Source organism: Neolamprologus brichardi, chromosome 18 (assembly GCF_056152115.1).
Source record: "Neolamprologus brichardi isolate AB-2024 chromosome 18, ASM5615211v1, whole genome shotgun sequence".
NCBI classification, from domain to species: Eukaryota; Metazoa; Chordata; class Actinopteri; order Cichliformes; family Cichlidae; genus Neolamprologus; species Neolamprologus brichardi.
In genome coordinates, this window is record NC_142121.1 from 6,763,423 (window position 1) to 6,835,511 (window position 72,089).

Below are 72,089 nucleotides of genomic sequence, written 5' to 3' on the forward strand. Positions count from 1 at the left end.
CACACACACACACACACACACACACACACACACACACACACACACTTTAACCTGTCCACACTAGGCCGGTAGCACAGTGCTTGTTGCAGGCCTGATTCGAAGTTCGGGTGCGGTGAGGCCTAAAACTGATGGCCGCTTCACTCAAACTGAGCCATAAACAAAATACGTGCACTTTAGTTCCAGTTAGTACTCACGAGTCCAATGAGTTTATTCGTGGGGCAATCAGAAACGGGCAGTTAGCAGTTAGTTCACCAGTAGTGAAGACAGTCAGGGGTGAGAAAACAGCAGGGTCCATCCGGGCAGAAACCTCTCTCTCCCTCTCCTTTCAGAGCGTCCCTCGGTTTCTAAACATATTAAAACACTTGAGCTACAATACCAAATGCTATCACATAACGATTTAGCATTAGCATGCTTAGACTAAAAATCAGAGCTAAACATACAGCATGGCATCACAGCACATAACGCGGTAAGCTGCGCTAATTAGCAAGCCGCTAGTTAGCATCACACATCGCGCCATTTTACCACTATAACGAATAGTTACAGTACAAATGTCAAGGCACACAGACTCATTTACCTCTTGCAGATCACAAATAAGAAATATCAGGACCACGGGTAGTCGACCTCAATGATACCCTTAGATGTAAAATCCACACCACGTTTGCCTTACGACATCTCTCTCTTCGGACTTAGCTTCTGTGTCCGCTCCCACAGATTCACACAAACCTTACAACTCGTCCCGCCCCCATAACAAAGAAGAATGACATTGACTGGCTCGTCAGCACAAACAACCAATGACAAAACAACATTGAGGTAACTGACATTAAATGGGTAAATAGACTAGGTTACACCCCAACATATTTATTCTGCAGAGAAAATGAACTCTACATCATGAAACCCTTTTTTATTGGACTCTTAACTGTAAGTGAAATACATTTGTACCAAAGCATATGATTTTTAAACCTTTTATCAACTATTTATATTTTAACCATTTTTATAACAGTAGACTTTTTTTCTTTAAACTGCAAGCCTGAATAATTTCAGACAGGGCTACATTTCCATCTGTGTTTATTTCCATCTTTACAGTCAGGCATAAACATCTCACAGCAGCTGGAAAAACCAGTGAGCACACTTTAGAGGAAAAAAGTGAAAGTTTATGTTCAACTGTAAAATATTCTCTGTAATGTAAATTGTTCTGCTCTCTGACAAACCATCAGAGGTGCAGCACGTGTATCATTTGGTGTTTGAAGCAGAAACAAAAGCAAAGAGTTAAAGGAAGACACATTTGAAGAAGAAGGAAAATGAAAACAAGACGTCACTGAGCAACAACCTGACAGAACGAGAGCCAACAGTTTACTATCAGAACTGAGGCTGATCATTAACAGGGAGCAGCAGGTAACAAGGTCATCAGCAGTGGAGGAAAGTATGGAAGTAATACTCAGCTTCATATTTGAAGATACTCGAGTATCTTAGCTGCAGGTCTGGAACAATGGTTTTATTTCCTTTCCCATTAAACATCTCACACAGCCCCTCATCTGTGACCCTTAGCAAACCCACTGGATATCTACCTGTACATAAAGGAGATCAGATCAGTTCCATCTAGACCAGCTGTAACAGGAAAATGCTGCTTACACTTTGATGCATCACTTTCAGTTTGTCATATAAGACAATATATCAGATTGAGGCATTATTTTCCTGCAGTGAGTAAATCTACTTTGTACTTTACTCTTTTCTTTTAGGTAAAGGGTCTAAACAGTACTTGTACACTGTGGAAATCCCATAAGAACGTCTCCTGAACTCTGAAAAATAACAAAACAAAGACTAAAAGGAGGTCATAGGTGCTGATGATGATGAGGAAGAGGAGGAGGAGTAGCATGCATTTAAAAAGTGACTGATGTCCTAGAATACAACAGAACAGTGTCTCTACAAACTTATGAAAACATGACAGTCTTGCATTAGTTTGTATTCTTATGATTTCAAAAAACGAGGGAAAAATCTCCTTGAAATCCACAATTCCTTTTTGTTATTTCTTACTGTGTGATGTATTTTATTGCCTTTATGATTGGTGCAAACAGTTTCCTGATTCATAATGGAAATAGATTTTAGACACAGGAGGAACACGCAGTGATCAGCAGGAGCAGCTTGGAGTCCAGTCTTCTTCACACTGAGGAGGGACATATATGCAGGAACAGTTGTCATAACTGTTACAACCACCAGATGGCGAAAGAGTCCCACTGCAACTTGAAGCCATGAAGGATGTGTCTTGATGTTTGCTTGTAATAAATCTGCTTTATGTGAGTCTTTTTCAGAAAGTAACAGTAATATGTCTGATTATATGTCTTTAATCAGTAAAGTCTCGCTTTGCTAGAAATAAATCAATAATAAAATTGTAAACATGCAGCTGTATGTTAGAAGTCAAAGGGTCCTTAAGTCTTCTGTAAATTGACGGGGATCAAATGAAGGACACAAGTATCTGTTCTTACTCTAATAAATGCTGCTTTAATATCCAACAGACTATTTTCCTTCCTCATCAGCAGTAAACAGCTCGACTGCGTCTGTGCATTTGTGTCCTCCATACTTGTTTACACAGACATCTCAGGCTTGATGCCACGATGCAGTGTAGAACCCTGACAACCCTCTGACTCATGTTCAAATGTTCAAGGACATTTCTCAGGATCATGTATGACCCCTTTTTGACATTTGGACTTTCATTAATAATATTTGTGTTTCTGAGTCATTTTTGACTCAGAAACACAAATATTATATATTTTTTGATGCTGCATTCAAGGACCATTAAAAACATTTTAAAGGACTTAAGAACATTAAGAAAATGTGACTTGTTTCTCTGTAATGAAGCTGTTTTAGTGAAGAAAGTTGAAAGGTCACAGAGCGACTGCTGAATCTTCTGCTCTAAACATGAACTCTGAACTTTGTGATGCTTCAGGAGGAAAACTGCTTCAGTTATTCTCTCAGATTAGTTTCATATTTTCTGCATCAGATTTGAGTGAGATCCTGGAATGAAGACAGAAGAAAAGACTTTGTTCAAAGTTTGATTTATAGTCAAACCTTCCAGTTTATTCACACAATAAAACATCAACACAATATATGAATTCATTCATTAAAATCAGCTTTCCCTCATTTGTTTGATGATTTTGACAAAAACAAACACAAACACACACACATGGTCTGCCATACCCAGAAAGAGAAATGTCGACATTTTTCAATACAAATATTCCAGAAACATTTAGAGGATAGAGAAGTTTACATTTTCATGTGGAGAAATATTTTAGTAAATCAAAATGATGATGAGCAGTGATAGCCTCCATAAACAGGCACAGGAAAGATCTCCTTTAAAAACTCAGAAACATCAAGAGAACAACTAGAAGATGTGGAGGTACCACCCATAATGTTTGACTGACAGCTGATCTCTGTGCAGAAATGATGGAGAGAAAATAAAATGAAACTAAAATACAGATTTAAACCCACAATATGAAAGACTTCAGTCTATTTCACTTTAATCAACTCAGCAGAGTCTCCATAATTATAGTAAATCCTCAGTCCAGCATAGAGCGGCTGACTGAATGTGGTCTGGACTCTGTGGAGGAGAGTCATGGTTTCAGAGACGCTGTAGAAGGACAAAATACCTGCTCTGTGATCCAGGTACACTCCTACTCTGGAGGAACGAGGACCTGAGACACGAGTTTGGATGTTGTTGTACCAAAATGTATAACTGTTGTTGTTACAATCTAATGACCAAGATTTGTCATTATATCCAAATACACATTCACTCCCTGCTCTGCTGATATTCTTGTATGCGACTGCTACATAACCTCCTCTCCCTCTCCACTCCACCTCCCAGTAACAACGTCCAGTCAGACTCTCTCTACTCAGGACCTGAAACCAGTCAGTGAATTAGTTTGAATTAGAATTAGAATTGAATTAATTCATTTTATGGCTGGGCTGTATGTGGGGTTATATCATGTTATTTGGGCAGGAGTACCTGTCCCCTGTTAGACTTAGAAAGTTTCTCCATAAGTAGAGTTTCTAACTCTTCTAGCACATCTGTGGCTGACAGCTTTTTGGTGGCTCTTTTTACCCCACACTGGTTGTGAGTGTGTAAATAGCCCCACTAGTTCTTTTGGGTTGCAGTTAACTTGGGAGGAAGGGGTGGGTCTGCCATGACTAGATGAATAACAATTATCTGGGATACATAAATTTCATAATGCATGCATATATCTCTATAAACCTGGCCTGAGTGCTGCCATTTTTTTACATTTAGTTATTTCTCTTAGAAATGTTGGAACTAAATAATGAATGTGTTCCAGTTAAATGCAAACACTGGTCAGTGTAAATGGCTCATTGGGACACAGAAACCTTTAAATTAAACCTGATATCTAGTGTCAAACAATATCAAAGCTGTAGAAGATGTTTACAGTCAGGATTTATAAAACTATGATTGTAAATAAATTCAAACAAGTGAGCTTTTCTCTTTGTGCTGAATATCAACACTGTGATTTCTTAGACTGTAAGCTTTACTTTAGCACAACCAGTTGTAGAAGCCGTCACTCCAAATGTCTTTTGATAACAAGAAAAAAATACCTATAGAGTACACGGCCTGAAGTTCTTCTCCGACATCTTCTGCCATCAGCTTTGTCTGCTGGTTTGAAGACAATAAACCACAAAAAAGATGATTTAGTCACTTTGTCTGTGTCATGCCGCTCGAATGTGTCGTGTAACGATGTTGAATAGCCGTCGTTATCCCTCTGCTGTGTCAGTAGGATTGTACTGTACAGCATCTCATTGATATGTGAGGAATGCTAATGTAACACGATAACAGACTTACATCATTAAAATATAAAGGGCAGGAGATATTTAGATATTTTTTATATTTATATTACATTTTATAGCTGACGGATATTACTAAATAGATAGAATTTACTATATAGCTGGATGAACATGAAAAATATGTCTATAATAACTAATGACCATGAGAGCCAGTAGAATTAATTCAACTGGACACTCAAAAGACGTTTGTTGTTCAGCAGAACAGTGTCCAGGATGTTGGCTGTTATACTTTGTTGTGTTTGAAAATAAAAGTTGGGCTGATTTTAACATCATTACAAAAAGTGTTGTTAATTATTTTTAATCATATTCAGGTTACCACAAATAGTTTTTTCATTTAGTTGAACTTGAAATGTTTGTCAGTAGGTAAACAATTAAAATTGTACAGTCAGAAATATCAAGTTATTCTTAATACTGCAGACTTGCAATGTGTAAGTTGTCCTAACAGTCATCTTAAGTAAGCTTTACTTAGTTTTCTTGAGGCAACGAGTTTCCTCAATTTTTTTCGAGTTCTGGGAACTAACAAGGCTGTACAGTGTACTCAAAATGAGCCAGGTACAGCGTGTGGTGGTGGTGCACATGCATAGACCATGGTGTGGTGGCAGGTTGAAAGGTTGTGGTGGTGGATGCATGACTTGTCTTAGCAGTAAAAATCCATCTGCAACTGAACTTGTCTCTCAAGAGTGACTTATAATTTACTGTGATGTTCAGAAGCTCGCCTCTCAGATGACTCCATCATATCCAGAATTCTTTTCTTCATCTGTATGTCCACCTCTGCAACATTACGCAAATGTGTTTCAGTTGAAAGTCTTCTTTTAAGTCTGTCCTGTCTGTAGCCCTTGAGTTTTGCCTTGACAAAAGGTAGAATAATGAAAAACAAATTAACCACAATAAATGTTCAAAATAAATCAGTGGTGGAATGCCAAGATGAATATTTCCTTATGTGCTACACTTAAATATTTTAGGTTAAGTGTTCTCTTTTCCTATACTTTTAAGTCTACAACATTCTTGAGGTAGGGATTCAACACCAACACAGTTACACTGCAGATTCAGATGAATATAAATCTGTCATTATGATGACTTGGTATAGGTTAAGCTACACAGTAGTTAAAGAAATGAAGCCGAGCTGTATCATTACTAGGTCAAAGCTAAAGGTGCTAAAGGCATCTATAATTGGGCTACTGAAATACAGTAGGGCATTGGTTTATACATGTATGGTAGGCTAACCTTATTTCCCCTGACAAGTCTCCCAGTCCACGTTTTCTTGTTTTTTTTTGCTGTTTCATATTCCAGTGTGATATTGAGGAATAATTCCACCTCACTGTCTGTCACATGTACGACTCAGTTCTGCTTCTATACGATGTCTTATCAGATTTTGTGCTTTTTTCCCAAAATGTGCTATTTGGCTATACTGATAGCAAATTTTTATATTTGTTGTTATTGTTGTTCTTGTTGTTCTTGAAATAAAGTTGTAAGTAAAAAAAAAGTTGCGCTGTCTAACTAAGGCATGAGTGTAAGCGTGATTGTGATTTTGTTCGGGTAATAAGAGAGATGTAGAGCGGGCGGAGGACTTGGCGAGAGCAGGAAAAAAAGCAAAAAGGAAACGCGTGTATGTGTCTCCTCGCCCCCCCAAGCGAGGGCCGTGGCAACGAGTTCGTGAGGGGTTCGAACTGGCGGCGCTCTGCACCAGAGCCTTCCGCCACATGTCATACGCCAAACGGCCGGCCGAGAGATCAATTGAAAAAAAGGACATTTATCTTTTCTTCTTCAGACAGCTTTTTTTCTCATCGTTTTTACAAAGTACACATTAAGCTTCTTCTGCAATATTCTTACACACTAATTACACATGGAAACCTACACTGTACAATGGAATATTGTGTTTCATTTAAAATATTAAATAGGCTCAACTCAATTTTTAACTATTTCTTATTAGAACTCCATTTAAATAACTTACCAGTACTTTTTATGCAAAAATGCTGACAAACTCAATTTATTTCACTTGTCTTAACTTAGAAAAACTAACTAAGCTGGAAGTTTTGCTTCAGAGGGCGGAAGGATGAAAGATGTGTTTTGAAAATGCCACGTCACTACCGTCCTTCTCCCTCTCGGATCAGTCCGCATGTTCACGGTGCCAGCATTTGTTATGGAATATGTTGAGCAAACCTGGAGAATCCTCAGCTCAACATATTATTGTCATTGCTGTGGATCTTTAGCTGATACACTGACTTGGTGAGTAAATGTTTACTCTTATTCAAACTGATTTTGTGGCTTCTCTTAGTTTAGCACCAGGATTATAATCTTGCTAGCTAGTTAGTGTTAGCCTAGCGTTGCTGCTGCCGCTGGGCTCATGTTACTTAAAAATTAACACCACAGCCTTAAAAACCTAACATAAAACTATGTCTGTGAAATTTTCTGTTGATTGTTTGAAATAAAAAAGTGAGATAAGAGCCCAGACAAAATTCTTCGGGAGGTGTAAACGGACAGCATTTATAGAATGACTATTAAAAGTCAGCGAGTGTCAATAATGTTAATGTGGTTATGTTAGTAATACACCGAGTGCTAATATAACAGCTTTAAGATGCATTTGTAGATATTTTTACGTGTTTTACCGTCTTTATGGTGCTAGCTTAAAGTTACGGTGTAAACGTTAGCTTATATTGGAGTAAAGCTGTTACTGTTTAAACGATGTTAGCACAGAAATATTAGCTTCTGTCATAACGGATTAAGTTACTAGTTAGTAAAGTTTCCAGTAAAGCGTTTAATCGCAGCCACAGATTGACAGCAAATATCTCGATTAGCTTCAGTGCATCTGTAATAAATATGTGCAAGTTTCAGTGCTTCGTTTAAACTGTATGATACTTATACTGACCCAGGGTCAGTGTAAAATACAATCCTAGCTGGGTGAACAAAGCCTGGCTCCTTTAATCCTGCATGACAAACCTCAGGATGCAGGTTATTATTACTCTTTCCTGCTGGCACACCTGTCACACCTGAGAGTCAGCTAGAAACGTACAGTGACGTGGACATCATGCAAAGACTGCCAGACTCTGTAATACTGTAAATGATCAGTGACTCAGGTTAACACTAAACTTTAAACAGTCCCTCTGTGTCTCTGTGTGCTGAACATTTAGGATTGAGTCAGGCTGCATTGACTTTATTTATTGGGACTTTAATGTGTTAAAAGCAGGTTGAAGACGGCTCAGAAACATTTGAAGATTAAAATTTAGCATTATGGCTGCTGGTGGTTTGTAAAGCCTCTACTCAGCTGTATTTTTGTTACTAATTTATGTTTGTTGTTGTTTAACACAGATTTCAGAAGAGCAAATATGCTTAATAGTTTAACTAGATTTCATTTGTCAGTGTGGGACTGCTGAGTCACCTGAAGAACTCATGTCCTTCATTCTCCACATGATGTTCATTTACAGAAATGTTTCACAGGAACTGATTCCTCCCAAAAGGGTGAACTAGTGTGTTTCCATAGATTATCTCTGTATGAATGTACTTCTTAAATGAAGGCAAGTGTTTGTCCTTTTTTGTTCTTCAGTTACAGTACGTGATATCAAGGGCAGGCGGTCAACACTGGGGGAAGACAAGAAGCAGACGTACTTCCAAGAGGGAGCTGCAGTGAGGACACAGCCAGGTCACTGAGGTCAGAGGTCAGAATCTGAAACAGCTCGTGTTTATATTTTAGTTTGATTTATAAAAAATCAAAATGTATTTATGAAGAAACCTTTAAATAATAGTCATAATTATGATTATTATAAGAAATATCCAACATTTAAGTGGATTTTCTGTTACACATATTGTGTTAGCCCTGCAATAAACTGGCAGCCTGTCCTGTCTTTGTCCTGTATCAGCTGGGATAGGCTTCATCCTCCCGCAACCCTGAATTGGATACATTGTATTCCAATTATGTAATCTGATCATTTACAAACTCAAGGTATCTAATCAAAATGTAAGTAATAATTATAAAATGGGAAAGCAGAAATAAGTGTGACATAAATGTAAATGTGTTAGCTGACATAGAGGACAGCTACATGCAGTCTGAAAAACCTTTGTTGTCAAGTTTGCAGGTCTATCAGCACGAGACATTCTTACATAGAAGAGACTGTTAAAGTCTCTAACTCAGTGAAGCATTATTGGTCCAGTCTGTTTGGATAAATATAGTAAGTTGATGTTTGTCCATTTATTGACACATTTTCTTAAGTGCTTATCCAGTTCAGGATCACAGTGGAGCTGCAGCTGGATATGTTCACTAAATAAACCTTACAAACGTTAACAATAAACCTGCGTCCCTGTATGTTGTTGTCCACAGGATGAGAAAATCAAACTGGAACACTGTGGAACATGTTAATAAATGTTTGTGTTTATCCCTGTGTCTTTCACAGGAGGCGCTGGACGGTCTCCCTAATAGTTCCTGGTGAATCAAAGCAGAACCATAAAGGTTGCTGGATTGCATGATGGCCTTACCCCTGAGCAGTCATCCTGTTAAAGGAGGAACCAGTTAGAAGCTGTTTTCCAAGTAGCTGAGCAGATTTCATCTCAAGTAAGCGATTAACTGTTTGTTCATCTGTTCTGCCACTTAAAGAGCATTTAAGGACGTCTTTTGAGTGTCCAGTTGAATTAATTCTACTGGCTCTCATGGTCATTTGTTATTATAGACATATTTTTCATGTTCATCCAGCTATATAGTAAATTCTATCTATTTAGTAATATCCGTCAGCTATAAAATGTAATATAAATATAAAAAATATCTAAATATCTCCTGCCCTTTATATTTTAATGATGTAAGTCTGTTATCGTGTTACATTAGCATTCCTCACATATCAATGAGATGCTGTACAGTACAATCCTACTGACACAGCAGAGGGATAACGACGGCTATTCAACATCGTTACACGACACATTCGAGCGGCATGACACAGACAAAGTGACTAAATCATCTTTTTTGTAGTTTATTGTCTTCAAACCAGCAGACAAAGCTGATGGCAGAAGATGTCGGAGAAGAACTTCAGGCCGTGTACTCTATAGGTATTTTTTTCTTGTTATCAAAAGACATTTGGAGTGACGGCTTCTACAACTGGTTGTGCTAAAGTAAAGCTTACAGTCTAAGAAATCACAGTGTTGATATTCAGCACAAAGAGAAAAGCTCACTTGTTTGAATTTATTTACAATCATAGTTTTATAAATCCTGACTGTAAACATCTTCTACAGCTTTGATATTGTTTGACACTAGATATCAGGTTTAATTTAAAGGTTTCTGTGTCCCAATGAGCCATTTACACTGACCAGTGTTTGCATTTAACTGGAACACATTCATTATTTAGTTCCAACATTTCTAAGAGAAATAACTAAATGTAAAAAAATGGCAGCACTCAGGCCAGGTTTATAGAGATATATGCATGCATTATGAAATTTATGTATCCCAGATAATTGTTATTCATCTAGTCATGGCAGACCCACCCCTTCCTCCCAAGTTAACTGCAACCCAAAAGAACTAGTGGGGCTATTTACACACTCACAACCAGTGTGGGGTAAAAAGAGCCACCAAAAAGCTGTCAGCCACAGATGTGCTAGAAGAGTTAGAAACTCTACTTATGGAGAAACTTTCTAAGTCTAACAGGGGACAGGTACTCCTGCCCAAATAACATGATATAACCCCACATACAGCCCAGCCATAAAATGAACCAAGTCATTTAGTTAAAGACAGCATGGGACCAAATGCATGTAACCAGCCTGCACCAACCTGGCATTTCTTCCTCCTGAATTAAAGGAATGAATGGATGAAAGTTAAATGACTACAAACCTAAAGCCACTAGTTCCCACACTGGAGTTCCCTGACACTGTGTGTTAACTGTATTTAGCTTGTATCAACAGTTGTAACAGGCTAAGCCACCTGAGACACTGCATTGAATGATTGTTCCTGTCTTAAAGATTTCAGCTGACTGGTTTCAGCTCAGATGTTCTGCTTTTTCCTTTCAGTAGATCAAAGCAGCTCGAGCTCCTTCTGCTTCTATTTTAATGAGAAGAAGAAGAAGAAGAAGAAGAAGAAGACTGCTTCAGCGAGGTGGCGTTCATGGTCTCAATGAACAGTCATGGTCACACACTGCATGTGGTTTTAAAAGCAACATGTCTGTTCACCACAACAATGGAGATGTGTAATATTAGTGCAGCTACGGTTTGTTCTTGAACATCAGTTCTGTTTTCTACTTTGATCACTTCGACCAAAAAAGTGTTGTTTTCAGATTCTTTCTTTTAAATCTATAAAGCACCTGTTCATTTTTATTACAATTAGTTTCACATAAATGTTAGTTTTTCCTTTATGATCTTTTAATGCTTACACTACACTGTACATGTCTACATTAGAGACATTTCTGTTACCTGTTTCTGTTGACTCAGAGTTGTGAAATGTTCTTTTATTTGATGCACAATATGAAGTTCATAATTTTCTTACAAATAAAACTATAATGACAAACATGAACAGCTGTGCTTATTTCTGAGACATGATTTTGTTTTTTGAATGTGTTCATATTTAGACAGTGTGCATTTGTATGCTGAAACTGTAATGGTGAACCTGAGGTGATGGTCAACAGAAGGCAAATATATATCAATATAAAACAATATTGAAGTAATGTCTTTACCCTGTGCAGCGTGTGGACGCGCTGTGCACACAATCACCTTATTTACTGTAGTAAACGTGCGCCGCTAGCTCACGTGACTGACTGTCTCCATGGTTACATCGTACATTATTAGCTATGTAAACAGCTTCCAAAGATACCGCCATAGCTCTCTACAGCTGTAACACTTTCACACTTTGCAAATCATTTCACGTTTTTGATAGTTATGAAGACAGAATATGTTTTTAAGGTCATGCTAGGCGGTTGCTATGGTGGTTGCTGTGGACTTGGGTGGACCGCGTCCGATTCCTGTTATTAGCTGTCTGCCGTAGGAAGGCTGCGTTCCATTTACAAGTAGTGACAGTCTGCCGCAACTCGAACTCAAACCCCGCTTTGTTCTGTAATTATAGGCCTTTTATAGCCGTTCATGACACGCACACACACACACATAAAGCACTTTGCCTCACAATGACAGTGCAACTTTACCTAACCTAACCTTTAAAGTATCTGATATAGGATAGAAAAATGAAGCAACCAGAGATTTAATGATGAAGACTCTGGGTTCTGTAGTTCATGTTTTACAGTCCTGAATGACTCTTTGCATATAATTTATTGAAGAGGACTTTAGAATGCACTTTACATTTAGACTGTTGCTGTTTAATTTTTTACATTGTTGCCGTGTTATGTCATGCATAAGGTTCACCTGCTGGGGGTTTGATGGATCAGCTGTACAATACAGTCAAAGACAGACTTCATTCATCATATGCAAGAATCCTAGTTGGATTTTTGTTTTCACTCATACTTTTGAGCCAAATATTGAAAACAATTCTGACAGACTGGATACCTGGTCATGTGTACATTACCTTGTACTCAAGCATCCCAGGACAGAGCCCTGCCCCACCATGAGCCTGGGTGGATACGTGGTTATAATTTAAAAGGACCGATACTGAATATGAATATTTCATGAAAATTGAATTATAATACAAATTAGTAATAAGGGTTTCTCTGCGCCCTTATCTACCCCATACTCAAAGAGCTGCGGGCAGAGAGGGTGACAGGAGAGGATGGCACTGAAGAGAAGATGCTCGGTTTCTGGAGTCTCCTGGTCCTGTCAGTATTAGTAGGATGCATCTGCTGTGTCTTCTCGTGGATGCTCACCTACCTTGACTCGTTCCAGCCTGGTATGGATTTCCCAACACTGCGGACAGTGGCCCACGTCAGAGACGTTTAATATTGATTACATATGTCTGAGTTGCTAACCCTAACCCTAGCTCAACAGACCACAATGCCCTGTCAGTATTATTACATGCTGTGAACATAAGTAGCTTTGATCACAGTTTATGTTGTAAAAGAGAAGGAATGTTGAAAAAAGATCAACATTGTGATATTATTTCTTCCAAACTGACCAGAAACATGCTTGTCAGACTCTCACAGCAAAGGATCAGACTCACTGTGCATGACGGCTCGGGCCAATGATGTCTGTTAGATTGTCAGTTGTTTAGTGTGCTTCTGTACAGTTAGGGTCACCGTCTCTATTTCAGAATAATTAATATGCGGAAAACACTAAAAGTTGATTGCCTTCCAATATTCTAGCATAATTAAAAAAATTAGACTTTGTAAGTACATATTGTTACAGTCCTAATTCCAATATGATTCCTCATAACTCCTGCTTTGAAATACTGAACTTTAAAATTTACCTGATGAAAGATAATTTACAATGGCACTCTGTCAGGATAATTCTGACTATAAGATCACTGTATTAATCTGAATCCTTCTGAAATGTGCTGTGAATGAATGCTGATGCAACTCACTGTGGGAAAGCTGTTAATAAAATGAATCTGTGACACATGCAACACATTCACAGAGGAAGAGGACACAAAGGGAGGACACGCAGAGGCTGTGTTAAAGTCAGAAATCCAAATCTTTAGTCAAAAACAGGCGGCGGTTACAAACAGGAAGACAAGCAGTCCATCAAACAGTCTACAGGGTCAAACATACAGAGAATTCAAACAGCAGTAAAAAATAACTGGACTCTGAAAAACTTAAAGCAATGTGTGACGCAATAAAAGTATATTCACTGTATTATCATCAATTACAAAAGAGAAAAAGAGAAAAGGAGAAAAACGATGATTTCTAAGAAAATAAACCTTGATGGAAACATACAGAATGTAAACTGTGTGAGTTTGGTGAACTTTGTTAGTAACAAATGAGGAAGAAAAAGAGAGAGACAAAAACTCAGTATTCATTAATAATTAGAAAACATCTAAACATTCTGGTCGTGGATTTTTACAGTCTTAGTTCCGCTCGCTGTCATCATTGTAATCATCATGATCAATGGCGAGGTCCTGAGGTGGGCGGGGCTGTCTCTGATGATGTCACCATGAAGGAACAGCATCTGGCACGTGTTGCTGAAACATCCCAGTACACTGGTGTAGTTTCCTCTCCAGCTGTTTGACACTTCAACATTAAGGGGAAGAAGAAGAAACAGTGTTAGGTCAGGTGACCACATGGTTTCTAAAATAACTGACAGGAAGTAACCAGGCCATTGGAAATGGATGGCATGTGTTTAGAGTTACTGTAGTTGGGTAACTCTACTTACCAAAAGCAGAAGCACACAGATGACAGATCAGATGCTGAATGTTGCAGGAACATGCTCACGTGTGGTGATCATCCAGTGCTGCTCCGGCAGGTTACACAGTCCAAGACTGATATGCTGCCCATCTGAGAGTTTGAAAACACACATGCAAAGATTTATTTTGTATTACAGTCAAAGTTGGATGTTCATTTTTGTCCTTTAAAAATGTTTGTGTATTTGAAAGCACTAACATTTAAGGATGACTTGGATCGTCTCCTTTAAAGGGGAGACAAGTGTATCCACTGATCTACGTCACTTTACCTGGATGATGACTCCTCTCTCCCTCACTCAGAAACACTCCTAATATAACCAAGCAAATATATAATATTCAAGATTTACTTCCATCATTACAAAAACAGCAAAAACATCTCCCTTTGATTCTATTTCTCCATTCCTGCTGAACATCAGGCAAGAAATATCTCAGTAAATCACAGTAAAATGTAAAGCACATATTTTCTCTGCTTTGTCTAAACTCTGCAGAGCCTCTGTCAAGAAAAACATATCTGTAAGCATAAAACAAATATACATTTCATAACACTGCACCGGACAAACCTCGGTCAGTTGATTTCCTCTGTGTAGTGCAGACGAGCATCAGTCAGCAAGTCGAGATGGTGAGATGGACTGGTGTCCTTTGTGACTCTGCTGGTTTTTCTGAGGAAACACCACCGTCTCTCCACACCGTCACCATCTGTGAGCACAAACTGCCGCTCTGCCAGCATGTAGGAAATCACATATCACACACACAGGGGTGAAGAACCATTAGAGCTCAACTTTGAATACTTTAGATCCAAACAGATCAAACTAGCTCTTAGTTTCAACAATCAGTGAACAGACAAACAATGATACTGATTCTGTATGAATACAATACGGTATTTTCAATTCAGGTGTCAAATTAATTTATTAAAACTAATACAGATATATGTATATATATATTTTTTGATAAATTAGTTTGCTAAATTATAAGAATACATTTTTTTTTCATTTAACAATTGCAACTGAAAGAAATTAAATATTGAACAAAAATATATTGTCACATTCTGAGCATGCTCAGCACGCTGACAGACTTGAAGTTGCTACAGATTTTAAGAAGTGATAATTTTATTTTTCATCTGTTTAATCAAACATTTGATGCCTCAGCTGTCTCAGTCCTATAGCGTTCTGCAACTACAACTAACCTGAGGCTTGGATTTGGCTGCAGGTGCCCCTGTACATCCTTCTCAGCAGCACACATGTGGGTACCATTTAATCACACTTCTTCCTGAGCTTTGCTTCATCACAAGACCAAAGGTGGCATCCCGTGTCACGGTCTTATCATCATCCAGAAGAAACATTTGAAGAAACATCATGGAGAAGAAACATTTACACGCCTCCTGGTTTTGTTTTCTGATCCTGCAAAAAGACTGAGGACAACAAAGCCCAGAGAACACGAGATACACAACATCCAACATTCAGACTCAACAGCCTCCATAAATGAAGAGCACCAGGTTGGTTCAGTTATAGTAGATATAAGCATACTTCACATTACTGGGTATGAATAATAATGAGGAGGTAAACTTTGAAGATGCAGAGCATGATGTCCCATCATCAGACTGTAAACAAACATCCACCAGGCTTCTTTGCTGTCAGAGGTGATGATTCTCCCATCAGGGATCAGTAGAGTGTATTAACCTGTGGTATAAGCAGCAGTCACTGAAATATTACTGTTTCAGATAAGAAATCTAGCACATAAAAGCCAGGGTGGGAGGGATCTCTGCAAACTGACTTACCTCTGCAAGTGTGAAGCTCAACAAAAATCTGACTCTCCAGTCACAGACAAACAAAAAACTCCAGCTGGGAGATAGAAAACGCTGTCTGGGTCTTGCTGGATGTTGCTGGTCAGAGTCCACACATTAGCAGAGTGCTTCTTGGTCCCACTGACCCATGTGGACAGCGACTGTGGAGAACTGTTCTGGAAAATGGAAAAGAGAATTAAAATAACAAAAAGCCAAACAGGATTTCCACAAAGACTCTCTTGGAATCAGCAATAAAAAACACTGGTTCATATTTCAATTAAATATGAACAGGTTCCTTAAATGCACGCAGTTCAGATCTGATTGAATTGAATTTCCTTCACACAGCACATTTGTCCAGGCTGACAGGTAAACATAGAATTAATCTCAGGTAACATGACTCATAGTAGAGATTCAGTAAGAAAGATTGTCAGCTCTAATATTATTACCACACAATCCAAGGACACACCAACAGCTCAGATTTCTAGAACTATTTAAACAAATGTCTTCTGAATATTCAATTCAGCTTCACAGTGGGAGGGTGGGGGGTGTCGTGGAATTTTTTAAATAAAGTCTGCAACACAGAAAGAGCTGTGATCAAGCTATTTATTACTGCGCGCAGGAGAGCCAACACACATCAAACATCACAGTTCAGTCATGTCAGCGCTGCCACAGAAGTGGTGCTCCTGCTCCTTTATGCATTCCAAGGAAGTTACAAACTGATCCTACCACACTTCACGTGTCTCGTTATGAAACCTAACGGATCAATGGTTACGCTGTTTTGTGCCCTTGGCCTTATCAGCACCTGTAAAGGGATTTGTTTTCTCAAACTGCTGAAGTAAGTTCATCTAGTTTTAGAAACTTTCACTGAACAGTCTATAACAGTGTCACTAAGCATATGCATAAGCACTTAAAAACTTTAAATGAGAATAACAGAAAATTTCTATTCCAGAGGCTAGAGCCTGTCCCAGTAGTCATAGGTAGAGCACACCTGGACAGGTCACCAGTCTGTCAGAGGACTAACACAGAGACAGACGTCAGAGTAACAAATCTATTTAAAATGAATGTAAGTTTGCTGCAGCTGTATGTATGAACATGTGTTTCTGTGCTCACAGTCCACCTCTGAGGAACCTGCAGTTCATTTTAAGTCTACTTTAAACAGACCTCACAAAAGGCTGATGTGTCTGGATCAGTACTCTGATTTAAGTACGATACCTTTGGCCAGGGATTAATCTGGTGCATCGCTTCACTGCAGTCTTATGTATTTTCCCCACACCTGAATTTAAAAAAATACCGATATATACAAATAACAGCTTCAGCTGATGCAGCCTGACTCAATCCTAAATGTTCAGCACACAGAGACACAGAGGGACTGTTTAAAGTTTAGTGTTAACCTGAGTCACTGATCATTTACAGTATTACAGAGTCTGGCAGTCTTTGCATGATGTCCACGTCACTGTACGTTTCTAGCTGACTCTCAGGTGTGACAGGTGTGCCAGCAGGAAAGAGTAATAATAACCTGCATCCTGAGGTTTGTCATGCAGGATTAAAGGAGCCAGGCTTTGTTCACCCAGCTAGGATTGTATTTCACACTGACCCTGGGTCAGTATAAGCAGTGTTGCCAACTTAGCGACTTTGTCGCTATATTTAGCGAGTTTTCAGACCCCCTTAGCGACTCTTTTTCTAAAAAGCGACTAGCGACAAATCTGGCGACTTTTTCTGGTATTATTGGAGACTTATTTATGACGACTTTTTGACTGAAAACGCGTATCGCTCTCACTCTCAACAAGCAGAGGTGCTGCCGTGGGCGCCTCACCCGTGCCAAAGCGCTCACGGGTGGAGGATAGTCCTCCCCCAGCTGCTATCAGGGCAGGAGACGTTCACACCTGTGCGTCCAAACTGCAAATGAATCGCGCATGAGTTCTTCTTTTACTGTTAGGCTGTTTTGTGGATCACAAGGTTTAAAACTACTTATAAACACACACTCTCACACACAAAGTAACTCCACCAGAGTGCCAATTTCGGGTCACTTTTGCCAGTCCAGGCCTGGATAAAGGAGCAGGGTTGGAATTGTGACATTAAAAAACAATAATTGCTAAAATAAATTTAATTTGTAGTTCTAAATAAATTCTAAATGCATTTAGGACGTTTTTTACTCACTTTATGTCTCTTCCACAACGTTATTTCTCTCTCCAACAACGTAGGTTACAATTACATTAGCATGACCAATTATGCAAATTAGGTGATGACGTCATTTAGCGACTTCTAGCGACTTTTAGGACAGCCAATAGCGATTTTCCTTACTGAGGAGTTGGCAACACTGAGTATAAGTATCATACAGTTTAAACGAAGCACTGAAACTTGCACATATTTATTACAGATGCACTGAAGCTAATCGAGATATTTGCTGTCAATCTGTGGCTGCGATTAAACACTTTACTGGAAACTTTACTAACTAGTAACTTCATCAGTCATGACAGAAGCTAATATTTCTGTGCTAACATCGTTTAAACAGTAACAGCTTTACTCCAATATAAGCTAACGTTTACACCGTAACTTTAAGCTAGCACCATAAAGACGGTAAAACACGTAATAATATCTACAAATGCATCTTAAAGCTGTTATATTAGCACTCGGTGTATTACTAACATAACCACATTAACATTATTGACACTCGCTGACTTTTAATAGTCATTCTATAAATGTGTCCGTTTAAATGGTCTTACCTGTAAACACTGCTGCATCCACCGGATTCCAGCCAGAGTGGATTCTGGAGTCTTCCCACGCTCCTGTTAGTGATCCTCCATCTGGATGGATGATAACAACCTTCTGAACAATCTAGCAGGAGATGGCCCATATCTATGGGACTGATTTGTGCTAATAACGCCCATTGTATGGACTGATAACAGCCGAAGCGGGTGAATAAAGTCACCCAGTCGCTAGCTGTGCCATTACCCAGCATACATCACTCCCTCCATAAATGCAATAAACGATACAAAAGTATCGTTCTACATGTTTTTCAGGTAGTTGTTTACATTATATAATTTATTGTGTTCAGTATACGTCACTACAATGTGATTTCGGAAATATATAAATATACAGACAACAGGCTCTTCCGCGCAATCTCGTCGTCAATAAGCAACGTTAAGGGAGCAGCATAGTATTCAATGAGAGGACCCTGCACGTCGATAAGTGAAGCAGAGGGAGCCTGACCATGCGTCACACATTTGACGAGTTGGGAGTGAGAACGTGTTGATTAAACATCTCACACAGCCCCTCATCTGTGACCCTTAGCAAACCCACTGGATATCTACCTGTACATAAAGGAGATCAGATCAGTTCCATCTAGACCAGCTGTAACAGGAAAATGCTGCTTACACTTTGATGCATCACTTTCAGTTTGTCATATAAGACAATATATCAGATTGAGGCATTATTTTCCTGCAGTGAGTAAATCTAATTTGTACTTTACTCTTTTCTTTAAGGTAAAGGGTCTAAACAGTACTTGTACACTGTGGAAATCCCATAAGAACGTCTCCTGATCTCTGAAAAATAACAAAACAAAGACTAAAAGGAGGTCATGGGTGCTGCTGATGATGATGATGATGAGGAGGAGTAGCATGCGTTTAAAAAGTGACTGATGTCCTAGAATACAACAGAACAGTGTCTCTACAAACTTATGAAAACATGACAGTCTTGCATTAGTTTGTATTCTTATGATTTCAAAAAACGAGGGAAAAATCTCCTTGAAATCCACAATTCCTTTTTGTTATTTCTTAGTGTGTGACGTATTTTATTGCCTTTATGATTGGTGCAAACAGTTTCCTGATTCATAATGGAAATAGATTTTAGACACAGGAGGAACACGCAGTGATCAGCAGAAGCAGCTTGGAGTCCAGTCTTCTTCACACTGAGGAGGGACATATATGCAGGAACAGCTGTCATAACTGTTACAACCACCAGATGGCGAAAGAGTCCCACTGCAACTTTAAGCCATGAAGGATGTGTCTTGATGTTTGCTTGTGATAAATCTGCTTTATGTGAGTCTTTTTCAGAAAGTAACAGTAATATGTCTGATTATATGTCTTTAATCAGTAAAATATGGCTTTGCTAGAAATCAATAAATAATAAAATTGTAAACATGCAGCTGTATGTTAGAAGTCAAAGGGTCCTTAAGTCTTCTGTAAATTGGTCACAAAAAGGTCACAGAGCGACTGCTGAATCTTCTGCTCTAAACATGAACTCTGAACTTTGTGATGCTTCAGGAGGAAAACTGCTTCAGTTATTCTCTCAGATTAGTTTCATATTTTCTGCATCAGATTTGAGTGAGATCCTGGAATGAAGACAGAAGAAAAGACTTTGTTCAAAGTTTGATTTATAGTCAAACCTTCCAGTTTATTCATACAATAAAACATCAACACAATATATGAATTCATTCATTAAAATCACAGTTTTTCCTCATTTGTTTGATGATTTTGACAAAAACAAACACAAACACACACACATGGTCTGCCATACTCATGAAGAGAAATGTCGACATTTTTCAATACAAATCTTCCAGAAACATTTAGAGGATAGAGAAGTTTACATTTTCATGTGGAGAAATATTTTAGTAAATCAAAATGATGATGAGCAGTGATAGCCTCCATAAACAGTCACAGGAAAGATCTCCTTTAAAAACTCAGAAACATCAAGAGAACAACTAGAAGATGTGGAGGTACCACCCATAATGTTTGACTGACAGCTGATCTCTGTGCAGAAATGATGGAGAGAAAATAAAATGAAACTAAAATACAGATTTAAACCCACAATATGAAAGACTTCAGTCTATTTCACTTTAATCAACTCAGCAGTATCTTCATGTCCACTACAGTAAACTAACAGTCCAACATAGAGCGGCTGAGTGAATGTGGTCTGGACTCTGTGGAGGAGAGTCATGGTTTCAGAGACGCTGTAGAAGGACAAAATACCTGCTCTGTGATCCAGGTACACTCCTACTCTGGAGGAACGAGGACCTGAGACACGAGTTTGGATGTTGTTGTACCGAAATTTATAATTGTAGTTGTCACAATTTAATGCCCAAGATTTGTCATTATATCCAAATCCACATCCATATCCTTTTCTGCTGATATTCTTGTATGTGACTGCTACATCAACTTCTTCCCCTCTCCACTCCACCTCCCAGTAACAACGTCCAGTCAGACTCTCTCTACTCAGGACCTGAAACCTGTCAGCGATTCTGTGTGGATGATCAGAATAAGACTGTTGATACATCATTGTTGCTTTTCTGTTCCCCTCTGATAATAACAGCTGTTTGTGTGCTGTGTTTGGATCCAGTGTGATTTCACATGAATATTTTAAGAATCCAGCTCTGGTCTTTGGCTCTGGTGGATCTGAGAGTAAAACATCCACTTCAGTGACTGTCAGTGAGATGTTTTTCCATCCCTCTCTCAGAATGTCCTGTAGTTTATCTCTGACCTCTGACACAGCTGCTGTCACATCCTCAAAGTAGCTCAGAGGACGGATATTGATGCTGGATGAGTCTGTAGACTCACTGAGTGCTGACAGTGAGGGGTAGTTGTGTAGAAACTGGATGTGATCCTCTGTGTGTGAGAGCTGCTTCAGCTCAGCATCTTTCCTCTTCAGCTCAGTGATCTCCTGCTCCAGCTTCTCCTGAAGCTCTTTGACTCGACTCACTTCAGTTTCCTGCTGGGATCTGATCTGCTGCTTCACATCAGAGCTTCTTTTCTGGATGAGATGGATCAGCTCAGTGAAGATCTTCTCACTGTGCTCCACTGTTTGATCAGCAGACTGATTGATGGCCTCCACCTCCTGTTGAAGCAGCTTCACATCTTTCTCTCTGTCCTGGATTCTCTGCTGGATGTTTTGTCGACTCACCTCCAGCTCTCTCTGCCTCTCAGTCCTTTCTGCTGCAGCTGAGACTGTGTCGTGGCCTTTATGTTCATCCACAGAGCAGAGATAACAGATACTCTGCTGATCAGTACGACAGAACATCTTCATCACCTCATCATGACGAGAGCAGATCTTCTCCTGGAGCTTCTTGGAGGGCTCCACCAGCTTGTGTTTCTTTAATGGAGCCACATCATAATGAGGCTGAAGGTGTTTCTCACAGTAAGATGCCAGACAGACTAAACAGGACTTGAAGGCTTTCATTTTTCTCCCAGTGCAGACATCACAGGCCACATCTTCAGGTCCAGCATAGCAGTGATCAGCAGGAGCAGCTTGGAGTCCAGTCTTCTTCAGCTCCTCCACTAAATCTGCTAACATGGTGTTTTTCTCCAGGACAGGCCTCGGTGTGAAAGTCCTCCGGCACTGAGGGCAGCTGTAGATTTTCTTCTTTTCCTCTTCATCCCAGAAGCTTTTAATACAGTTCCTGCAGTAGCTGTGTCCACAGGGAATAGTCACCGGATCCTTCAGTAGATCCAAACAGACTGAACAGCAGATTTTTGTTTGATCCATTTGATTCATGTGCTGTGCCGTTTCACCGTCTCTCAGTGACTGTCAGACAGTTTCACTTCCTCTGAACAGAAACAACCTCTGTGCTCTGAAGGGAAACAGATCTCTGCTCTTTTTCACCTCCTACAGGAAATGAGGCTCACCAGCAACTGCATTTACACCATGTTGTTTAGACCCATCCTGATACAGACACATCTGTGAAGGAAGGCACTAAAGAAATATTCTTACAGAGCGACCAAGAGCCAATCACATGATGCAGGGTGTGGTATGTTTGGTTACAGCATGCAGTAACAAGTCTGACGCAGGTAAACTGGTTTAACTGGTTTAAACTGTTAAAATTAGTTTCAACTGGGTCAGCCCAGTTAAACTTTTCTTGAGTTATGACTGTCAACACTCAGCGAGTTCATTTTATATTTCAAAAAGTTCAGCAAAGTTTAGGATGCTGTGATGAATAAAAATAAATCACACTTTATATTTTGACATTTTCTAATCTTAGTTCATTCTCACACTTACAGAATGATGCATGGGAACAACTGACTCCAATAAATCAAACAGAAAATCGCAGATTGCTGGATCGAAGATGGCGCCAATGTGTATGTCTTGCCGTCTGTTCCTCCAAATTTCTGTTTTAATGTTTTTATTCTGCTATGATGTAGACTCCCTGCTGCTCTATGATCGCCAAGTTTTACTTGACCTTCGACTATCTCCCAATACGCCGGTGTGTAGACTGGGAAATGCACACAAAATACCGCCTCCACTACTGTCGTTGGTTCCTACTCACCTGCTCCGTGTACCTGTGCCGTCTCTGTGGAAGCGAGGTCGCCGTCGCGGCAAACGGAGTGGAAGATTAGTGAAATTGAAGGCCTGTCTGGCGTTTGGTTTTGCTGTCCCTGGCGTTGCCTGTCGCCCCCCTTTTCCCTGGCATCTTCGTAAACCATCCTATACGTATCTGGTGCCGCTCGCTGGCTCTGAGCTGTTCCCGCCCGGCCACTCCCTGCCTCCCTGTCCACGGCAGCACGGAGTGAATCTGCAAAACCTGCGTTTTGTTGCGCGAACTTCTAAGTCTGGTGACTATTCAACTCCAGCCAAATTTGGCCTGGTAAACGCCGGTATCGAATAAGACTTTTATCCTTAAGGAATAATTTTTGTCACAGTACTTGGACTTTCTCTGCCTAACTGAGACGTGGATAACTGCTGGTGATTCCAGCGCCTTTGCAGAACTTTTGCCTTCAGACTGCTGCTATTTTAATGTCCCACGCAGATCTGGTCGAGGTGGAGGAGTAGCTGCTATCTTCAGAGATCGCTACAAGTGTAAACAGCTTTCATTGGAATTTTATTTTTCCAGTTTTGAACTGTTACTGTTTGAAATAGAGATTGACAGACCACGTGTACGAGGAAAAAAAATCAAAGGAGTGAAAGGGTCAGACCCATACGAGCACACAGAGTGGAGTAAGCACGTTAGCGTGCTGCCCAACTTTCATCACGTGTAACCGGTGTGATTCTGCGTTGTGTCTGATCTCTGATCACAAAAGGTAAAAGAAAGAAAGGCCTCCAAGTAAATAATTTGCCCACTCCAGCTTCTCTCCCACAGGGGAATTGTAGAAAAGGGGAGAGGCAAAAGGGGTACACTGTATTTATAGGGTTGCACCAAAGAAGAAGAAGAAAAGAATGAGGAGGGGCTCTAACTGATAATGAACATAACTACAGGCTTGGAGGTCCTAAAAGTCAGGTATAAAAGGAACAGTTTGGGGGTTTAGGACACATTTTGTGTAATTATAACAATGTGACTTATGACCCTGTTACATTCACCCCCCAAGAATTACACAAAATACTATAGAGTACACCAAAAAAATAATAATAATAATAAATTGTATAAACCCACAATAACAGATACAGTGGCCTCAAACAAATTCACATCACATATACAATGAATTAGATCAGCAACATAGCTTCCTCCAAGGAGGATAAGAGACCTGAGACCCGCTCGGCGCCTAGCAAGATCCCAGGACACACTCGATGCTTGTATTATTCTTTTCCAAAAACAATAGCAATGGAAAACATACAGAAATAAACAAATTCACACATCGATCACCGCTGCTTGAACAGGTTCAACACCAAGGAGTGTCTCGAGTTGAGCCATTGATTCAATCAAGCGACGAACTGGTTTAATGATTCTACCAAAACGTGTGGTAAGTCCTTGATCCACGTCCACATTTTCGGGTTCAAGAGAATGAAAACTGTGGGACGGGAAAGCAGCAGGGGAGCCTGGGGAGGCTCCATCACCAGCCAGCCCACCAAGATCAGGAACACCCATTATGGGAGGGGTCTCATGAACGCCATCTTCGACCGAGTCAGCGGCGGATTGCTGATGGATCCATGATAGTGTGCGGTCATCACACTCGCCAATGCTGGAGACAGAATCCACAGTACGGGTGGCAGGAGGTACAGCTCCTGTGCCCCCAAAAGATGTCACAGACCCATCCAGGTCAGACTCAGGGGGGCCACTGACAACGCTCACAGCAGGATGTGCAGCATCGTCATTCAATGTTGAGTCCAAGGGCAAAAAGTTAACTTGAAGGAGCAGGTTGCGATGCACCACACGCTCATGACCTTCTTTGTCTCTGATACGGCAGATGTGAAGAGCAGGATCCAAGTCGACTACCGTGTACACAACAGGTTCCCATTTGTCAGAGAGCTTCCTTTTTCCTCTGACTCCCTTGTTTGCCAACAACACCTGGTCCCCTAGTGAAAGAGGAAGACCCTTCACCTTTCTGTTGTACTGGTCAGACTGGTGTCTCTGCTCCATTGTGCTGTGTTCCTGGGCTTGGAGCATGGCAGAGCGCAGGTCATCCATCAGTGACTTGACATAGGTATCATAGTCACAAATGGTGTCATCATGAAGGACATCCCGAAACATGAGGTCAACTGGCAACCTTGGCACCCTCCCAAACATCAGGTAGAATGGCGCAAAGCCGGTGGTCTCGTGTGCTGTACAGTTATACACAAACGTCATGGACTGTATCATCTGCGGCCATTTCTGCTTAGATCTGGGGGGGAGGGACCGTAACATGTTTCCAAGGGTGCGATTAAATCTCTCCGTGGTACCATTACCCATGGGGTGGTATGGTGAAGTGTGAGATTTGGCAACGCCACCCAAAACCAGAAGCTCTGCAAGCAGCTCACTTTCAAAACTAGCTCCCTGGTCAGAGTGAATGCGCTGAGGGAAGCCATACACACAGAAGAATCCATCCCAGAGCTTTTTAGCAACTCTCTTAGCTGTCTGATCCTGGCATTGGAATGCATGTGCTAATTTTGTGAAGTGGTCAGTAATCACAAGGACATCCACAGACTTGTTGTTGCTGTCCTCAGCTGACCAGAAGTCAATGCACACAAGTTCCAGTGGAGCACAGGTCTTAATGCTTTCCAACGGGGCCCTAGCTGCTGGCTCTGGGGTCTTGCTGAGAACACACCTGCGGCAACTTCTCACATGATCGCGCACATCCTTCTCCATATCATACCAGAAGAAACGCTGACGAGCCAAGGAGAGTGTGCGAGGTTGACCTTGATGACCAGCATTGTCGTGTATGCCAGACAGCACCACTTGTTTTAGGGAGTCAGGTACCACAAACTGGAATCTCTTGTGTTTGGTCAGTGGGTCCCTCACAACTCTGTAGAGGACACCATTGAGGAATGTGAGCTTATCCCATTGTTTCAGGAGCCGCAACGTATGTTGGTTCTCATGACAACGCTCACGTCTGGAGGGTCTGCGCTTACGCTCAACATAGCGGGCTACTCTGGAGATCACAGGATCCCCAGTTTGATGAGACAGGAGATCAGCATGGGACAGCGCATGAGAGACATCACAGTCAGGTGGACTAATGGAGGTCAGGTAACCAGCAAGGGATGTTGCACGCTGGCGAGAAGCAGACTCCCACTCACAGAGGGAAGACATGAGAGAAGACACGTCATCAGTTGACAGAGACACATCAAGCACAGCAGAGGGTGGAGCACTGCGTATCGATTGAGGTTGACAGGTCAAACGGAAGGCATCTTGGACACTAGCATCTTTCACATCACTGACTTGCTCTAGCAGCTCAAAGTAGGGCTCCGACAGGAGGCGCTGGGCCAAAGGCCTCACAAACGGTTCCCTGCTCAGGGTGTCTGCCACGATGTTCAGCTTTCCAGGAACATATTTGATCTCAAAGCAGTATGGTGCAAGCTTAGAGACCCAACGCTGTTCACAGGCATCCAGCTTTGGCTTAGTCAGAATGTATGTGAGAGGATTGTTATCAGTCCAGACAGTGAACCGGTGACCCTTGAGCCAGTGGCTGAACTTATCGCACACAGCCCACTTCAGAGCCAAAAATTCAAGCCGGTGTGCTGGGTATTTGGCCTGACTGCGGCTGAGAGACTTACTAGCAAAGGCTATAGGTCTTGCTCTCTCCTCACCAGCTGGCACCTGGGATAAGACAGCACCCAGCCCATCCATGGAAGCGTCAGTTGAAAGGATGAATGGCCTCTCAAAATCAGGATGTGCCAGCACCGCACAGCTGAGGAGTGCACCTTTGAGTCCCTCAAATGCCTTCTCGCAAGCAGGAGTCCAGTCTTGAGGGGTGAGCTTGCGAAAGGTTCCCGGTTTCCGACTCCCATGGCAGCCTTTAGTCCTCTTCTGACCGGCAGTTAGAGCAAAGAGTGGCTTCGCAATACGAGAGCACCCTGGAATGAAATGCTGGTAAAACATCACCATGCCAAGGAAGGATCTCACTTTCCTCTGAGAAGGGGTGCAACCGTCACCATCCATAAGGTCAGTCTTCTGAAAACTGGCGATAACCCTCACTTTATCCCGATCAACTGAGACACCACCAGCATCCACGACATGACCCAAAAACCTCACAGAGCGTCTGAGAAAGTGACATTTTTTCTGCGCCAGCTTCAGATTGCTGGTCCTCAGGCGAGAGAAAACAATCTCAAGACGTTTTAGGGCCTCCTCTTCTGAAGGTGCAAACACCAGCAGGTCATCAAGATAACACAGGAGGCTGGAAAAGTTCAAGTCACCAAAGATGCTGAGCACAATCCGCATGGAAGATGCTGGGCTGTTGCATAGACCCTGGGGAAGTCTGTTGTACTCATACAGGCCAAGAGGTGTAGTGAAAGCCGTGTACCGTCTGTCAGACTCATGGAGGGGAACGTTGTAGAACCCGGATGTGAGGTCCATGGTGCTGAAGAAAGCATTCCCACCAAGGGCAGCAAGACAGTCAGCCTGATGGGGCAGGGGGTGAGCATCCTTAACGGTTTTGGCATTGAGCCAGCGGAAGTCAGTGCATATCCTCAAGTCACCTGACTTCTTCCATACCATTACCAGTGGCGAGGCGTATTCGCTGGTGGACTTACTAATGATGCCTTTCATCTCCATGTCTGACAGCACCTCTCGCAACTTATGATAGTGAGCTGGTGGTACTCTGCGATAGGGAAGCCTGAAAGGGCGGTCGTCAGTGAGGTGGATACGATGGACAAAGTCTTTCACCTCACCACAGTCCAGTTTGTCTCTAGAGAACACATCTTGGTAAGTCAACACAAGCTCCACCAATTTCCTCTTCCACCCATCTGACACTTCACAGCCCTCAATGTCAATATCAGCCAACCCAGCGTCTTTGAGTAGCTGTGCAGAGTCAGGCACAGAGTCTGGTGAGGGGGGAAAACTGGTATGCTGGTCAGTCAGAGTCTCGCAGAGACCTTGAGTGATGGGCAGGTCCTCCACAGCAATACAAGGAAAGACATCTGCAATCTTAGCATTGCAACGAAGTGTCACAGGGCTCTCTGTTGGGTTAAGGACTTTCATAGGGACCCAACGATCTCCCCACATGGGTGTTATAATGCGCCCCACCATTATGTTCTTTGGAGTGGAACGGGCTGACGTGGGTTCCACAACGACAGTACTTCCTGGAGACACAAGGGCAGAAGGTGGCAGCTTTCCCCAAACTACATATTCGTTTTGTGGCAGGAGAGTGACACTCTTCCGCAACCTGACCGTACCTACTTTATCTGGCAACACAGGAGCAGACCACCGTGAGATACAGCTCAGCAACTGCAGGAAGTCTTCACAATCAGTGCCAGTGTAATCGGAGTTAATAAGCTCCCAGTACTTTGTATCTGCCTTCATTTTCTGAATGATGGGCCGGATCACATTGCTCCCCACGATGAGTTCATCTTTTTGCCCAGGAACCACAAATGTTGGCACAAGAAACCTAGTCCCATATACTTCAATGTCCAAATCATAGATGCATTTCGGTTGTGTGAGAAGGCCACCGCAACCAACCAGCACCACATTTTCAGGGGCATGCTGCGGAATCAGAGCAACACCAGCGGCTCTTAGCTTGCTATCAGCCTCTTCACTTAGTGTGCATGACATACTTCCTGAATCAAGCATGCCTGTCAGGGAACACCGGCCACTGACCGACACTGGAGTGTAAAACAACTCACTAGCCCTGCCAACTCTTTGTGAACCCATAATAACAGTCTTCTCATCAGAGAGGCTACTACAGCAGTTAACATATATGGCTTCTGGGTCTGTTGCATTTCTGAGGGTTTCATCAACACTGCCCATGCTACCCCTCTCGTTACATGGGCTGGCTAGTTTAAAGCAGCATTGGTGGGAGGAGGGACTGAAATGCTTGGTTTCTGGTGCAACTGTGGGCATTCACGCCTCATGTGTCCAGGGTCAAAGCAGCTGTGGCATAGCTTGTACAGCCTACAATGCACATGGGTTGTGTGTTCATGTGAGCCACACACTCTGCACGAAGCACGATGAGCACTGCGGTGCCCATGGGAATGACCTGTGGGTTGTGGGAACCTAGGACCAGTGGCTAGTGATGCAGTGCACATGGACAGAACCTTGTCAAACAGTGCTACCATCTGTTGAACACCTGGCTCAGCTAGAGGAGGGCCGGAAACTGGCAAAGATGGGGGCATGACATGAGGAGTCAAAGGAGGACAAGCAGAGGGCTGCTGCACACTTACCATGCCATCAGAAGAGAGGGGCTGACATGTGGCTGCAGAGGAGACAGAGGGCATAGGGTACGAAGCTGGCTCATGTGTTACTGGGACTGTTTGAGCACCGCTGGAGTGGGGCTGGCTTTTAACAGCAACAGGGCTCTGATGTGGGATGGACAGACATGCTGTATTATGAGACAAAACACTAGACTGTCTCATTTTCCTCACATAGTTGTCCAGACGGCTCTGAACCTCAGCTGCAGTCCACTCCTCAGGGGCCTTCAGTTGAAAAGACAACGCAAGACTGTGGTCAGGACAGTGATTAATGAACATCGAAACAACCTCACTACTGGGGTCCTCTACCAGCTTGCCGCGCCTGCGGAGACACTCATCAGCAGCGTCAATAGACTTGTTCAACTGGATCCAGTAATCCATGGCATTCTCACCTGGACGTGGCACAGTACTGTAGAAATCTTTCATGGGCAGGCTGGAATATGTCAAGTCGCTGAAGTTAGACCTCAGTATGTCAAACACAGCAGTAATAAGATCATTCCGATTCAACTCAGGGCGGCAACGAAGTGACACCTTGACCACATCTCTGGCTTTGCCAGTCAGTCTAGACATTAATATGGCAAACATTTCTTCATCTGTGTCACAGCTGATTCTATGCAGATAACATCTCATCATGTCCTCCCATTCACCGATGGGAAATAGATCTGTGTTGCCACCCTTGAAGTATGGTGGAGCTTTGGTGTCTGACTGAACAATAACCTTCAGCTGGGACTGGTCATTGCAGCTCGAGGGCACATTCTGAGGAGACTGTGGCTGGGTGGGGGCTGGCTGGTGCATAGAGTTTAGAGAGGACGTGATATTTTCCCCAATTTGCTTTGCTAAGTCAGTAATCAAGCTGCTCAACATGTCACTAGTGACAGCCTGGGTGTGTGTTTGGCGTTCGCAAGCAGCTGGTGTGGAGCTAGCTGCTGGCATTAATGGTGAGTGTATCACTGACTGGTCTACAGTGTGGGCACCAATACCGGGGACTACTGGCCTACCCCACCCAAAACACTTTGGAGCAATCTGATGACCCCTCCCCAAACCAAAGGTCATATTACTCCCCGCAGAGAACAGATCAGGCATAGCGCTATCCAAAGTTTCCTCACCTAACATGTTGGTCCAAGTGAGATATCACTATTTAACAGCAAAAATAAAAAAGAGCCTAACCCCCACACACAATTATGCAAAACTTCACAAAACAATGAAATGTGGGGAGAAAAAAAAACATCAAAGAATCAAAACACCATAGAAAATAAAATAAAATGTTGTTTTTTTTCTCTCAATTAAAACAGGCTGTAAAAGTCAATATCAATAGAAAAAATAAATAAATTACAATCCGTGCCTGTATAATTTGAGGCAACAATATGAAACAGTGACAGAAATTATCACCTACGTATTTGCCCTTTAAGTTCACACGTGACAGAGATGCCTGCAAGCCAAATTGCGGGGCATCGATCACACAAGCGATATAAAAACCTGTGAGTCAAAGTGCAGGGCACAGGACCCTGGCACGCAGCTGCGGAGAGGAGGCGGGAAAACAGCGGCAGCAGAAGGAGGAGGGGTGGATCGCGGATTGGCGATGTGACGGGTCAGCGGCACCAAGTGTAACCGGTGTGATTCTGCGTTGTGTCTGATCTCTGATCACAAAAGGTAAAAGAAAGAAAGGCCTCCAAGTAAATAATTTGCCCACTCCAGCTCCTCTCCCACAGGGGAATTGTAGAAAAGGGGAGAGGCAAAAGGGGTACACTGTATTTATAGGGTTGCACCAAAGAAGAAGAAGAAAAGAATGAGGAGGGGCTCTAACTGATAATGAACATAACTACAGGCTTGGAGGTCCTAAAAGTCAGGTATAAAAGGAACAGTTTGGGGGTTTAGGACACATTTTGTGTAATTATAACAATGTGACTTATGACCCTGTTACACACGCACATATTTATTATTATATGAACCTGAGTGAAGTGTGAGTGCATACACTCACAAAATGTTTAGTAACTTTAGATCTCTGCAACAAGCCCAGGTCCAGTTTACTTTGGTGATTTGGACTATTCCATTTCACCGCTGTTGTTACATTTTTGTTCTTTATCTCCTGTACAGGCCAACGCAATCTATTTGTTGTTTCAGGTTGTAGTATTACACAACATTTTCAGATCTAATAGGAAAAAAAAGAGTTTTGTAATTCATTCAATTTTTCTTTATTTATAAATGGCATTATTGTTTCATTCTATTATAGAATCTTACAAGAAAGAGGCTAACTTGTGTTCCATCATCTTTATTAGCTGCTTCGGTGAAAAACAAATCAACAGTGAAAAAAAAAACAACATACTGGAAAACAGTTATTCATCACTTGCTTGCTTCAATACAACACTTGGGCACATATATGCGGACTTTTCGTGGCTGTTTTGATATCGCTCTCTCTCTTAACTGATCAAATCTCGCTGTGGTAGCAGCTTTACACTCGGTATGACCAGGGCTGGACTGGGACAAAAAATCAGCCCGGGCATTTTGACTAGAGACCGGCCCACCAGGTATTATAGGAAAAACCATAAAGCCTTTGAATGAAAACAAACGTCATTGTGACAGTGATGTACACTGTCTTGTTGGTACATATGTATCAATCTAATAAACTTAAACCTACACCATCCTCCCTATTCTGGTATTCTAAACAGTACTTAGCCGAAACCCAAAGACTGTTTGGTTGAGTTAACTTCCTGAACTATCTACAACATATGGTGGAAACCTGAAATTAAGACAGAGAAGACTAGAGGTGAGACATGACCATTACTGAATATTAAAAATAATAAATGACAGATTTAGTGATATTTTCATAAAGTATTTCTTTGCCACATCAATAAACAGCGTGGCAGGGCAAAATATTTTTTCTAACATGGCAACCTTTTAAAAGTGAAAGGAGACAGAAAGACAGGTGAGAAAGAATAAAACTGAACTGACTTTTTGATGGCATTTTACACAAAGTACTAGTACAGTATCTAGAAAATGTGGGAAAATACTGGCATCATGTACAGTACTTTCTTCTGAAGAAATTATGTTGGGACCCTGAAAAAAAACTTACTATGTACAATAACGGATTTCTATAAATTTGACATCAGATGAAAACTTTGATTGTAAGATTCGGATAATTATTTGTTAAAAGCTAGAAATTTTAAATGAGAATAAGAAAGAAAAGTATTTCTTTGTGCCCCCCTTTCCCTGTTAATGCCGTACATGGACCCCTGGCAACACTTTGCTAGACCCGCCCCTGCACAGTTACCAGCTGTCAGCTACATAGAAAAGGATCCTGGTGTAAGTTGTCTCTCAGAAACAGTTCATAGCTTTCCTTCAAACCATTCATGTCACCTAAAAGGTAAACCTGTTTCTCCATCACCTGTTCAGCTCTGATGATTCAGTAAGGACGTCTCCTGGTTTCATCTTCATGTTTCCCTCTCACCAGATATACAAACAGATATCATGACCAGCAGCTTTTACGGCCGTGGCTCCAGCAAGCATCAGCTGATACTAGAAAGTAATATTAAAAAAATTCTAACAACAGCTGATCAAGTTTAAAGGCGCTTCTGCTGTTTAACGCGACCTCCGCTAGTTTCCTCTTTCTGGCGCAAAGCGGGAGATAAACAAGCAAGAGAGACGGGACTTGCGGCAGAAACGCCGATCAGCTGATCATTGATCAGTTTCATGATTGAAGTAGCAGCAGGAGAGGGAGGGGGGAGAATGAGAGAAGAAGAGGCAGCTGACAGCGTAAAGACACAGAATAACTCCAGCTTTTTGTCTCTTTTTATTATTGTAGCTGAAGTACGGGACAAATCGCGTTTATTTTCAGCTCAATACGAAATGCGTAATATTAACTATGAATACCAGAGGATTCTGTTTTTTACGGGACGGTATGCAACTCTATTAACTAACCATATGAATAAAATAAAGTTCACCAGTAACATCATAGCACCCACCCAACTGTATAGAAACTCCGTCATGCTAGCTAATACACAGTACGAGTTATTGTAACTGACTGTAAAAAGTTAGCACAATGAAAATAAACTACACCTAAACTTGGTTTATATCTGACCCAGATAGACTGCAGGTCATAACTTCTTACCTGAAGCTCATTTCACCTGACAGTCGGACCGGCGGCCGTCTTCGGTCTCTCCACCTCCGCCTCCCCTTTCCCCCATCCACCTGCTGGCCTCCACCGTAGGGGTGGGCGATAGAAACGATATACGATAGAAACGATATAAATTTGGCCAACGATAGAGATTTTGACTATACCGCTCTATCGCGATAGCGCATGTTGATGATGTCATCAAGCTGCGCCTGTTTTGGTCGAAAGCGTCGCAGCGGTAGCCGCTGATAAACCATTATAAACCATTATCATCTGCAAATTATGCCGACAGTCATAGCAAAGAGATGAAGCACTTTTGAAATATGGGGAAAGCCAAAAACTGCTTCCTCCACTTCTGTAACATTGATTCATTAATGCTGAATTCTCTCGCAGCTGCTCTATTCCCATGTTGTTGCAGTATATTAATAACTAACCTCGTATTGTGGATGAATGATCTCAGTTGTTCTCCTGACTGAAGTTTGGCCCGTGTATAGCATCCTGCTATGCGATTGCATTTGTCCCAAACCACCAAAATCCGTCACGTTAACTTTTATCGAGTGGAAAAAAAGTTGGCGTTCATCCTCCAGCTTCACTGTGCTAATGTTATGCTAAGTGTACAATAATGTTGATGTGATATACAGAATGTCAGGAAAGAAATTCTGGTTTTAATGTGATTCTTGATTTAAGAATCAAAGGGTGGGATTGTATAGGAATTTCTTTCACTTATGTATTAATCACATTATTGTATGATGCCTTGGTGCCACTGGATTTTAACATGTCTGACACTCATACGTTAAGAGGGGGTGTAGTAAGGATGTTGGGGGAAACAGGAACTCCACAGGAAGAGCCTTTTGTCTCTTCTAGGACTCTGGGAAGTAGCAAGTGTGAACCTTAAGGTGTGAACCAGCTGTGTACTGCCTTTTGTTCCTGGAGAAGCTATTTAACTGAGAGCCATGCTAGGCTCAGTGAGACTCTGCTGACCCTGCCCCGTGGTCATGTAGGCTCTCCATCAAGCTTGGTTGTCTGTTCTTTGTGTGTTTGGATTAAAGAATGTTAGCTACCGCTCACCGCTCGTCTGCAGGATTTATTTAAATGGAAAACTTCCACAACAATGTGTTGATGAAAGGGTGAGCAAGCAAGCAGGACGTGGATCAACAGTTTTCTGACCGTTACCGTTTGTAGTTGTTTTAGATATAGTATCATAAAGATGTAAATTCAGTGTTTTCTCATCATAAACCTGTGCATGAGTTTAAAGCTCGCGCTCCACCCAGGCGCTACCGTATGTTACTAGTCAAAATGGAAACACTTGAAGTGTATAATTATATTTTCTATGGTGTTAATCACTCTGAACGACTTACCTAGAGTTGTCTTTCATTTATATGTCTATTTGACCATCTGTATAGTTTTAGGACTAAAGGAATCTGACTGTTTAGTTCCTTGTTATGCAGCGATGCACATGCAGATGACCCTGATTATCGTGTGTCTCAGTTTCCTTCTCTCGGTAGAGTTTCTCTTACAGAGAAGTTTTTTTTTACTTTCTCAAAATAATGATGATCAATACCTTATTTTTTTAAGCATTCATGCTATGGTTCCATTCCTGTGATATGTGTTTATATATCTCTCCACTATAAACAGATTTATGAAACACTTGACTGTCATCCCATTGATTACAAACACCCAGCTGCCATTTCAGTTTTAAACGAACGGGTAATCCTAAAGATTCCCATACTTTTGATCATATTCCTAAATGAATAAATGATCTTAAGTTGCTTTTCATTTATATGTCTATTTGATTTGTCTGTATAGTTTTAGCCGAGGAAACTGACTGTTTAGTTCCTTGTTATGTAGCAATAGAAAAGCACATGCCAATAATCCTGCTTATCAGGTGTCTCAGTCGCTTTCTTTGTCTCGAGTTTCTGTTAGACAAAGACTGAAGTCACTGCAAGAGCATACTTTAGCTGTGGAGCAATTACACAGGTGTTTTTATTTTGTCTGACAGGTTAGACAGGAATGTGTAGATGTAAACAGAATGAGCATGCATAGTTTTGCTTTTGTTCTAGCTGTGTTTTTGGTTAGCCTTTTTCTTAACACCATTAATTCAGTCTATTTTCATGGTACACACTTTCTCTGAAAGTAAAAAAAAGTATGACATTAAACTGGGACAGAGCATTCATTAAAGAGAAGGTTCAGATTCTTAAAGTCCATCTTAAATAGTCTTTCTCAGTCAGAAACATCTATGGGCAGATGTTATTGTTCAAAAAGCAGCAAGATAGCAGGTTGAAATGTGAGGCCAGTACGTTCTCTCTAATTACTGGCAGGAGTTCAATCTGCTCTCTAAAAAAGAAAATCTGACTGTATAAAATACACACACTACTGCTCTAAAGTTTTAGACTGCTGGCTACTCCATGTTTTCAAGCTTACTATCAAAATATATGGAGTTATAATGAATAAACTTTGTACTTAATGTCACAATATTTTGTAATCTTACTTCCTTCTGACACTTTTGGAATAAGACATGGGAACAACTGTCTCCAATAAATCAGACTAATTACCAAGTAACTTATTCATAATGGAAACTCCAATTTAAGAATTTAAAAGATAACATCATCAAAAACAAACAAACAGTCCATTTAAATTACTAACGTTTTTGTAAGTGTGTAAGAAATCTTCTAAAAAATCCTTTTTGACATATAAATGGAAATATAAGTGCAGACATTTTCTTTGCAAAATGATAAATAAAGTCTGTGTGATAAAGGAAGGTCTGTGAAGTGTAAGAGAAACAACAACACACAAATACATCAAAACAAATCTTTAACAAACATTTCGAGCTCACAGAAGTTTAGTTTCATGTAAACGTCAGTCGTGGCCTTTATGTTCATCCACAGAGCAGAGATAACTGATACTCTGCTGATCAGTACAGCAGAACATCTTCATCACCTCATCATAACAGGACTTGAAAGCTTCAGTTTTTGTTAAGTGAAATTATTATACGTGTTGAAGCCCTTACTCTTAATGTCACAGGGGGAACTTTGGTTGAGACTTTACGGTACAACTTGTTGTGACATCATTACTATGTTTGTTATGGGCTCTCACCATGATGGTGGGGCGCTGTATGTAGATGAAGATGGACTCTGCTCTTTATGTTAAATAAATATGCCCAAAGGCTAAAGAGTAGTGATGGGCAAAGCGAGGCTTCAAAACAATCTGACACCATCTCCACAGCGACACCTGCTGGACAATTTGGTTATCGCCACATCTTGATGATGCTGTTCTGTGAAACAGTGACACAGACGAGCCGTGCACAATTAAAACAAAGCTACTTATTATATCAGACAGTCAATAACTGCGATCAACACATTATTTTGGAGAAATTCTCACAGAACGAAGGAAAGAAAAATGATGAGACTGTTAAAGACAGCAATCTGTGAATGTAGTGATCAGTGTGCTTCAGCAAAGATCTCCATCTGTTAACATTCGTGTTGCTCACAATAAATCTATTTATAAAGTAACACATACAGAGAAAAGACTGCAGTGTTTACTATAATAACCACACAGGTTTACGGCTGTTTTTGGGCTCAAAGTTTGGATGTGTTTGGTTGACTTTTAAGTTTTCTGGGAGTTCGTGTCTGTCATCAGGTTTTTTCTACACCTGTCAAGCAAAGCTAGAAGCTGGCATAGTGTTAGCTTTGATTTTTAATAAACTTAATATTTATATATTTAAATGAAAAGACTAAATGTGTTGTCGTTCTTTATAAAAAGTTAACATTCATCACATTTTCTGACCAATCATAACACTCCATTTCACACACATCTTTAAATCATCCTCTGATGAGCAGCCTGTGAAGCATGAAGAAACCTTCCTGAACTTTCCACTGCTGTGGATTTTCCATTTTCTAACATGTTTTGCTGTCAGTCTGGAGTTTTGGTTATAATGAACCTGCATTACTTCAGTTGTTTTTGAGTTATTCACAAAGAAGCATCAGTGAGAAAAAAACAGGAAGAAACTCTGTCGTAAAAAGAAGAAACAGATCACGTGTAATTAATGAAAGTGTTTTTCTAGCTTTTCTTTTTTACAGTATAAATATATTCTTCATGGTGACACAGCGAGTAACAGATTATAGTGAGGATGATGTCACTTAATACTGAAAATAACATTTTCTGTTGAAAGTAGAAAAAAGATCGAGTCAGAGCTGAAATTCCCGCCTGTTTTATTTTCTCACTGTATCACCCTTCAAGGACCTGCAGCTCAGTAAAGCGTCCCTCCGACAGCCACACCCATCTGTTCTCTGATTGGATAGTTAAATTTGTGATTGACATGACATTGACCAATCAGCTGAAAGGAAGAAAAATCGGGTCAAAATTCGTACTTGTAAGTTGAAACTTGAGTGCAGAGTTTCACACGTGTTTTTTTTTTTTGCTTTGTATCTGTAACCAGACCTTAACAAACAGAATTTTTAACATGTGTAAATATTTTTACACACACAAATCTTTTTTACGTACACACAAATTCTTATCTACAGATGCAAAAATAGCTCATGGACCTGAAACTTTCCTGTCCATAATGCTCTCCAAGGCACATGATCTCACATGTGAGGTAAACCTAAGCAGCTCCTTAGACTACCATGAGCTGGATGACTGAGAACCTGCACAGACATCTGTGAGGTAAACATATTTTTCTGTGAGCATCATTAAGTCAACTCTAGGTTTCATGTGCTGATTCAGGTGCTTTACATTTATTCTGTTTTAGAGCAGGTGGAGAGGGGGAACCAGATGGGAGCAGGTTCCACTTTGGGTGAGGAAGTGGAATAAGTGATTACCTTTTTGTCTCAGCTCGTCATCACAACTAAATTCATGTTCAAATGAAGCTTTTTACTGTGACACTGATATCTGTATTTGTAATTGTACCTGCCTTGCTTTGTCACTCCAGATTTCAGCACAGTTCTCTGCACTTGTTTATATGACAAAGTTTGACAGCAGCAGGGCTTTATGTTTGTGGGTTGTTTAATAATGTGAGGCCTTCCTCAAACCGCTGCCTCAGTTCATGCTGAAGCCATCTGCCATTATCTACTAGAAATGCTGTCAAACCTAAAGTGAGGATGTGGTCCCAGCTCGCATAATTAGAGAGACTAAACCAAAGTGGTCTTCTCTGCTGAATATGGTGCCATGGTAGAAGCAGCAGACAGATGGATGTCTTCACTGACAGTCATGTTTTCCTGTGGCAGTTACTCTTTGATGATATGCTTTACATTACCTTTGTTTTAGGTAAGTGTGTTATCATTAAGAATCATTAAAGATAATTTAAGGTATGGTTGACATTGTCTCCAAAAATAAGTCTTTTGATGTGATGGCTGTAAGGAGCCATAATCTTTATTAATCTTAATCTTATTGATATATAAACCCTCTAGTTTCAGCAGCATTCTTCAGGTTTTTAAAAGCTTCTCTGTGGCAGTGCTGCCATTTAAAAAGTAATCAGAAAGATTCCTGACTGACCTGCTCTGTTGTGTGTAACCTAAAGGGTCTGATTCAGGTCTGTGGTGTATATTGAGTCAGAAGCTAAACACACTGCAGAAACACCTGAGGGTGGTCTATGAGGAATACATCCCAGGAATCATGGAGATCATGCTGACAGAGCTTGATAATTGAAGATGATGCAGGACGAGCGGTTCAGGAATCAGTTCTCATGATGACGATGTGCAACTGCATCTCACCATTATTCTCTACAGAGTTGGTAACATTTCCCATATTTAACAGAATAGTAACTTTGATTTGCATTTTCTGTTAACAACAGTCGAGGCAACAGAAGATTCACACTGATGGATGAAGCCCATCAGTGTGAATCTTCTCTTCTGCTACAACGTCACCTGCTGTCTTCAATCCTCCATACCCGACAGTAACAGCTGACTGTTGTGTTGAGCTTCTTTGTGAGATCTGTTAAATGTAAAGTTCATAAATCCACTACACGTTTTGTCAATGTTTGTTTTTCTGTTCTCATTCCTGGAGCTACCAAAAAGCAGAGGTGGCAAAAGTGCAGACGTTCTGTATTTAAGTAGAAGTACAGATACTCGTGTTACTCAACTAAGAGTAAAAAAGTTCAGGCTCTGAAATAAAGCTTCTGTGAGAGTTCAATAAGAAAGATCTATGGTCTCACATCTGTCCAGGTGCTGCCGGCTGAATCTAAGCTTTATCACTTCCACTGTCAAGCTGTTTGTGTCATCACTGGTCTGGTCCAATCACATTCTCCCGGCCTTCTCCAGGCCAATCACCATTCATGCTGCGTACTTTAAACCTCACTGTGCATCTGTCATTCTCCTTCATAGACGCCTTTGTGCAAAGCACCTCCTGCCCAGTTCCACCTCTCATCACTCGAGCTTCATTCAAGTCACCTTCATCTCCATCACCAGCATCTAGGCTCTGGGGGGTCCTGCTCTAATCTGCTTCACAGCTGGAGCTCCGTTCTGCAGAGAGACAGACCACCAAACACCTTTGTACATTCTGTTCATCAATAAATCATCTTCACTCTTTCTGACGATCTCTCCTTATTGAAATGTACTTAAAGTAAAAAAGTAAAAAGTTGCTCCTTAAAGGAAAATTCTGCCATCAATTTTTATGTAAAGTTAACTGAACCTGGTGCTATATTAATATTATAATAATTCTTAATTCTTATCATTTTTATAACACAAAATGATCTATGACACAATGCACTTTATGATAAAGGCTTTATTCAGCCTAAAAACATGGCAGAATGTAAAACATGTGGACAAACTGAGCTGAGGTGCTTTAACCTCCTCTACATCCCTGTTAGCAGGATGAAGGCGCCCTCTTGTGTTGAGCATCACTTTCAGATTTCACTTGTTAACCTGCAGGAAGACAAAACTTCACTGAGCCTTCAGCAGCTTAAACATCATCAGTAAAGACAGATTTAAATATGTGTAATATCACACTGTGTCAGTTTGTTCACAGGAGTCACAACCTGTAACACTGATGCTGCATTCAAGGACCATTACAAACATCTGAAAGGTCTTAAGAACATGAAGAAAATGTGACTTGTTTCTCTGTAATGAAGCTGTTTTAGTGAAGAAAGTTGAAAGGTCACAGAGCGACTGCTGAATCTTCTGCTCTAAACATGAACTCTGAACTTTGTGATGCTTCAGGAGGAAAACTGCTTCAGTTATTCTCTCAGATTAGTTTCATATTTTCTGCATCAGATTTGAGTGAGATCCTGGAATGAAGACAGAAGAAAAGACTTTGTTCAAAGTTTGATTTATAGTCAAACCTTCCAGTTTATTCACACAATAAAACATCAACACAATATATGAATTCATTCATTAAAATCACAGTTTTTCCTCATTTGTTTGATGATTTTGACAAAAACAAACACAAACACACACACATGGTCTGCCATACTCATAAAGAGAAATGTGGACATTTTTCAATACAAATATTCCAGAAACATTTAGAGGATAGAGAAGTTTACATTTTCATGTGGAGAAATATTTTAGTAAATCAAAATGATGATGAGCAGTGATAGCCTCCATAAACAGTCACAGGAAAGATCTCCTTTAAAAACTCAGAAACATCAAGAGAACAACTAGAAGATGTGGAGGTACCACCCATAATGTTTGACTGACAGCTGATCTCTGTGCAGAAATGATGGAGAGAAAATAAAATGAAACTAAAATACAGATTTAAACCCACAATATGAAAGACTTCAGTCTATTTCACTTTAATCAACTCAGCTGTGGCTCCATATTTATAGTAAACCCAAAGTCCAGCATAGAGCGGCTGAGTGAATGTGGTCTGGACTCTGTGGAGGAGAGTCATGGTTTCAGAGACGCTGTAGAAGGACAAAATACCTGCTCTGTGATCCAGGTACACTCCTACTCTGGAGGAACGAGGACCTGAGACAGGAGTTTGGATGTTGTTGTACCAAAATGTATAACTGTTGTTGTTACAATCTAATGACCAAGATTTGTCATTACATCCAAATACACATTCACTCCCTGCTCTGCTGATATTCTTGTATGCGACTGCTACATAACCTCCTCTCCCTCTCCACTCCACCTCCCAGTAACAACGTCCAGTCAGACTCTCTCTACTCAGGACCTGACACCATCCAGTGAATTAGTTTGAATTAGAATTAGAATTGAATTAATTCATTTTATGGCTGGGCTGTATGTGGGGTTATATCATGTTATTTGGGCAGGAGTACCTGTCCCCTGTTAGACTTAGAAAGTTTCTCCATAAGTAGAGTTTCTAACTCTTCTAGCACATCTGTGGCTGACAGCTTTTTGGTGGCTCTTTTTACCCCACACTGGTTGTGAGTGTGTAAATAGCCCCACTAGTTCTTTTGGGTTGCAGTTAACTTGGGAGGAAGGGGTGGGTCTGCCATGACTAGATGAATAACAATTATCTGGGATACATAAATTTCATAATGCATGCATATATCTCTATAAACCTGGCCTGAGTGCTGCCATTTTTTTACATTCAGTTATTTCTCTTAGAAATGTTGGAACTAAATAATGAATGTGTTCCAGTTAAATGCAAACACTGGTCAGTGTAAATGGCTCATTGGGACACAGAAACCTTTAAATTAAACCTGATATCTAGTGTCAAACAATATCAAAGCTGTAGAAGATGTTTACAGTCAGGATTTATAAAACTATGATTGTAAATAAATTCAAACAAGTGAGCTTTTCTCTTTGTGCTGAATATCAACACTGTGATTTCTTAGACTGTAAGCTTTACTTTAGCACAACCAGTTGTAGAAGCCGTCACTCCAAATGTCTTTTGATAACAAGAAAAAAATACCTATAGAGTACACGGCCTGAAGTTCTTCTCCGACATCTTCTGCCATCAGCTTTGTCTGCTGGTTTGAAGACAATAAACCACAAAAAAGATGATTTAGTCACTTTGTCTGTGTCATGCCGCTCGAATGTGTCGTGTAACGATGTTGAATAGCCGTCGTTATCCCTCTGCTGTGTCAGTAGGATTGTACTGTACAGCATCTCATTGATATGTGAGGAATGCTAATGTAACACGATAACAGACTTACATCATTAAAATATAAAGGGCAGGAGATATTTAGATATTTTTTATATTTATATTACATTTTATAGCTGATGGATATTACTAAATAGATAGAATTTACTATATAGCTGGATGAACATGAAAAATATGTCTATAATAACAAATGACCATGAGAGCCAGTAGAATTAATTCAACTGGACACTCAAAAGACGTTTGTTGTTCAGCAGAACAGTGTCCAGTATGTTGGCTGTTATACTTTGTTGTGTTTGAAAATAAAAGTTGGGCTGATTTTAACATCATTACAAAAAGTGTTGTTAATTATTTTTAATCATATTCAGGTTACCACAAATAGTTTTTTCATTTAGTTGAACTTGAAATGTTTGTCAGTAGGTAAACAATTAAAATTGTACAGTCAGAAATATCAAGTTATTCTTAATACTGCAGACTTGCAATGTGTAAGTTGTCCTAACAGTCATCTTAAGTAAGCTTTACTTAGATTTTTTGAGGCAACGAGTTTCCTCAATTTTTTTCGAGTTCTGGGAACTAACAAGGCTGTACAGTGTACTCAAAATGAGCCAGGTACAGCGTGTGGTGGTGGTGCACATGCATAGACCATGGTGTGGTGGCAGGTTGAAAGGTTGTGGTGGTGGATGCATGACTTGTCTTAGCAGTAAAAATCCATCTGCAACTGAACTTGTCTCTCAAGAGTGACTTATAATTTACTGTGATGTTCAGAAGCTGGCCTCTCAGATGACTCCATCATATCCAGAATTCTTTTCTTCATCTGTATGTCCACCTCTGCAACATTACGCAAATGTGTTTCAGTTGAAAGTCTTCTTTTAAGTCTGTCCTGTCTGTAGCCCTTGAGTTTTGCCTTGACAAAGGGTAGAATAATGAAAAAGAAATGAACCACAATAAATGTTAAAAATAAATGAGTGGTGGAATGCCAAGATGAATATTTCCTTAAGTGCTCCACTTAAATATTTTAGGTTAAGTGTTGTCTTTTCCTATACTTTTAAGTGTACAACATTGTTGAGGTAGGGATTGAAGAGCAACACAGTTACACTGCAGATTGAGATGAATATAAATGTGTGATTATGATGACTTGGTATAGGTTAAGCTACACAGTAGTTAAAGAAATGAAGGCGAGCTGTATGATTACTAGGTGAAAGCTAAAGGTGCTAAAGGAAACGCTTGTATGCGTCTCCCGGTCCCCCAAGCGAGGGCCGTGGCAATGAGTTCGTGAGGGATTCGAACTGGCGGCCCTCTGTACCAGAGACTTCCGCCACATGTCATACGCCAAGCGGCCAGCCGAGAGATCGATTGAAAAAAAGGACATTTATCTTTTCTTCTTCAGCCAGTTTCTTTTCCCATCGTTTTTACAAAGTACACATTAAGCTTCTTCTGCAATATTCTTACACACTAATTACACATGGAAACCTACACTGTACAATGGAATATTGGGTTTCATTTTAAATATTAAATAGGCTCAACTCAATTTTTAACTATTTCTTATTAGAACTACATTTAAATAACTTACCAGTACTTTTTATGCAAAAATGCTGACAAACTCCATTTATTTCACTTGTCTTAACCAGAGATGGGCAGTAACGCGTTACTTGTAACGCGTTACTGTAATCCGATTACTTTTTTCAAGTAACGAGTAAAGTAAGGGATTACTATTGCAAAAACGGTAATTAGATTACCGTTACTTTCCCGTAGGAACGCTGCGTTACTGCGTTACTAAACCGTGATTTTCTTGTGAGAACGTCTCATGACAGTGACGTAAGCGAGTGCGACGTTCGTGACAACAGCTGTGTGCAGATCAACAATGGATCATATATCGAGTGCGGGAGAGAGTATGAGCGTGCAGCGTTTAAAGCGTGGAAGTACTGACCTTACTTTGAGTTTGATTCCGGTAAAAAGTGACAAAAACATTAGTGTCCGTTGTGCGTGGGAAGAAAACTTCTTTATACACTGAAAAACCCTAAACTTCCAAACAAGCACCGAGTAGCTACCACGTAATGGGAAACTCACAGAGAAACTCGCGGATTCTTCCACTGACCGCGGCACACCTGCACCAGGATAAACCTCCGCCTACTCTACTCCTGCTTTACAGGTGAAAATAGAGCAAAAGGACCGCTAGTCTTTGACTTTATTTATTTTCTGCTGTGTTTTACTTGCATCTGAAAGAGTGAGTGTAAACACAAAAAAATAAAAAATAATATATATATATATATATATATATATATATATATATATATATATATATATATATATATATTATGTGCTGGAATGTGCAGAAAATAGGTTTAAATGTTAAACTAATTTCTTCCAGTCAGAGAATGGTGCATATAATTAAAATTTTGCTTCATGCATAAAGTTAAAAGATTAAAACTAACAAAACAAGTTTTAAAAAGAGACTTTTCCATTTGATTACATTTTGTATGATGGATTATGTAGAAAAAGTAGAATTGGGCTGAAAGATCTATCACTTTATCACCTATTCAGGTTGTAAATCATGTTTTTAAAAAGTAACTAAGTAACTAAGTAACTAAGTAATTAATTACTTTTGAAAATAAGTAATCAGTAAAGTAACGGGATTACTTTTTTGGGGAAGTAATCAGTAATTAATTACTGATTACTTTTTTCAAGTAACTTGACCAACACTGGTCTTAACTTAGAAAAACTAACTAAGCTGGAAGTTTTACTTCAGAGGGCGGAAGGATGAAAGATGTGTTTTGAAAATGCCACGTCACTACCGTCCTCCTCCCTCTCGGATCAGTCCGCATGTTCACGGTGCCAGCATTTGTTATGGAATATGTTGAGCAAACCTGGAGAAGCCTCAGCTCAACATATTATTGTCATTGCTGTGGATCTTTACCTGATACACTGACTTGGTGAGTAAATGTTTACTCTTATTCAAACTGATTTTGTGGCTTCTCTTAGTTTAGCACCAGGATTATAATCTTGCTAGCTAGTTAGTGTTAGCCTAGCGTTGCTGCTGCCGCTGGGCTCATGTTACTTAAAAATTAACACCACAGCCTTAAAAACCTTACATAAAACTATGTCTGTGAAATTTTCTGTTGATTGTTTGAAATAAAAACGTGAGATAAGAGCCCAGACAAAATTCTTCGGGAGGTGTAGCCGTTAGGGGTAGGGTGGGGTGTGGGGGGTATTTTCAATCCATAGCCATAACTAACTAACTAACTAATTATATATATAATGTTTAACCTGAGTAGCAAAAGAGTGCAGGGGGGTTGAAAACAATAAGCCAGGAGTTAGCTGTGCTCCTGGACTCTATCAAGCCTTGACCTCCCGGTCAGCTATTGTGCTGGTGGATAACAGAGCTCTCCGAAAACGTGGAAGCACTTTTGCAAATATGTGATATTTTTATAAATTAAGTAGATATTTGAGCATTACACAGCTACATTCTCGCCTGAAAATATCTTAAAAGGTTATTTTGTGACCCAGAAAGGGTAGTCTGGGGAAAAGGAGGAGGGTGGTCATTGGAGCCTGTGCATACTTGTAAACGCAGCAATGGCAGAGGAGCTCGGCTAAAAAACTTATTACTTTTTCTGGGTCACAAAATAAACTTTTAAGATATTTTCAGGCGAGAATGTAGCTGTGTAAAGTTCAAATATCTGCTCGATTTATCAAGACATCACATCAGACATCAAGACATCAAAAATGCTCTGACGTTTTCGGAGACGTCCATTTTTTTTTCATGCTTTGTGGCAGCTTTTGAACATCTGTGGCATCTATTAATGTCAAATCTAGCCTTTATTTAACAACATAAGCAATCTCTATGTTACAATAATTGCACAGCCATTAAGGATAAAATCAGTTTCTGAAAACTGTTCTGCTTTTTCTCCCTCTGCTTGCTTCTTACTGTCTTTGAGGATCGGGATCAGCACTCCTGTTGTTGGACAGAAAGACATCAACTCAGTGGTAAGTATTTCGGTTTTCCAATATATTAGCAACTGTCAGTGACATTTATATTAATCAGGCTGAACTTTAATCCTACTTTAGATCAGCCTGTTTTACTTATCGTTTTATTTGTGCTTTGGTTTGAGGAAGTTGTTTCTTTACTGATCTTTTCCTGTCTTCTGTTATTAGACATGAGATATGACTGCACTATGCTGTTGCTGGTGACTCCAGTTAATTCTTCAAGACATGCTGTGTAAGTAAACAAACAACAACAGTTTGGTCTGCATTTCTTGAAAGATCACATCCCCCAAACTTAGTTTAGAGGGTCTACACTGTATATAGTGAAGTCTGCAAGTTTTCTAACAGCAAAATTTGTTTTGTTCCCAAATCATTTTGCACATCATTAGAATGAAAGTTATTGGCCATGTTTGCATAGCCCTTTTTAAAATGATGCTTTCATGGCATTATTGTGTGTCGGGTGGGGGTCAGGGCTATCCAGACTGACAATTGGGACATTGAATGTCACCTCTCTGGTGGGGAGGGAGCCTGAGATTGTGTAAATTGGAGTCTGTTTTATACCAAATGCAGAAAAAAATGTTTTAAGAAAGCAATTAAGTTCATGTTCCAAAAAATATGATTGTTTGCTTGCAGGACACCAGGAGAGATGAGTCCTCCGTCACCTATAGAGTACACGGCCTGAAGTTCTTCTCCGACATCTTCTGCCATCAGCTTTGTCTGCTGGTTTGAAGACAATAAACCACAAAAAAGATGATTTAGTCACTTTGTCTGTGTCATGCCGCTCGAATGTGTCGTGTAACGATGTTGAATAGCCGTCGTTATCCCTCTGCTGTGTCAGTAGGATTGTACTGTACAGCATCTCATTGATATGTGAGGAATGCTAATGTAACACGATAACAGACTTACATCATTAAAATATAAAGGGCAGGAGATATTTAGATATTTTTTATATTTATATTACATTTTATAGCTGATGGATATTACTAAATAGATAGAATTTACTATATAGCTGGATGAACATGAAAAATATGTCTATAATAACAAATGACCATGAGAGCCAGTAGAATTAATTCAACTGGACACTCAAAAGACGTTTGTTGTTCAGCAGAACAGTGTCCAGTATGTTGGCTGTTATACTTTGTTGTGTTTGAAAATAAAAGTTGGGCTGATTTTAACATCATTACAAAAAGTGTTGTTAATTATTTTTAATCATATTCAGGTTACCACAAATAGTTTTTTCATTTAGTTGAACTTGAAATGTTTGTCAGTAGGTAAACAATTAAAATTGTACAGTCAGAAATATCAAGTTATTCTTAATACTGCAGACTTGCAATGTGTAAGTTGTCCTAACAGTCATCTTAAGTAAGCTTTACTTAGATTTTTTGAGGCAACGAGTTTCCTCAATTTTTTTCGAGTTCTGGGAACTAACAAGGCTGTACAGTGTACTCAAAATGAGCCAGGTACAGCGTGTGGTGGTGGTGCACATGCATAGACCATGGTGTGGTGGCAGGTTGAAAGGTTGTGGTGGTGGATGCATGACTTGTCTTAGCAGTAAAAATCCATCTGCAACTGAACTTGTCTCTCAAGAGTGACTTATAATTTACTGTGATGTTCAGAAGCTGGCCTCTCAGATGACTCCATCATATCCAGAATTCTTTTCTTCATCTGTATGTCCACCTCTGCAACATTACGCAAATGTGTTTCAGTTGAAAGTCTTCTTTTAAGTCTGTCCTGTCTGTAGCCCTTGAGTTTTGCCTTGACAAAGGGTAGAATAATGAAAAAGAAATGAACCACAATAAATGTTAAAAATAAATGAGTGGTGGAATGCCAAGATGAATATTTCCTTAAGTGCTCCACTTAAATATTTTAGGTTAAGTGTTGTCTTTTCCTATACTTTTAAGTGTACAACATTGTTGAGGTAGGGATTGAAGAGCAACACAGTTACACTGCAGATTGAGATGAATATAAATGTGTGATTATGATGACTTGGTATAGGTTAAGCTACACAGTAGTTAAAGAAATGAAGGCGAGCTGTATGATTACTAGGTGAAAGCTAAAGGTGCTAAAGGAAACGCTTGTATGCGTCTCCCGGTCCCCCAAGCGAGGGCCGTGGCAATGAGTTCGTGAGGGATTCGAACTGGCGGCCCTTTGTACCAGAGACTTCCGCCACATGTCATACGCCAAGCGACCGGCGGAGAGATCGATTGAAAAAAAGGACATTTATCTTTTCTTCTTAAGCCAGCTTCTTTTCCCATCGTTTTTACAAAGTACACATTAAGCTTCTTCTGCAATATTCTTACACACTAATTACACATGGAAACCTACACTGTACAATGGAATATTGGGTTTCATTTTAAATATTAAATAGGCTCAACTCAATTTTTAACTATTTCTTATTAGAACTACATTTAAATAACTTACCAGTACTTTTTATGCAAAAATGCTGACAAACTCCATTTATTTCACTTGTCTTAACTTAGAAAAACTAACTAAGCTGGAAGTTTTGCTTCACAGGGCGGAAGGATGAAAGATGTGTTTTGAAAATGCCACGTCACTACCGTCCTCCTCCCTCTCGGATCAGTCCGCATGTTCACGGTGCCAGCATTTGTTATGGAATATGTTGAGCAAACCTGGAGAAGCCTCAGCTCAACATATTATTGTCATTGCTGTGGATCTTTACCTGATACACTGACTTGGTGAGTAAATGTTTACTCTTATTCAAACTGATTTTGTGGCTTCTCTTAGTTTAGCACCAGGATTATAATCTTGCTAGCTAGTTAGTGTTAGCCTAGCGTTGCTGCTGCCGCTGGGCTCATGTTACTTAAAAATTAACACCACAGCCTTAAAAACCTTACATAAAACTATGTCTGTGAAATTTTCTGTTGATTGTTTGAAATAAAAACGTGAGATAAGAGCCCAGACAAAATTCTTCGGGAGGTGTAGCCGTTAGGGGTAGGGTGGGGTGTGGGGGGTATTTTCAATCCATAGCCATAACTAACTAACTAACTAATTATATATATAATGTTTAACCTGAGTAGCAAAAGAGTGCAGGGGGGTTGAAAACAATAAGCCAGGAGTTAGCTGTGCTCCTGGACTCTATCAAGCCTTGACCTCCCGGTCAGCTATTGTGCTGGTGGATAACAGAGCTCTCCGAAAACGTGGAAGCACTTTTGCAAATATGTGATATTTTTATAAATTAAGTAGATATTTGAGCATTACACAGCTACATTCTCGCCTGAAAATATCTTAAAAGGTTATTTTGTGACCCAGAAAGGGTAGTCTGGGGAAAAGGAGGAGGGTGGTCATTGGAGCCTGTGCATACTTGTAAACGCAGCAATGGCAGAGGAGCTCGGCTAAAAAACTTATTACTTTTTCTGGGTCACAAAATAAACTTTTAAGATATTTTCAGGCGAGAATGTAGCTGTGTAAAGTTCAAATATCTGCTCGATTTATCAAGACATCACATCAGACATCAAGACATCAAAAATGCTCTGACGTTTTCGGAGACGTCCATTTTTTTTTCATGCTTTGTGGCAGCTTTTGAACATCTGTGGCATCTATTAATGTCAAATCTAGCCTTTATTTAACAACATAAGCAATCTCTATGTTACAATAATTGCACAGCCATTAAGGATAAAATCAGTTTCTGAAAACTGTTCTGCTTTTTCTCCCTCTGCTTGCTTCTTACTGTCTTTGAGGATCGGGATCAGCACTCCTGATGTTGGACAGAAAGACATCAACTCAGTGGTAAGTATTTCGGTTTTCCAATATATTAGCAACTGTCAGTGACATTTATATTAATCAGGCTGAACTTTAATCATACTTTAGATCAGCCTGTTTTACTTATCGTTTTATTCGTGCTTTGGTTTGGGGAAGTTGTTTCTTTACTGATCTTTTCCTGTCTTCTGTTATTAGACTTGAGATATGACTGCACTATGCTGTTGCTGGTGACTCCAGTTAATTCTACAAGACATGCTGTGTAAGTAAACAAACAACAACAGTTTGGTCTGCATTTCTTGAAAGATCACATCCCCCAAACTTAGTTTAGAGGGTCTACACTGTATATAGTGAAGTCTGCAAGTTTTCTAACAGCAACATTTGTTTTGTTCCCAAATCATTTTGCACATCATTAGAATGAAAGTTATTGGCCATGTTTGCATAGCCCTTTTTAAAATGATGCTTTCATGGCATTATTGTGTGTCGGGTGGGGGTCAGGGCTGTCCAGACTGACAATTGGGACATTGAATGTCACCTCTCTGGTGGGGAGGGAGCCTGAGATTGTGTAAATTGGAGTCTGTTTTATACCAAATGCAGAAAAAAATGTTTTAAGAAAGCAATTAAGTTCATGTTCCAAAAAATATGATTGTTTGCTTGCAGGACACCAGGAGAGATGAGTCCTCCGTCACAGATGGTGTGGTCAGTGAAGATGGTCGCCTGCAGGTTCAAGCTCATTGCATCTCCAACCCACATCCACTGCCACTGTACTTAAGGGAAGTTAAAGACCTTCTTCTGCACTTACATTTGGATCACCTCGATCCATGACAGTCATTCAGGCAGTAATGCCTGGACTGGAAACAAGCCATCCTTAAAACATTACAACATTCCAGCTCCTGTGTTGGAATGAAAAACAAATGTGTTGTTTAAATCAGAGACTGCACTTGTGACAGAACAACAGATATTTTATTTTGATTATATAAGTAATGTAAGTACAAAACAAACTTGAGGTAGGCCTAAACTTATTTTCAGAATAATTACATCTGAGACTTTGTTTCATTGTAAGATTATAACAGTGATGGCAATATAATTGTTTGTTGTTCAGCAGAACAGTGTCCAGTATGTTGGCTGTTATACTTTGTTGTGTTTGAAACTAAAAGTTGGGCTGATTTTAACATCATTACAAAAAGTGTTGTTAATTATTTTTAATCATATTCAGGTTACCACAAATAGTTTTTTCATTTAGTTGAACTTGAAATGTTTGTCAGTAGGTAAACAATTAAAATTGTACAGTCAGAAATATCAAGTTATTCTTAATACTGCAGACTTGCAATGTGTAAGTTGTCCTAACAGTCATCTTAAGTAAGCTTTACTTAGTTTTCTTGAGGCAACGAGTTTCCTCAATTTTTTTCGAGTTCTGGGAACTAACAAGGCTGTACAGTGTACTCAAAATGAGCCAGGTACAGCGTGTGGTGGTGGTGCACACGCATAGACCATGGTGTGGTGGCAGGTTGAAAGGTTGTGGTGGTGGATGCATGACTTGTCTTAGCAGTAAAAATCCATCTGCAACTGAACTTGTCTCTCAAGAGTGACTTATAATTTACTGTGATGTTCAGAAGCTGGCCTCTCAGATGACTCCATCATATCCAGAATTCTTTTCTTCATCTGTATGTCCACCTCTGCAACATTACGCAAATGTGTTTCAGTTGAAAGTCTTCTTTTAAGTCTGTCCTGTCTGTAGCCCTTGAGTTTTGCCTTGACAAAAGGTAGAATAATGAAAAACAAATGAACCACAATAAATGTTAAAAATAAATGAGTGGTGGAATGCCAAGATGAATATTTCCTTAAGTGCTCCACTTAAATATTTTAGGTTAAGTGTTCTCTTTTCCTATACTTTTAAGTGTACAACATTTACACTTAAAAGTATAGGAAAAGAAAAGAAATGAAGGCGAGCTGTATGATTACTAGGTGAAAGCTAAAGGTGCTAAAGGAAACGCGCGTATGCGTGTCCCCGCCCCCCAAGCGAGGGCCGTGGCAATGAATTCGTGAGGGGTTCGAACTGGCGGCGCTCTGTACCAGAGACTTCCGCCACATGTCATACGCCAAGCGGCCGGCCGAGAGGCTGATTGAAAAAAAGGACATTTATCTTTTCTTCTCCAGACAGCTTTTTTTCTCATCGTTTTTACAAAGTACACATTAAGCTTCTTCTGCAATATTCTTACACACTAATTACACATGGAAACCTACACTGTACAATGGAATATTGGGTTTCATTTTAAATATTACATAGGCTCAACTCAATTTTTAACTATTTCTTATTAGAACTACATTTAAATAACTTACCAGTACTTTTTATTAGAACTACATTAGAACTACATTATTAGAATTACATTTAAATAATTTACCAGTACTTTTTATGCAAAAATGCTGACAAACTCAATTTATTTCACTTGTCTTAACTTAGAAAAACTAACTAAGCTGGAAGTTTTGCTTCAGAGGGCGGAAGGATAAAAGATGTGTTTTGAAAATGCCACGTCACTACCGTCCTCCTCCCTCTGGGATCAGTCCGCATGTTCACGGTGCCAGCATTTGTTATGGAATATGTTGAGCAAACCTGGAGAAGCCTCAGCTCAACATATTATTGTCATTGCTGTGGATCTTTAGCTGATACACTGACTTGGTGAGTAAATGTTTACTCTTATTCAAACTGATTTTGTGGCTTCTCTTAGTTTAGCACCAGGATTATAATCTTGCTAGCTAGTTAGTGTTAGCCTAGCGTTGCTGCTGCCGCTGGGCTCATGTTACTTAAAAATTAACACCACAGCCTTAAAAACCTTACATAAAACTATGTCTGTGAAATTTTCTGTTGATTGTTTGAAATAAAAACGTGAGATAAGAGCCCAGACAAAATTCTTCGGGAGGTGTAGCCGTTAGGGGTAGGGTGGGGTGTGGGGGGTATTTTCAATCCATAGCCATAACTAACTAATTATATATATAATGTTTAACCTGAGTAGGAAAAGAGTGCAGGGGGGTTGAAAACAAACAAAACATATTTGCAAAAATGCTCTGACGTTTTCGGAGACGTCCATTTTTTTTTCATGCTTTGTGGCAGCTTTTGAACATCTGTGGCATCTATTAATGTCAAATCTAGCCTTTATTTAACAACATAAGCAATCTCTATGTTACAATAATTGCACAGCCATTAAGGATAAAATCAGTTTCTGAAAACTGTTCTGCTTTTTCTCCCTCTGCTTGCTTCTTACTGTCTTTGAGGATCGGGATCAGCACTCCTGTTGTTGGACAGAAAGACATCAACTCAGTGGTAAGTATTTCGGTTTTCCAATATATTAGCAACTGTCAGTGACATTTATATTAATCAGGCTGAACTTTAATCATACTTTAGATCAGCCTGTTTTACTTATCGTTTTATTCGTGCTTTGGTTTGAGGAAGTTGTTTCTTTACTGATCTTTTCCTGTCTTCTGTTATTAGACTTGAGATATGACTGCACTATGCTGTTGCTGGTGACTCCAGTTAATTCTACAAGACATGCTGTGTAAGTAAACAAACAACAACAGTTTGGTCTGCATTTCTTGAAAGATCACATCCCCCAAACTTAGTTTAGAGGGTCTACACTGTATATAGTGAAGTCTGCAAGTTTTCTAACAGCAAAATTTGTTTTGTTCCCAAATCATTTTGCACATCATTAGAATGAAAGTTATTGGCCATGTTTGCATAGCCCTTTTTAAAATGATGCTTTCATGGCATTATTGTGTGTCGGGTGGGGGTCAGGGCTGTCCAGACTGACAATTGGGACATTGAATGTCACCTCTCTGGTGGGGAGGGAGCCTGAGATTGTGTAAATTGGAGTCTGTTTTATACCAAATGCAGAAAAAAATTTGTTAAGAAAGCAATTAAGTTCATGTTCCAAAAAATATGATTGTTTGCTTGCAGGACACCAGGAGAGATGAGTCCTCCGTCACAGATGGTGTGGTCAGTGAAGATGGTCGCCTGCAGGTTCAAGCTCATTGCATCTCCAACCCACATCCACTGCCACTGTACTTAAGGGACGTTAAAGACTTTCTTCTGCACCTACATTTGGATCACCTCGATCCATGACAGTCATTCAGGCAGTAATGCCTGGACTGGAAACAAGCCATCCTTAAAACATTACAACATTCCAGCTCCTGTGTTGGAATGAACAACAAATGTGTTGTTTAAATCAGAGACTGCACTTGTGACAGAACAATAAATATTTTATTTTGATTATATAAGTAATGTAAGTACAAAACAAACTTGTGGTAGGCCTAAACTTCTTTTCAGAATAATTACATCTGAGACTTTGTTTCATTGTAAGATTATAACAGTGATGGCAATATAATTGTTTGTTGTTCAGCAGAACAGTGTCCAGTATGTTGGCTGTTATACTTTGTTGTGTTTGAAAATAAAAGTTGGGCTGATTTTAACATCATTACAAAAAGTGTTGTTAATTATTTTTAATCATATTCAGGTTACCACAAATAGTTTTTTCATTTAGTTGAACTTGAAATGTTTGTCAGTAGGTAAACAATTAAAATTGTACAGTCAGAAATATCAAGTTATTCTTAATACTGCAGACTTGCAATGTGTAAGTTGTCCTAACAGTCATCTTAAGTAAGCTTTACTTAGTTTTCTTGAGGCAACGAGTTTCCTCAATTTTTTTCGAGTTCTGGGAACTAACAAGGCTGTACAGTGTACTCAAAATGAGCCAGGTACAGCGTGTGGTGGTGGTGCACATGCATAGACCATGGTGTGGTGGCAGGTTGAAAGGTTGTGGTGGTGGATGCATGACTTGTCTTAGCAGTAAAAATCCATCTGCAACTGAACTTGTCTCTCAAGAGTGACTTATAATTTACTGTGATGTTCAGAAGCTGGCCTCTCAGATGACTCCATCATATCCAGAATTCTTTTCTTCATCTGTATGTCCACCTCTGCAACATTCCGCAAATGTGTTTCAGTTGAAAGTCTTCTTTTAAGTCTGTCCTGTCTGTAGCCCTTGAGTTTTGCCTTGACAAAAGGTAGAATAATGAAAAAGAAATGAAGCACAATAAATGTTAAAAATAAATGAGTGGTGGAATGCCAAGATGAATATTTCCTTAAGAGAGAGATAAGAGATAAGATAGAACTTTATTAATCCCTCGGGTAGGTTCCTCTGGGAAATTTGTTTTCCAAAAAGCACAGCACCGACAGAAGTTACAGAGTCAAGAATATTATATATATATATATATATATACACACACACACACATATATAAATACAAAGACATATATAGATAAAATATACAAAGGGGATAAATAGAATAAATAGGAATAAAAATAAAAATAAAAATACAAGTGAATTGCACATTTCAAGTATGATTGTTAACAAAAAGTATTGCACAAAGGTATTACACAGTGAAGTGGAGAGACACTACAGCTTAGTTGTTCCCCCCTCCTTTGTCCTCCTGTTTCCCCTCCCTCTCCCCTCCAGAGAGGAGTTAAACAGTTTGATGGCGTGTGGGACAAAGGAGTTTTTAAGTCTGTTGGTTCTTGTCTTTGGGAGAAGCAACCTGTCACTGAACAGACTCTTCTGGTTGTTTATGGCCGTGTGCAGAGGATGCCCAGCATTGTCCATAATATCCAGCAGTTTCTTTAGTGTCCTTTTCTCTGCCACTGTCACCAGAGTGTCCAGCTTCATGCCAACCACAGAGCCAGCCTTCCTGATCAGTTTTTCCAGCCTGGATGAGTCCTTCTTTGCTGTGCTGCTCCCCCAGCACACCACAACATAGAAAAGTACTCCAGCAACCACCGACTGGTAAAACATCTTCAGGAGCTTCCTGCAGATGTTAAAAGACCTCAGCCTCCTGAGGAAGTACAGTCGGCTTTGGGCTTTTTTGTACAGGTGCTCTGTGTTGCATGACCAGTCCAGTTTATTGTCCACCCACAGCCCGAGGTACTTGTACTTGTTGACCACCTCCACCTCCTCCCCCTCTATCTGAACCGGCAGTGGACCGGTTAAGTGCTCCACTTAAATATTTTAGGTTAAGTGTTCTCTTTTCCTATACTTTTAACTCTACAACATTGTTGAGGTAGGGATTCAACACCAACACAGTTACACTGCAGATTGAGATGAATATAAATGTGTGATTATGATGAGTTGGTATAGGTTAAGCTACACAGTAGTTAAAGAAATGAAGGCGAGCTGTATGATTACTAGGTGAAGGCTAAAGGAAACGCGCGTATGCGTCTCCCGGTCCCCCAAGCGAGGGCCGTGGCAAATGAGTTCGTGAGGGATTCGAACTGGCGGCGCTCTGTACCAGAGACTTCCGCCACATGTCATACGCCAAGCGGCCGGCTGAGAGATTGATTGAAAAAAGAGACATTTATCTTTTCTTCTTCAGCCAGCTTTTTTTCGCATCGTTTTTACAAAGTACACATTAAGCTTCTTCTGCAATATTCTTACACACTAATTACACATGGAAACCTACACTGTACAATGGAATATTCTGTTTCATTTTAAATATTAAATAGGCTCAACTCAATTTTTAACTATTTCTTATTAGAACTACATTTAAATAACTTACCAGTACTTTTTATGCAAAAATGCTGACAAACTCAATTTATTTCACTTGTCTTAACTTAGAAAAACTAACTAAGCTGGAAGTTTTGCTTCACAGGGCGGAAGGATGAAAGATGTGTTTTGAAAATGCCACGTCACTACCGTCCTCCTCCCTCTCGGATCAGTCCGCATGTTCACGGTGCCAGCATTTGTTATGGAATATGTTGAGCAAACCTGGAGAAGCCTCAGCTCAACATATTATTGTCATTGCTGTGGATCTTTAGCTGATACACTGACTTGGTGAGTAAATGTTTACTCTTATTCAAACTGATTTTGTGGCTTCTCTTAGTTTAGCACCAGGATTATAATCTTGCTAGCTAGTTAGTGTTAGCCTAGCGTTGCTGCTGCCGCTGGGCTCATGTTACTTAAAAATTAACACCACAGCCTTAAAAACCTTACATAAAACTATGTCTGTGAAATTTTCTGTTGATTGTTTGAAATAAAAAAGTGAGATAAGAGCCCAGACAAAATTCTTCGGGAGGTGTAAACGGACAACATTTATAGAATGACTATTAAAAGTCAGCAAGTGTCAATAATGTTAGTGTGGTTATGTTAGTAATACACCGAGTGCTAATATAACAGCTTTAAGATGCATTTGTAGATATTATTACGTGTTTTACCGTCTTTATGGTGCTAGCTTAAAGTTACGGTGTAAACGTTAGCTTATATTGGAGTAAAGCTGTTACTGTTTAAACGATGTTAGCACAGAAATATTAGCTTCTGTCATGACTGATGAAGTTACTAGTTAATAAAGTTTCCAGTAAAGTGTTTAATCGCAGCCACAGACTGACAGCAAATATCTCGATTAGCTTCAGTGCATCTGTAATAAATATGTGCAAGTTTCAGTGCTTCGTTTAAACTGTATGATACTTATACTGACCCAGGGTCAGTGTAAAATACAATCCTAGCTGGGTGAACAAAGCCTGGCTCCTTTAATCCTGCATGACAAACCTCAGGATGCAGGTTATTATTACTCTTTCCTGCTGGCACACCTGTCACACCTGAGAGTCAGCTAGAAACGTACAGTGACGTGGACATCATGCAAAGACTGCCAGACTCTGTAATACTGTAAATGATCAGTGACTCAGGTTAACACTAAACTTTAAACAGTCCCTCTGTGTCTCTGTGTGCTGAACATTTAGGATTGAGTCAGGCTGCATTGACTTTATTTATTGGGACTTTAATGTGTTAAAAGCAGGTTGAAGACGGCTCAGAAACATTTGAAGATTAAAATTTAGCATTATGGCTGCTGGTGGTTTGTAAAGCCTCTACTCAGCTGTATTTTTGTTACTAATTTATGTTTGTTGTTGTTTAACACAGATTTCAGAAGAGCAAATATGCTTAATAGTTTAACTAGATTTCATTTGTCAGTGTGGGACTGCTGAGTCACCTGAAGAACTCATTTCCTTCATTCTCCACATGATGTTCATTTACAGAAATGTTTCACAGGAACTGATTCCTCCCAAAAGGGTGAACTAGTGTGTTTCCATAGATTATCTCTGTATGAATGTACTTCTTAAATGAAGGCAAGTGTTTGTCCTTTTTTGTTCTTCAGTTACAGTACGTGATATCAAGGGCAGGCGGTCAACACTGGGGGAAGACAAGAAGCAGACGTACTTCCAAGAGGGAGCTGCAGTGAGGACACAGCCAGGTCACTGAGGTCAGAGGTCAGAATCTGAAACAGCTCGGGTTTATATTTTAGTTTGATTTATAAAAAATCAAAATGTATTTATGAAGAAACCTTTAAATAATAGTCATAATTATGATTATTATAAGAAATATCCAACATTTAAGTGGATTTTCTGTTACACATATTGTGTTAGCCCTGCAATAAACTGGCAGCCTGTCCTGTCTTTGTCCTGTATCAGCTGGGATAGGCTTCATCCTCCCGCAACCCTGAATTGGATACATTGTATTCCAATTATGTAATCTGATCATTTACAAACTCAAGGTATCTAATCAAAATGTAAGTAATAATTATAAAATGGGAAAGCACAAATAAGTGTGACATAAATGTAAATGTGTTAGCTGACATAGAGGACAGCTACATGCAGTCTGAAAAACCTTTGTTGTCAAGTTTGCAGGTCTATCAGCACGAGACATTCTTACATAGAAGAGACTGTTAAAGTCTCTAACTCAGTGAAGCATTATTGGTCCAGTCTGTTTGGATAAATATAGTAAGTTGATGTTTGTCCATTTATTGACACATTTTCTTAAGTGCTTATCCAGTTCAGGATCACAGTGGAGCTGCAGCTGGATATGTTCACTAAATAAACCTTACAAACGTTAACAATAAACCTGCATCCCTGTATGTTGTTGTCCACAGGATGAGAAAATCAAACTGGAAGACTGTGGAACATGTTAATAAATGTTTGTGTTTATCCCTGTGTCTTTCACAGGAGGCGCTGGACGGTTTCCCTAATAGTTCCTGGTGAATCAAAGCAGAACCATAAAGGTTGCTGGATTGCATGATGGCCTTACCCCTGAGCAGTCATCCTGTTAAAGGAGGAACCAGTTAGAAGCTGTTTTCCAAGTAGCTGAGCAGATTTCATCTCAAGTAAGCGATTAACTGTTTGTTCATCTGTTCTGCCACTTAAAGAGCATTTAAGGACGTCTTTTGAGTGTCCAGTTGAATTAATTCTACTGGCTCTCATGGTCATTTGTTATTATAGACATATTTTTCATGTTCATCCAGCTATATAGTAAATTCTATCTATTTAGTAATATCCGTCAGCTATAAAATGTAATATAAATATAAAAAATATCGAAATATCTCCTGCCCTTTATATTTTAATGATGTAAGTCTGTTATCGTGTTACATTAGCATTCCTCACATATCAATGAGATGCTGTACAGTACAATCCTACTGACACAGCAGAGGGATAACGACGGCTATTCAACATCGTTACACGACACATTCGAGCGGCATGACACAGACAAAGTGACTAAATCATCTTTTTTGTGGTTTATTGTCTTCAAACCAGCAGACAAAGCTGATGGCAGAAGATGTCGGAGAAGAACTTCAGGCCGTGTACTCTATAGGTATTTTTTTCTTGTTATCAAAAGACATTTGGAGTGACGGCTTCTACAACTGGTTGTGCTAAAGTAAAGCTTACAGTCTAAGAAATCACAGTGTTGATATTCAGCACAAAGAGAAAAGCTCACTTGTTTGAATTTATTTACAATCATAGTTTTATAAATCCTGACTGTAAACATCTTCTACAGCTTTGATATTGTTTGACACTAGATATCAGGTTTAATTTAAAGGTTTCTGTGTCCCAATGAGCCATTTACACTGACCAGTGTTTGCATTTAACTGGAACACATTCATTATTTAGTTCCAACATTTCTAAGAGAAATAACTGAATGTAAAAAAATGGCAGCACTCAGGCCAGGTTTATAGAGATATATGCATGCATTATGAAATTTATGTATCCCAGATAATTGTTATTCATCTAGTCATGGCAGACCCACCCCTTCCTCCCAAATTAACTGCAACCCAAAAGAACTAGTGGGGCTATTTACACACTCACAACCAGTGTGGGGTAAAAAGAGCCACCAAAAAGCTGTCAGCCACAGATGTGCTAGAAGAGTTAGAAACTCTACTTATGGAGAAACTTTCTAAGTCTAACAGGGGACAGGTACTCCTGCCCAAATAACATGATATAACCCCACATACAGCCCAGCCATGAAATGAACCAAGTCATTTAGTTAAAGACAGCATGGGACCAAATGCATGTAACCAGCCTGCACCAACCTGGCATTTCTTCCTCCTGAATTAAAGGAATGAATGGATGAAAGTTAAATGACTACAAACCTAAAGCCACTAGTTCCCACACTGGAGTTCCCTGACACTGTGTGTTAACCGTATTTAGCTTGTATCAACAGTTGTAACAGGCTAAGCCACCTGAGACACTGCATTGAATGATTGTTCCTGTCTTAAAGATTTCAGCTGACTGGTTTCAGCTCAGATGTTCTGCTTTTTCCTTTCAGTAGATCAAAGCAGCTCGTGCTCCTTCTGCTTCTATTTTAATGAGAAGAAGAAGAAGAAGAAGAAGAAGACTGCTTCAGCGAGGTGGCGTTCATGGTCTCAATGAACAGTCATGGTCACACACTGCATGTGGTTTTAAAAGCAACATGTCTGTTCACCACAACAATGGAGATGTGTAATATTAGTGCAGCTACGGTTTGTTCTTGAACATCAGTTCTGTTTTCTACTTTGATCACTTAGACCAAAAAAGTGTTGTTTTCAGATTCTTTCTTTTAAATCTATAAAGCACCTGTTCATTTTTTATTACAATTAGTTTCACATAAATGTTAGTGTTTCCTTTATGATCTTTTAATGCTTACACTACACTGTACATGTCTACATTAGAGACATTTCTGTTACCTGTTTCTGTTGACTCAGAGTTGTGAAATGTTCTTTTATTTGATGCACAATATGAAGTTCATAATTTTCTTACAAATAAAACTATAATGACAAACATGAACAGCTGTGCTTATTTCTGAGACATGATTTTGTTTTTTGAATGTGTTCATATTTAGACAGTGTGCATTTGTATGCTGAAACTGTAATGGTGAACCTGAGGTGATGGTCAACAGAAGGCAAATATATATCAATATAAAACAATATTGAAGTAACGTCTTTACCCTGTGCAGCGTGTGGACGCGCTGTGCACACAATCACCTTATTTACTGTAGTAAACGTGCGCCGCTAGCTCACGTGACTGACTGTCTCCATGGTTACATCGTATATTATTAGCTATGTAAACAGCTTCCAAAGATACCGCCATAGCTCTCTACAGCTGTAACACTTTCACACTTTGCAAATCATTTCACGTTTTTGATAGTTATGAAGACAGAAAATGTTTTTAAGGTCATGCTAGGCGGTTGCTATGGTGGTTGCTGTGGACTTGGGTGGACCGCGTCCGATTCCTGTTATTAGCTGTCCGCCGTAGGAAGGCTGCGTTCCATTTACAAGTAGTGACAGTCTGCCGCAACTCGAACTCAAACCCCGCTTTGTTCTTTAATTATAGGCCTTTTATAGCCGTTCATGACACGCACACACACACATAAAGCACTTTGCCTCACAATGACAGTGCAACTTTACCTAACCTAACCTTTAAAGTATCTGATATAGGATAGAAAAATGAAGCAACCAGAGATTTAATGATGAAGACTCTGGGTTCTGTAGTTCATGTTTTACAGTCCTGAATGACTCTTTGCATATAATTTATTGAAGAGGACTTTAGAATGCACTTTACATTTAGACTGTTGCTGTTTAATTTTTTACATTGTTGCCGCGTTATGTCATGCATAAGGTTCACCTGCTGGGGGTTTGATGGATCAGCTGGACAATACAGTCAAAGACAGACTTCATTCATCATATGCAAGAATCCTAGTTGGATTTTTGTTTTCACTCATATTTTTGAACCAAATATTGAAAACAATTCTGACAGACTGGATACCTGGTCATGTGTACATTACCTTGTACTCAAGCATCCCAGGACAGAGCCCTGCCCCACCATGAGCCTGGGTGGATACGTGGTTATAATTTAAAAGGACCGATACTGAATATGAATATTTCATGAAAATTGAATTATAATACAAATTAGTAATAAGGGTTTCTCTGCGCCCTTATCTACCCCATACTCAAAGAGCTGCGGGCAGAGAGGGTGACAGGAGAGGATGGCACTGAAGAGAAGATGCTCGGTTTCTGGAGTCTCCTGGTCCTGTCAGTATTAGTAGGATGCATCTGCTGTGTCTTCTCGTGGATGCTCACCTACCTTGACTCGTTCCAGCCTGGTATGGATTTCCCAACACTGCGGACAGTGGCCCACGTCAGAGACGTTTAATATTGATTACATATGTCTGAATTGCTAACCCTAACCCTAGCTCAACAGACCACAATGCCCTGGACTGTCAGTATTATTACATGCTGTGAACATAAGTAGCTTTGATCACAGTTTATGTTGTAAAAGAGAAGGAATGTTGAAAAAAGATCAACATTGTGATATTATTTCTTCCAAACTGACCAGAAACATGCTTGTCAGACTCTCACAGCAAAGGATCAGACTCACTGTGCATGACGGCTCGGGCCAATGATGTCTGTTAGACTGTCAGTTGTTTAGTGTGCTTCTGTACAGTTAGGCTCACCGTCTCTATTTCAGAATAATTAATATGCGGAAAACACTAAAAGTTGATTGCCTTCCAATATTCTAGCATAATTAAAAAAATTAGACTTTGTAAGTACATATTGTTACAGTCCTAATTCCAATATGATTCCTCATAACTCCTGCTTTGAAATACTGAACTTTAAAATTTACCTGATGAAAGATCATTTACAATGGCACTCTGTCAGGATAATTCTGACTATAAGATCACTGTATTAATCTGAATCCTTCTGAAATGTGCTGTGAATGAATGCTGATGCAACTCACTGTGGGAAAGCTGTTAATAAAATGAATCTGTGACACATGCAACACATTCACAGAGGAAGAGGACACAAAGGGAGGACACGCAGAGGCTGTGTTAAAGTCAGAAATCCAAATCTTTAGTCAAAAACAGGCGGCGGTTACAAACAGGAAGACAAGCAGTCCATCAAACAGTCTACAGGGTCAAACATACAGAGAATTCAAACAGCAGTAAAAAATAACTGGACTCTGAAAAACTTAAAGCAATGTGTGACGCAATAAAAGTATATTCACTGTATTATCATCAATTACAAAAGAGAAAAAGAGAAAAGGAGAAAAACGATGATTTCTAAGAAAATAAACCTTGATGGAAACATACAGAATGTAAACTGTGTGAGTTTGGTGAACTTTGTTAGTAACAAATGAGGAAAAAAAAGAGAGAGACAAAAACTCAGTATTCATTAATAATTAGAAAACATCTAAACATTCTGGTCGTGGATTTTTACAGTCTTAGTTCCGCTCGCTGTCATCATTATAATCATCATGATCAATGGCGAGGTCCTGAGGTGGGCGGGGCTGTCTCTGATGATGTCACCATGAAGGAACAGCATCTGGCACGTGTTGCTGAAACATCCCAGTACACTGGTGTAGTTTCCTCTCCAGCTGTTTGACACTTCAACATTAAGGGGAAGAAGAAGAAACAGTGTTAGGTCAGGTGACCACATGGTTTCTAAAATAACTGACAGGAAGTAACCAGGCCATTGGAAATGGATGGCATGTGTTTAGAGTTACTGTAGTTGGGTAACTCTACTTACCAAAAGCAGAAGCACACAGATGACAGATCAGATGCTGAATGTTGCAGGAACATGCTCACGTGTGGTGATCATCCAGTGCTGCTCCGGCAGGTTACACAGTCCAAGACTGATATGCTGCCCATCTGAGAGTTTGAAAACACACATGCAAAGATTTATTTTGTATTACAGTCAAAGTTGGATGTTCATTTTTGTCCTTTAAAAATGTTTGTGTATTTGAAAGCACTAACATTTAAGGATGACTTGGATCGTCTCCTTTAAAGGGGAGACAAGTGTATCCACTGATCTACGTCACTTTACCTGGATGATGACTCCTCTCTCCCTCACTCAGAAACACTCCTAATATAACCAAGCAAATATATAATATTCAAGATTTACTTACATCATTACAAAAACAGCAAAAACATCTCCCTTTGATTCTATTTCTCCATTCCTGCTGAACATCAGGCAAGAAATATCTCAGTAAATCACAGTAAAATGTAAAGCACATATTTTCTCTGCTTTGTCTAAACTCTGCAGAGCCTCTGTCAAGAAAAACATATCTGTAAGCATAAAACAAATATACATTTCATAACACTGCACTGGACAAACCTCGGTCAGTTGATTTCCTCTGTGTAGTGCAGACGAGCATCAGTCAGCAAGTCGAGATGGTGAGATGGACTGGTGTCCTTTGTGACTCTGCTGGTTCTTCTGAGGAAACACCACCGTCTCTCCACACCGTCACCATCTGTGAGCACAAACTGCCGCTCTGCCAGCATGTAGGAAATCACATATCACACACACAGGGGTGAAGAACCATTAGAGCTCAACTTTGAATACTTTAGATCTAAACAGATCAAACTAGCTCTTAGTTTCAACAATCAGTGAACAGACAAACAATGATACTGATTCTGTATGAATACAATACGGTATTTTCAATTCAGGTGTCAAATTCATTTATTAAAACTAATACAGATATATGTATATATATATTGATAAATTAGTTTGCTAAATTATAAGAATACATTTTATTTTTTCATTTAACAATTGCAACTGAAAGAAATTAAATATTGAACAAAAATATATTGTCACATTCTGAGCATGCTCAGCACGCTGACAGACTTGAAGTTGCTACAGATTTTAAGAAGTGATCATTTTATTTTTCATCTGTTTAATCAAACATTTGATGCCTCAGCTGTCTCAGTCCTATAGCGTTCTGCAACTACAACTAACCTGAGGCTTGGATTTGGCTGCAGGTGCCCCTGTACATCCTTCTCAGCAGCACACATGTGGGTACCATTTAATCACACTTCTTCCTGAGCTTTGCTTCATCACAAGACCAAAGGTGGCATCCCGTGTCACGGTCTTATCATCATCCAGAAGAAACATTTGAAGAAACATCATGGAGAAGAAACATTTACACGCCTCCTGGTTTTGTTTTCTGATCCTGCAAAAAGACTGAGGACAACAAAGCCCAGAGAACACGAGATACACAACATCCAACATTCAGACTCAACAGCCTCCATCAATGAAGAGCACCAGGTTGGTTCAGTTATAGTAGATATAAGCATACTTCACATTACTGGGTATGAATAATAATGAGGAGGTAAACTTTGAAGATGCAGAGCGTGATGTCCCATCATCAGACTGTAAACAAACATCCACCAGGCTTCTTTGCTGTCAGAGGTGATGATTCTCCCATCAGGGATCAGTAGAGTGTATTAACCTGTGGTATAAGCAGCAGTCACTGAAATATTACTGTTTCAGATAAGAAATCTAGCACATAAAAGCCAGGGTGGGAGGGATCTCTGCAAACTGACTTACCTCTGCAAGTGTGAAGCTCAACAAAAATCTGACTCTCCAGTCACAGACAAACAAAAAACTCCAGCTGGGAGATAGAAAACGCTGTCTGGGTCTTGCTGGATGTTGCTGGTCAGAGTCCACACATTAGCAGACTGCTTCTTGGTCCCACTGACCCATGTGGACAGCGACTGTGGAGAACTGTTCTGGAAAATGGAAAAGAGAATTAAAATAACAAAAAGCCAAACAGGATTTCCACAAAGACTATCTTGGAATCAGCAATAAAAACACTGGTTCATATTTCAATTAAATATGAACAGGTTCCTTAAATGCACGCAGTTCAGATCTGATTGAATTGAATTTCCTTCACACAGCACATTTGTCCAGGCTGACAGGTAAACATAGAATTAATCTCAGGTAACATGACTCATAGTAGAGATTCAGTAAGAAAGATTGTCAGCTCTAATATTATTACCACACAATCCAAGGACACACCAACAGCTCAGATTTCTAGAACTATTTAAACAAATGTCTTCTGAATATTCAATTCAGGTTCACAGTGGGAGGGTGGGGGGTGTCGTGGAATTTTTTAAATAAAGTCTGCAACACAGAAAGAGCTGTGATCAAGCTATTTATTACTGCGCGCAGGAGAGCCAACACACATCAAACATCACAGTTCAGTCATGTCAGCGCTGCCACAGAAGTGGTGCTCCTACTCCTTTATGCATTCCAAGGAAGTTACAAACTGATCCTACCACACTTCACGTGTCTCGTTATGAAACCTAACGGATCAATGGTTACGCTGTTTTGTGCCCTTGGCCTTATCAGCACCTGTAAAGGGATTTGTTTTCTCAAACTGCTGAAGTAAGTTCATCTAGTTTTAGAAACTTTCACTGAACAGTCTATAACAGTGTCACTAAGCATATGCATAAGCACTTAAAAACTTTAAATGAGAATAACAGAAAATTTCTATTACAGAGGCTAGAGCCTGTCCCAGTAGTCATAGGTAGAGCACACCTGGACAGGTCACCAGTCTGTCAGAGGACTAACACAGAGACAGACATCAGAGTAACAAATCTATTTAAAATTAATGTAAGTTTGCTGCAGCTGTATGTATGAACATGTGTTTCTGTGCTCACAGTCCACCTCTGAGGAACCTGCAGTTCATTTTAAGTCTACTTTAAACAGACCTCACAAAAGGCTGATGTGGCTGGATCAGTACTCTGATTTAAGTACGATACCTTTGGCCAGGGATTAATCTGGTGCATCGCTTCACTGCAGTCTTATGTATTTTCCCCACACCTGAATTTAAAAAAATACCGATATATACAAATAACAGCTTCAGCTGATGCAGCCTGACTCAATCCTAAATGTTCAGCACACAGAGACACAGAGGGACTGTTTAAAGTTTAATGTTAACCTGAGTCACTGATCATTTACAGTATTACAGAGTCTGGCAGTCTTTGCATGATGTCCACGTCACTGTAAGTTTCTAGCTGACTCTCAGGTGTGACAGGTGTGCCAGCAGGAAAGAGTAATAATAACCTGCATCCTGAGGTTTGTCATGCAGGATTAAAGGAGCCAGGCTTTGTTCACCCAGCTAGGATTGTATTTTACACTGACCCTGGGTCAGTATAAGTATCATACAGTTTAAACGAAGCACTGAAACTTGCACATATTTATTACAGATGCACTGAAGCTAATCGAGATATTTGCTGTCAATCTGTGGCTGCGATTAAACACTTTACTGGAAACTTTACTAACTAGTAACTTAATCCGTCATGACAGAAGCTAATATTTCTGTGCTAACATCGTTTAAACAGTAACAGCTTTACTCCAATATAAGCTAACGTTTACACCGTAACTTTAAGCTAGCACCATAAAGACGGTAAAACACGTAATAATATCTACAAATGCATCTTAAAGCTGTTATATTAGCACTCGGTGTATTACTAACATAACCACATTAACATTATTGACACTCGCTGACTTTTAATAGTCATTCTATAAATGCTGTCCGTTTAAATGGTCTTACCTGTAAACACTGCTGCATCCACCGGATTCCAGCCAGAGTGGATTCTGGAGTCTTCCCACGCTCCTGTTAGTGATCCTCCATCTGGATGGATGATAACAACCTTCTGAACAATCTAGCAGGAGATGGCCCATATCTATGGGACTGATTTGTGCTAATAACGCCCATTGTACGGACTGATAACAGCCGAAGCGGGTGAATAAAGTCACCCAGTCGCTAGCTGTGCCATTACCCAGCATACATCACTCCCTCCATAAATGCAATAAACGATACAAAAGTATCGTTCTACATCTTTTTCAGGTAGTTGTTTACATTATATAATTTATTGTGTTCAGTATACGTCACTACAATGTGATTTCGGAAATATATAAATATACAGACAACAGGCTCTTCCGCGCAATCTCTTGTCGTCAATAAGCAACGTTAAGGGAGCAGCATAGTATTCAATGAGAGGACCCTGCACGTCGATAAGTGAAGCAGAGGGAGCCTGACCATGCGTCACACATTTGACGAGTTGGGAGTGAGAACGTGTTGATTAAACATCTCACACAGCCCCTCATCTGTGACCCTTAGCAAACCCACTGGATATCTACCTGTACATAAAGGAGATCAGATCAGTTCCATCTAGACCAGCTGTAACAGGAAAATGCTGCTTACACTTTGATGCATCACTTTCAGTTTGTCATATAAGACAATATATCAGATTGAGGCATTATTTTCCTGCAGTGAGTAAATCTACTTTGTACTTTACTCTTTTCTTTTAGGTAAAGGGTCTAAACAGTACTTGTACACTGTGGAAATCCCATAAGAACGTCTCCTGAACTCTGAAAAATAACAAAACAAAGACTAAAAGGAGGTCATGGGTGCTGATGATGATGATGATGATGATGATGAGGAGGAGTAGCATGCATTTAAAAAGTGACTGATGTCCTAGAATACAACAGAACAGTGTCTCTACAAACTTATGAAAACATGACAGTCTTGCATTAGTTTGTATTCTTATGATTTCAAAAAACGAGGGAAAAATCTCCTTGAAATCCACAATTCCTTTTTGTTATTTCTTAGTGTGTGACGTATTTTATTGCCTTTATGATTGGTGCAGACAGTTTCCTGATTCATAATGGAAATAGATTTTAGACACAGGAGGAACACGCAGTGATCAGCAGGAGCAGCTTGGAGTCCAGTCTTCTTCACACTGAGGAGGGACATATATGCAGGAACAGTTGTCATAACTGTTACAACCACCAGATGGCGAAAGAGTCCCACTGCAACTTTAAGCCATGAAGGATGTGTCTTGATGTTTGCTTGTGATAAATCTGCTTTATGTGAGTCTTTTTCAGAGAGTAACAGTAATATGTCTGATTATATGTCTTTAATCAGTAAAGTCTCGCTTTGCTACAAATAAATAAAATCGGAGGAAATCTTTGAACACAACAGAAAGTGACCTTTTAAACCTGTGACACTGATGCTGCATTCAAGGACCATTACAAACATCTGAAAATACTTAAGAACATGAAGAAAATGTGACTTGTTTCTCTGTAATGAAGCTGTTTTAGTGAAGAAAGTTGAAAGGTCACAGAGCGACTGCTGAATCTTCTGCTCTAAACATGAACTCTGAACTTTGTGATGCTTCAGGAGGAAAACTGCTTCAGTTATTCTCTCAGATTAGTTTCATATTTTCTGCATCAGATTTGAGTGAGATCCTGGAATGAAGACAGAAGAAAAGACTTTGTTCAAAGTTTGATTTATAGTCAAACCTTCCAGTTTATTCACACAATAAAACATCAACACAATATATGAATTCATTCATTAAAATCACAGTTTTTCCTCATTTGTTTGATGATTTTGACAAAAACAAACACAAACACACACACATGGTCTGCCATACTCATAAAGAGAAATGTCGACATTTTTCAATACAAATATTCCAGAAACATTTAGAGGATAGAGAAGTTTACATTTTCATGTGGAGAAATATTTTAGTAAATCAAAATGATGATGAGCAGTGATAGCCTCCATAAACAGTCACAGGAAAGATCTCCTTTAAAAACCCAGAAACATCAAGAGAACAACTAGAAGATGTGGAGGTACCACCCATAATGTTTGACTGACAGCTGATCTCTGTGCAGAAATGATGGAGAGAAAATAAAATGAAACTAAAATACAGATTTAAACCCACAATATGAAAGACTTCAGTCTATTTCACTTTAATCAACTCAGCTGTGGCTCCATATTCATAGTAAGCACTCAGTCCAGCATAGAGCGGCTGAGTGAATGTGGTCTGGACTCTGTGGAGGAGAGTCATGGTTTCAGAGACGCTGTAGAAGGACAAAATACCTGCTCTGTGATCCAGGTACACTCCTACTCTGGAGGAACGAGGACCTGAGACACGAGTTTTGATGTAGTTGTGCCAAAATGTATAACTGTTGATGTTACAATCTAATGACCAAGATTTGTCATTATGTCCAAATACACATTCACCCCATCCTTTTCTGCTGATATTCTTGTATGCAACTGCTACATAACCTCCTCTCGCTCTCCACTCCACCTCCCAGTAACAACGTCCAGTCAGACTCTCTCTACTCAGGACCTGCCACCATTCAGTGAATCTGTCTGGATGATCAGAATAAGACTGTTGTTGATTCACTGTTGTTACTTTTCTGTTCCCGTCTGATAATAACAGCTTTTTGTGTGCTGTGTTTGGATCCAGTGTGATTTCACGTGAATATTTTAAGAATCCAGCTCTGGTCTTTGGCTCTGGTGGATCTGACAGTAAAACATCCACTTCAGTGACTGTCAGTGAGATGTTTGTCCATTCCTCTCTCAGAATGTCCTGTAGTTTATCTCTGACCTCTGACACAGCTGCTGTCACATCCTCAAAGTAGCTCAGAGGACGGATATTGATGCTGGATGAGTCTGTAGACTCACTGAGTGCTGACAGTGAGGGGTAGTTGTGTAGAAACTGGATGTGATCCTCTGTGTGTGAGAGCTGCTTCAGCTCAGCATCTTTCCTCTTCAGCTCAGTGATCTCCTGCTCCAGCTTCTCCTGAAGCTCTTTGACTCGACTCACTTCAGTTTCCTGCTGGGATCTGATCTGCTGCTTCACATCAGAGCTTCTTTTCTGGATGAGATGGATCAGCTCAGTGAAGATCTTCTCACTGTGCTCCACTGTTTGATCAGCAGACTGATTGATGGCCTCCACCTCCTGTTGAAGCAGCTTCACATCTTTCTCTCTGTCCTGGATTCTCTGCTGGATGTTTTGTCGACTCACCTCCAGCTCTCTCTGCCTCTCAGTCCTTTCTGCTGCAGCTGAGACTGTGTCGTGGCCTTTATGTTCATCCACAGAGAATTTTGTTTGATCCATTTGATTCATGTGCTGTGCCGTTTCACCGTCTCTCAGTGACTGTCAGACAGTTTCACTTCCTCTGAACAGAAACAACCTCTGTGCTCTGAAGGGAAACAGATCTCTGCTCTTTTTCACCTCCTACAGGAAATGAGGCTCACCAGCAACTGCATTTACACCATGTTGTTTAGACCCATCCTGATACAGACACATCTGTGAAGGGAGGCACTAAAGAAATATCCTGGCAGTGACAAGAGCCAGGGTGTGGTTTGTTTATTACAAAGTATTAGAGCCTCCTTAAGATAAAACTACTTATTTTGAGGTTAAAGTTAAATTTTTTTTCCAGGAAATAGTTGAAGTATATTGAGATTACAGTTGTTGTTTCAAGATAAACTACCACGGCTACTGTACCCTCAACAAAATGCTTTATATAGATGAGTTAATGAAAGCATACTTCTCGATCTATTTTAGTTATAAGAAAATAATTTTTCTTTCGCCACATGAACATGTAAAGAGTTTTATTAAATTCAGTTCTTTGTATTCTTTTGGCGGCGAAGAAAGACTCACAGCTCAAAGTGGTCTAACTCAAAAATGATCTTTATTTTGCATTCCTGGGAATGGGGAGCTGTTAGGCGCTCTCATGCACCCACAGCTCTGGAAAAAAAAAAAAAAAAAAAAAAAAAAAAAAAATCACAAGATGACTCTGTGTGTCTTGTTCGGCTACGTCACACACACACCCTCAGTTTACTCAGTTCCTCTTTCTTTGTGTCAGACTTCCGGTGTAGCTCTGCACTAAACTTCCTCCTTTCTTTACTTCTCCTTTCTAAAGTCTGTTGCCAGGGAAACTTGTCACCCTTTGACCTAGTTCTTCTGGTTTATAAAGGCCGGTAGAAAACAT

At 39.9% G+C, this 72,089-nt stretch overlaps 1 protein-coding gene and 1 long non-coding RNA gene across 3 annotated transcripts; one reads left to right on the forward strand and one right to left on the reverse strand.

Moving 5' to 3' along the window:
• Positions 1 to 20,308: 20,308 nt before the first annotated feature.
• LOC148097525 (tripartite motif-containing protein 16-like) lies at positions 20,309 to 22,349 on the reverse strand. The gene has a single exon (XM_087832006.1). The coding sequence runs from the start codon at positions 22,347 to 22,349 to the stop codon at positions 20,688 to 20,690; it is 1,662 nt and encodes a 553-aa protein (XP_087688132.1). The 3' UTR covers positions 20,309 to 20,687.
• Positions 22,350 to 38,083: 15,734 nt separating this feature from the next.
• On the forward strand, positions 38,084 to 39,988 carry LOC148097526 (uncharacterized). 2 transcript variants are annotated; one of them, XR_015716776.1, is made up of 3 exons: positions 38,084 to 38,151; positions 38,237 to 39,217; positions 39,807 to 39,988. It is a non-coding gene; the product is annotated as an uncharacterized LOC148097526 (long non-coding RNA). The 2 variants fall into 2 exon arrangements; XR_015716777.1 differs by having other exon boundaries at positions 38,237 to 39,213.
• The last annotated feature ends 32,101 nt before the right edge of the window (positions 39,989 to 72,089 follow it).

What these genes read in the sequence shown, in the direction of transcription:
- LOC148097525 (XM_087832006.1), bottom strand. Translation starts at nt 22,349, where the DNA reads ATGAATCAAATGGATCAAACAAAAATCTGCTGTTCAGTCTGTTTGGAT.